The 72089-nt window shown below is 42.9% G+C and overlaps 3 protein-coding genes across 5 annotated transcripts in view; 2 read left to right on the forward strand and 1 right to left on the reverse strand.

The window, feature by feature from the left end:
- Window positions 1–6538: 6538 nt before the first annotated feature.
- Window positions 6539–17588, reverse strand: LOC121324802 (bone morphogenetic protein 4-like). 2 transcript variants are annotated; one of them, XM_041266987.1, is made up of 4 exons: window positions 17281–17588; window positions 11547–11669; window positions 10345–10510; window positions 6539–7462 (listed from the first exon to the last, which is right to left on the reverse strand). In XM_041266987.1, exons 2-4 carry the CDS (start codon window positions 11577–11579, stop codon window positions 6621–6623), a joined length of 1041 nt encoding a protein of 346 aa, XP_041122921.1. In that variant the 5' UTR covers window positions 11580–11669; window positions 17281–17588; the 3' UTR covers window positions 6539–6620. The 2 variants fall into 2 exon arrangements, with proteins under 2 accessions (XP_041122921.1, XP_041122920.1); XM_041266986.1 differs by having other exon boundaries at window positions 10345–10709.
- A 33361-nt stretch (window positions 17589–50949) lies between these two features.
- On the forward strand, window positions 50950–57990 carry LOC121324140 (cell growth regulator with RING finger domain protein 1-like). The gene is given in 7 exon segments (XM_041265657.1): window positions 50950–51288; window positions 52362–52498; window positions 52858–53035; window positions 53326–53473; window positions 53786–53893; window positions 54240–54266; window positions 54268–57990. Coding segments are annotated over 7 exon segments (1011 nt in total). The 5' UTR covers window positions 50950–51184; the 3' UTR covers window positions 54577–57990.
- The window catches only part of LOC121324139 (protein Smaug homolog 1-like), a 22235-nt gene continuing 8008 nt past the window's right edge, over window positions 57863–72089 (forward strand). The window contains exons 1-3 of one of the 2 annotated variants that reach the window (XM_041265655.1): window positions 57863–57990; window positions 59120–59653; window positions 70648–71148. In XM_041265655.1, coding sequence (XP_041121589.1) covers window positions 59461–59653; window positions 70648–71148 — 694 coding nt within the window. In that variant the 5' untranslated portion in view covers window positions 57863–57990; window positions 59120–59460. The remainder of the gene's footprint in view (window positions 57991–59119; window positions 59654–70647; window positions 71149–72089) is intronic. The other variant, XM_041265654.1, reaches the window with a different exon arrangement.

A 72089-nucleotide genomic window follows, 5' to 3' on the forward strand; every position in this document is an offset into this window, starting at 1 on the left:
TGTTTATTGAAGTTGTTTTAGAACTAATATTGGAGAAGATGGAAGTGTCACAGCATATAGTGAAGGGGCAATCAATTGATTGGACTTGCGTCTTTTCTTGACTGGTTTAATTTTAATTTTTTTCTGGAAACCCATTTAGCATGGAAAGTTAAAGGTGTAATCACCAACACATTTTTAAAATAGTGTGTTTTTTTTCATATTTATATCCTTGTAAGATATTTTGAGGTTTGGAGGCTGAACTGTAGAGGAATTTGTAGATCATATTAATAACCTCCTGTTGCTGAATGTAGTAGCAAGAGCTTGTCTGTCTCGTTCAGATAGTGAAAAGGTGATAAAGAGGCTCAGCGAGGGAGGAAGTTGCACGCCTACAGCTGACTCTACCAATAAGGATTGCAAACAGCTAAGCCATCAAGGCCTGGTGCATAGAACAGTTAACTACAGAAGAAAGAAAACAGAGAGATCCCCCTGTGCAGAGAATAAGCACAAATAGAGAAGTTTCTGTGAAAACTGAGGGAAACAGACACTGACAATTGACCCATATGAGCACTTAATTGCTTTAAATTGCAACAATAACCTCTTTGTTGGAGCTTTACGGTGGGAAACAAACACACACACAAGGAAAGTAGACTTTGCTGCTGTAATTTGTCTGCTGGTGAAATTCCTCCTGTCACTGATGAGAAGCGCCGGTGTGTCCGAGCGGCAGAGCAGTTAACAGCGCACACCTGCTCGGAGCGCTACAAAGAGCTCCGGCTCGCTGTAAATACAAGGCTGGTGGACAGGTGTGGCACCTGGATGACTGGAACGCTCTTCAATTAAGATTTTCAAATGAAAGCAAGGGACTGAGCTGCAGCACCCGTCCCCGTTTCATCTCCTGGCCAGCCCTGCTGCTGCCAGATTGACTCTCCGAGGCCGTCAGAAAGACCAGACCCAATCATGGTATTAAACTAGTTTTTCCCATGCAGGGTAGCAACAGTTTTTGGTTGTCACTTATTTCAGTTTGCAGCAGCCAATGCACTGGACTGAGTTTTAACCAAAGTTCAAATTAGAATGATTCATATCTGAGGTTGCTTTTAGCCGTAGGGTCGACTCATTGTTGACTGATATCTGTGTCTGCTAAGTTGCTGCTGAGTTATATTTTACGGTTAAATTTTTTTTTTTTTACTCCTCATTTCTTGTGTTTGATGTGGTTTGCTGTGGTTGTGTGATCCCCTTGCCAGGTCCTCATTGTAAATGAGAATTTGTTCTCAATTGACTCATCTGGATAAATAAAGGTTTTGATTGATTGACTGACTGGGTTAACCCCCTTACTGAAGGGCTCCCAAGATGTCAAAGTCAACTCTTTACACTTATTGTAACTGCTCCCTTTCCCTTGTGCTGTTAAAACCACATTTCATTTCAAAGTATTTTTACTGCACTAAAAAAGTCTCTAATTAGAGATCACGCCCAATTCATAAACAACACTGAAGCCAGCAGGCCTGCTAGTACCGCACAATATCTTTGCAGTGACGGCAGGAAGAAATAGGGGAGCTGGCATTGAGAAAGTACCTTCCTGCAAGTTTGTTGTGCCTGGGTAACATGTGACAATGAGACAGAGAGCAGTGAGCGTCTGTCTAGTCCTCACAGACAGCGTTGCCTTTCCCCAGACAGCCTCCTCCCCTGAAATACCTGAAGGTTGACAAACACACTGAGGATGTGGCTACAGCAGGGTCATCGCTCATACCAGGCCCTTCTCTGCAATTACTGGCTGTCCCATAATGACAGGGCAGAGAGAAGGATACAGAGAGGTGTGTGTGTGTGTGTGTCGAGAGGGTGGTGGTGTGCAGCTGAATCTGAAAGTCCAAGCTCCACACCATGACGTAATCCAACATCCTGCTTTTTATACTGTCTGCAACGTACCCAACCCCACCCAGCCAGCATGCCAAGGATGCCTCCAGCGTAGGAATGGCTTGTTGGAGAATGGGCATCTTGTGAGCAGTAGGCGGTGTCAGAGTTGGAGAGACAGTTATGAAAAGCACAGTGTACCCACTGCAAGCATGGCAATCTAGATGCGCATGATCTGACTGATGACAGGGGAGTGGAGATGGTACTTGCCAAATAACTTGGAGCAGACGGTCTTCAGCAGCACTCCACATTCACTCACAGTGCAGATAAGGAGAGCTCCCTTTCCCTCTGCTCAGAAGTGTCTTGGAGTGACGAGACCACCTCCCCTGGCAGGCCAGGCCCTTTCGCAGATAAGACTGTGAGGGCTCTGATCCGCGCTCTGGTCGGAGTGACAGGAGGGGAGCGGGTTATTGAAACGGGGACTCTGACCTTCTGCCGACACAGGCTGTCAACGAGCACCGCTGATAACGGGGTTCATGGTGAAAAGCGCTCTGCTGAAAGAGCGACCACACACGCTGTCGGCCAACAACAGGGGCTCTTTAATAAACAGGGTACTGCAGGAAAACGCTTCTTTTATCTCAAGCTACTGCTGACAAAACTCAATTCCAGATAAAGACAGGAAGTTTTAGCTGTAGAGAATTAAGCTGCTTATTTGTTGCTGAAGCTTTTCTGCTGTAGAGAGATGGGTACACCAGCAGAGTTCAGATATTTAGAGCCGAACTCTGTGGTCATAGTCCTGTTTGACCAGGCTTACAGCAGCAACCCCAGATGTGTTATACACAGACATTGAAATTGTTTGGCTGTTCAGTTGTTAGTGAGCCCCTATATTAAAAGCCACCTTATGAAAACTGTTACACTTTCTTTTAATTGTATGAAGCCAATTTTTTTTTTGTTTTGTTGTAATTTTAAAACTTGTTCATGGAGGGTGGGCGGTTACAGTTACAAACCTTGCTTGAAATTTTAAGCAGAGCCACAAAGAAGCACAATTGTGTTTAAAGGGTTAAATTCCCTGCAAAACTCCCCCAAGCACTACACACCCACCCCTAATTAGTAGGGCAGTGTCAACAAACCTGTCTCTTAATGAGTCTCCTGTAATTGCTGAGGGAACAATGGCTCTCTAAAGGAAACAATAGTCAATTGCATTTACAAAACTCCACTATCTAAATCCTGCATTTGCACTGCCTCGAATAAAATGGCCTTTAACCCATGATAAAGACCTACTCTTTAGAAAACAAAAGTAACTCAATTCAAACAGGACACTGGAGCATGTCATATTGACCTGCTGCTAAAATGGGGTCTATTTCAGAGTGCCCCCAACAATATAGGCTGCCCGAATAACAACACACAGAATCAGATGTGTCCATTTTCACAGTTTTAGCACAGTCAGAAATACAGTGGGAACCTAAAATCCATGTATTGCTAGTTTGTTTGTTTTTTTTTTTATCCCACCGTGGGCTTGTATACCGTGAACCAAACTCAAATCCTGATTATGCGCCGTACGTGGTATTGGGAATGTCTAATGTATCAGACGTGCAACATGCTGCATACAGGGCTTTCATTTAAGAGATTCCAATCAAATACGAAATGTAAATTAGTATTGATTGCTATATAAGTGTGGGGTTATTGTCTTCACAAAAACACCACTTACTATGACGTGTGTTGTAAGCTACATTTTGCTTTGAAGACTCAGTCCCGCATGCAGTTAATTATTTCAATGCTGAACACACAAACACAGACTCAGACATAAAATGAACTCGACGTGTTGTTGAAGAAACCCGTCTCCGCGGGCGTAAAAAGAACTTTATATTGTGCACGTGCACCTCACCTGCAACTTACAGGAAAATGTTGTGATGACTCAAGTCCGGGATCTCCCCAAGCGTTTTAATAAACGTGAACGTCCCGGGGGGGAGCCAATTACCATAGCTCATTGATGTTATCGAAACGCAGAGAGATCATTTGAGATGTGTAATTGCGCCGTCAAACAACTGAGAAGAACTCCCCTTCAGCCTATTGCCACTTCAAAATGAAATTCTTTCTTTTTTGACAAGGCTGTGCCTAATAGTCAGGCATCAAAGAGCTCCCTTGCGGCTATGATGCAAGCTTGCTTCAGTCAGAGGGTACACTGGAACAAGCCGAGATCAGAAAGCACAGCTGGAAATATTAACTCTGATGGCCAGTGCCAATCCAATAAATGTGGAAACGAATTAATCTAAAAAAACAAAACAAACAAACAAACAAAAAAAAAAAAAACTGCAAAAAATACAATAATATCGCGCAACATACTAATAATACTGGCATTTCATTTGGTACAATACAATGCATAAATGTAATAGTTAAGGCGCATTCTTACCCCAGAGCGCCCCTGCTGTCATAGTGTAGTTTTTTTTTTTTTTGAGTTTTTTCTTTTTTTTTTGGCAAAAACAAACCTTAAATCTGTACCAATAACAGAGTTAAGCAAGGTGTTACTGTGGAGATGAACCAGCTTGTAATTACCTTGAATCACCGCATTATCTCGCTAATTCATTTTATCAGCCAACCAATTAAGAGTAGCGTACTGTTAGTATTACATTGCTAACCCTGACTGAACCGTCAACAACCAGCATGTAATTGGCGGTTCGGATTTTCAATCCATTCCTTTAATTTAGACCCGTCGCCTCTGTTATGATGAGGATATCTCCCATGCGTGCACAGCTTAATTGTTTAATAAATACTTTTAAGACGATAAACCAACTGTATGACGTAACTTTCCAGATACGTGAAGGAAACGATGCTAATTATCTGCACACCCACACATGTAACCTAGCAACTGTTATACATTGGAATTGTACATTTTAACAACAAAGGGGATATGTTAGTATATTGTGTTAATGGGACAGCACAATGTGTGGTTATGCGAGTTACTCCGCTAATGGTCAAACACGCGCATATATTCTGAATGTAACCTTTTCGTTATTGGGCACCCGATGTCGTCAGTGGCTCATTAAGGAGGGTGCTTCTTAGAAGACAATGGGGCAGAGAGACAGTCAGGCAGGCGCACCTTTGAAGCTCCCGCGGGGCGAGTCGCCGCGACGCCCAGGTGTTTAACATGTCTTTAACACCAGCCCTGTCTCCGACTCCCAGTCCCGCCGCCACTCATCCCGCTGATCACAATGGGATCAAACCCGAATACAACCATTAATCTCAGAGTGGCAGCGACTGAGTCAACTTCTCACCCCTTTCAAATGGATCCGAGAGCGCTTAGCATGTAGTTAAAGCAAACAAACTAACACATGCGGGGGTTCTGAGTACCCTAGCAGGACCTGTCTGCAGCCTGCAATAAAAACGCACTACTCAGTTTAACTGCGTGATCTATCAGGCAACAAGCACAGGTGCAAAAAAATAAGTTGCATTTCAGTGTTAAAATATTACACAATGAAATGTTGAATACCACAACAGTGAATCTGTTTGGACTGGTTTATTAGTGTTTTCCATTTACTATACAGACTATAGCTTCTGGTAAACGTCAGCGCATTGATGTTATGCGTGGTGTTTATATGTTTTTGCAATGCGCGGTAGTTAGTATACATATGGGTGGCGAGATACATTGTTGTATTCCTCCATGAATTTTAATGAAGATGCATATATTTTATTCAATAATGCATTTCCATATGAATACCTAGAACTCGCTATAAAGTGATACCCGATCTTTCTTAAGAGCCCAAATCTGCACGCCTGAAACACCGATAGGTTGCATTAATCGATTCCTGCGTGTAGACGAAACGTGAGACTGAAAGAAACGAACATTTACTGTCAACAGGCATTGAAATTTACTGTCGAGCTCTCTGATTCTGTGGCACAGAACACCCTGTGATGTCACTGGAATGAAATCGATCTGGGGTTCTATTGATTATGATAAATGCATCAGGGTCTCCCGATTGAACAATGTATATATTTGCAGTACCTTTTTTAAAATAATGATGTTTTCCAAGATTAGTGCCAATATGGGTGTGCGAAGCACACATTGGCAAAGGATTTGTTAATAAGAACAGTCTCGAGCTGGTCTAACTGACACATCAACACAAAAAAAATAAATAAATAAAAACACCTGTGCCATTATTGGAGGAAATCTTCTAATTTTATCTCAGTTATGACTTTATCAAAAAAAGCAATTTTTGACAGTTTTCCTTATCAAGCTAGTCTATTTTTTCAGAATATTTACAGACATTTACTTAAAAAAACACACTGCTATGTTTCCTGAAATTCTACTGTTTTAACAGTGATTTGCAAGCTTGATGTAGTTTGTATTTCAGGTAATTAATTTACAAGTTTTCCCCCCTTTGTAACTTTGTAATTACCTGGAGCAAAATCTTAGTGACCTTGCCCATTTTTGTATTAAATCTTTGTGTTCAGACCTGCTCAAGTTTGGAAGGACTTTTTTTTATTTTACTTCCATAACATATATATAGGAAAACAATAAATATCACCAGTATATTAACATTACTTATTTTTTTTTAACTATATTCTTATTTTTTCTTAAAAAACGTATACAATTCTAATATACATTTAAAAAGACGATGTACAGTTTTTATTTATTTATTTATGTTTAAAATAAGAACTCATTTTTATTTTTAATATGTAGTTATAAATATATATATATATATTTTTTTTTTGTCAAAATATATGATCATATTGTCAAAAAAACAAACAAACATCAGCACATCATAAATAAGGGTCCAAGTGAAGGATCTAGGTGTTAAGTCTCAGCGGCAGCCACAGCCCTCCACCACCATCTCCTGATAGTTCTTGAGAACCACCTTGTCGTGCTCATCGAGGTACAGCATGGAGATTGCACTGAGCTCCGTGGGCACACAGCACGCCCTGGGGATTTCAGCATTCACTGAGTTCACCAGAGTCTGCACGATCGCGTGGTTGGTGGAGTTCAGGTGGTCCGCCAGGGGGAAGGGGCAATCCCCGTGGCAGAAATAAGCCTGGTAGCCAGGGGGCGCCACTATCCAGTCATTCCAGCCCACGTCGCTGAAATCCACGTACAGTTCGTGTCGCCGGCAGTTCCGGTTTTTCTTGCGGCCCCGCGGCCTGGGGCTGCGTTTGGTCCGCCGAGTCAGCGGGTGGCCCTTGCCATCGTGGCTGAACGTGACCAGCAGGGGGCGTAGCTGCGACCAACCCTCAGCGGCGCCTGGGTGCAGCGAGCGGCTGATGCGCACGTGCCGGCCCTGCTGCGTGGGGGTGCTGTTGAGGTGCAGCACCTCCAGGGCCAGGCCGTGGTTGGGCAGTCTGTCTCGTGTCCAGCGCAGGACCGCGGGGCTCACGTCAAAGCTCTCCCAACGTGTGGCATTGTGGTGGACCAGACGCGTGTCCAGGAGCCGCGTGATGAGCTGCCCTGTGCCCGTCTGGGGGGGCTTGAGGATCTCGTAGACGTTGATTCGATGGAAGCCCCCCTCTTCCCCGCCCAGCCCTGCCCCCTCGATCTGCTGGCGGTACAGCCGGAGTTCTGCTGATGATAGAATCTCGTCCTCTGGGATGCTGCTCAGGTTGAAGAGGAAGCGCAGTGGAGCTGTCGAGTCCAGCACACGCTCCAGGTGCTCTGTGTGAGGGAGCAAGGAGAGATCAGTCCGGGGTTCAACAGCAACAAACAGGCACATTCTCTTTACATTAATAGTGCAGTTACTACATTTGCAACACATGCGTGCTAAATAATACCTTTAAAATGAATAACAAAATAAAATAAACAATAAAACTAATAATATATTAAAAAGGAAGCAACCTTAGCCCCAGTCTAAGTGCATGCATTTGATGCAGCTAATATTCCAAACACAGCATTTTAACCCCATCAGAAACAGCTGCCTTTTTGGTGTGCCGTTGAAACTCGCTACATCAGCTATACAATGGAACAACTGTAGCCTCTTATGTATTTTTTAAGTATTTTTTTAAAGATTTTTTTTTAAACCATATATTTGAAGCCAACTCGTGTAATATAAATTACATGTTTGACGGCTACATTTACATTCCATGTGCAGCAGCTGCTAGCACTTAGAGAACACCACCCCAGCACTATAACCCTAATCCCATCCTTTAAGATAAAGAAACACATGGAGCCCAGTTTACCTCCCATATCCCTTCAGAAAAGCCTCAGACTGTAAAATAAATTACACAGCACAGTTTTCTAAAACAAAAACAAAACTTGACGGCACAACATTCAATAAATAACTCCAGCATGTCGTAGTTTATTTTCCCAGTTCTGTTACATTAAGTTAATCTTTTGTTTGCTTACTTTGCACTGGGGCAAAAGCTTAGCAGTTCATGTCTGCAATAAGTGAATGGTGTTTCACACTGCAGCATGACTACATATTGAATGTTGAACTATCTTTAAGGGAAAATTATTTATGATTCACATGCAGTTACAGATTTTAGTTTTCATAACCTTGGCACACAAATTATCTTAATTATCTTAGTAGTGGCAGTGCAGTTTGTTTCCTTATATACCCCATAACTGTGTGCATAGTCACGGACAGTCGTGTTTATTTTCTGATCGGTTAAAAGAGAAATTTAAACAGGAACCTGACCAACACTTGAACCAACACAGTGAGCACCACAGCAACCGGTCCATATCAGCAGCTGTGAACTCTGCTTTGTTACTGTCTGAACTGGATCCTATTGTTTCACTATAACTGGTGTGCTTCTTATATGCACTGACAGGCTCTTGTTGAGAACAAAGGGACATTAAATGTGTTTTACAGTCTGTGTTATATTTTCCCCCACAGGAGTGTGTATGATACAGGTTTAAATGTCATCAGCATGACATGTCATAACCCCGCTATTTTACACTAAATTACTTGAGAATTATGATTATTTTTTTTATTCCCTTATGTTGTTGCTAGTTGTAAATCTAAGAATGGCCTAATTTTCCAGTGCATTCCTTTTAGCCAAGAAGAGATTACTTGTATTAAATCAACAGCGACAGATTTTAGGTGTGATTTCCCAGTGAAATGATAATATTTGCTCTTAACCCAAAACATTTTGAATGTAAATCTGAGACACTTGGGAGATTTGGATCCTGCTCAGCAAATGAAGGGTGGTCTGCCTGCATTTCTAGACACTCTCCTATCTGTTAGACACACTCCATTAAAACTAATGCACAGCCCTTTCCTCCCAGGAGAATTCGCATGGTGCTCTCCCTCTCTCTCTTGCTCCGCTGGCCTTGTCCCCAAACTACACTTTGTGTTCTAATGCCTAGACACAACAGAATTAGCTTTTCCCCAGACAAATAAATGCATGCATTTATTAAACAGCACTGAAAACAACTTTGTTAGCTTACCATCTTACCTCGTTGGTGGTGTGCAGCTGTATGACATTAAAAATAATGACCAGAGTACCTAGATATTACACCAGCGCACGTTTGGAATCCATATGCACTGAATAGGGATTTGAGGGTAATTAAAATACCAATTTGCTATGGGAGTTGGGCTGGTGGTAACCCTAAACGTCACCATAACAACGAGAGTCGCTTTACCTGGGACAGGTAAACAGACGCACAGCGACCCCACTCAGCTTACAAAGCTGAGCCAGTTCCACGTTCCTCAGAATTTGTGTTTACAAGTAACCGCTGCTGTTGTACACAAAAGGGAACCCATCTATGGGGTGGTTTGAAAGCATCTCGCCATGGCTTCTCCGGATCAGGTAACGGTTACATTCTAAGTACTCCGCGTTATTAATAATAATGCCAGCATATCCATTCACCCAAACACACAATTCCATCGTTCAGTCTGGCATCTAAAACAAATACCACACAGGTACTTTTTTTCCTAATATATAAACACGCTAGACCCCGGCTAAATTATACAGTAACTGCACGACTCTGAACACGTTCTTGTCGACTTTCTCTATAGTTGTAAGTCTCGAAAACGGTCTAAAGATTTAATCGCACTAGAGTCAAACTTCCTGTCACCGGCACTATCGCTCACATTAACATACAATGACCACACACAGAAATGAGCTTGAAGAATATATACAATTGATGCAATAAAATGAATAAACCAACAGGCATTCAATTACCGATCAAGTTGATATAAAAGGTATGCTGCACTGTATGCATTTCTTTACCACATAAGAACTAAGTTATGGATTTTGCATTTTATTCAGGAGCGATCAAACCAAAGCGGCATGTCGCTCGGAAAGCTCAGCCAGTAGAATGCTGTCCTAAACAGCACGACGCGTGAAGCAAGCCTAACAGCCATGTAATAATACTCATATAAAGTGAACACAGACTTACGCGCTCCAGAGTGGAGGGGAAACACAACACAGTAATCTAAATGTAAGTATTTATTCACAAACACATGATTTACCAGCGACATAGCCACACACGTATTATTACATTTTTAACACCAAGACCGATTACGGATGCAGGCTATACTGTACACAGCACCTTTAAAGCCTTTTTTTTTCTAATCGTGCATTTTGAAATATTACCTTCGTGGTGGAATCCTCTCACTGTGTTTGCTCGGCTGGCAGACTTCTCTGGATACTCGAACGTCGTGCCGTGTTCTCCTGCCTCCTCCGTCTCTCCAGACTGAAGACGATAGAGATCCAGCATATACCGGGGCACGACGGCTGAGTGGCTGGGCCTGGGCCGTCTCTGCAGGCCAAACATGTGCAACAAAGTAGCCTCGAAGTCCTGTAACAGTTCATGGCTTTGCCCAGAGCGACTACCCTGCGGCTCTGACGCTTTTATTTTAGCTTCCTCTGGTATTAGACTAGCATGGCTGCTTTCCCCTAGAAGGACTCGGCATAATAGAATTACCATCAGCATTCGATTACCAGGAATCATGGTGTCTCTGGGTGAGGTCGAGAGAGGGAGAGAAAGATAACGAGTCCCGATTAAAACCATTTAATCTTCCTTAAAGTACAAACATATTTCCAGTAATGCAGCTGAGATACGATTCCCTCTAAAACGTCTTGGCTTTCAATAATTACTTGGTCCAACTGGTTTACAGTTAAATAGCCCATAATCAGATAGCTCCCATCCTGTTAGCCTTTTCTGTCTGCTTACTATCTTAGTAATTATCTCAGGCTGGTTTCTCAAAGACTAAACTGCTGGGTTTTTTTTTGTTTGTTTGTTTGTTTTAAAAAATCAGTTTAAAATGGAATTCAAAGGCCCTCATAAATCCTCCCTCCCATCCTGCCCCGGTGATCAAAACTGAAGTGGGAATAAAATGTTAAGGCTGACAGACAAAGGTTGAAAACGTGTCTGTGAACTGCATCAAACAGAAATCCTGCGCTCTCTGAGCTATCCCCTTGATCTACGTATCGGATCCGAAACGATTGAAATGCTTTCCAACACCATCCTGTATTTAATGTATTTGCATTATTTTTTTTTTATTATTATTTTTTTTTACTATTTGTATTTAAGTTACCATGCCCTGTATTTCACTGTATTTAATGTATTATGCATTGTTCGTCACTATCTTGTAAAACGCTTTGTGATGGTGGTCCTATGAAAGGCGCTATATAAAATACATATTGATTGTTTGATTGATTTACCAAGTAACTCAACAACTAATAATAATAATAATAATAATAATAATAATAATAATAATAATAATAATAATAACGTACCGCCTAACCTTGATTTAACAGGATTCTGTGAAAAAATAAAAATACAAATTACTCACAGACAGAAAATAGAGCATGTGAAAACAGTCCATGTTTCTCGGCAGCCGAAGTTGGACACGTTTCTCTAGGAAAGATTAGGTGCTGACGAAGGGTTGCTGGCGAGCGCTGGAGCGAACCTGTTCCTGCATGAAACCAAAATGTGAATAGAATGAGATCTCTCAGAGAGACAAGCGCACTGTCATCTTTCCAGACACAGTCTTCAAATGACAACTCATTCCCACCAGCAGCCTCTCCTGCTCCCGTCAGTGCGGTGCGGCACTGGAAACACATTGTGCGCTTCGGCATTGTGATCAGTACTATTGTTCCAAGAGTTCCACCGGCTCTTCCAGGTTAAGAGGCTGCATCGAGTACCTCCGCAGCCGCTTTTTAACGTTGAACTATTCGTGCCTAATGCATTACAGTGCAAACAAACTGTATATTTTCAGCTCACTAATTATTTACACCTGCTATTAAAAAAAATCCGTGTTATGTCGCTTTGCACCCGCCCTTCGTTTGCAAGGTAATTGCCCACCGCCCCTGCTTATACTATGTATTCATACAGGTAGCCATTTTTACAGTGCTTGTCTGGGATTTACCTTGTTTACCTGCTCTGCGCTATGCTTTTACTGCTTGTTGCAGATTTTCTGATTTCTACTATTGGCTTCACCACACTCCTTATGTCAAAGGTCAATTAAGTACATTTACCCGCAACTGCAGCCTTTTACTGAAATATGCGGAGAAGTTAGTACTCGGGGAGAGAGTGTAGCGAGCCTGCAGCCAGGCAGCGCACAACAACAAACTCAGGTGCATGGCTATGTATAATGTGTCTTTTTAATGACTTGAGATCAGGGAGAGAATTCTTCAAAGCCCGGCCTCCTGGCTTGAACTGCGCTGTAGTGAACACTTAAGGGAGGGAGGAAAAAAAAAAAAAAAAACACTTCCTGGATAAAGCTTTCTATGTAATATTAACCCAGTTTTGTTTCGGTCTTGGAACTTCATCTGTACCCACGTGCTTTACTGGACAGAATGATCTAGTGCAGTAGTTAATGACTGACTACTGTCTTGCAATTATGTGACAATCGCATGCTCTAAATATACTTTGAGCAGATTTGTGTTTTCTCAAGAAAAAGCATGTTTGTGCATCCTTCATTACTTCCCCAGCACGTCTAATCAATCATATAAAAAATGTATATTTTTAACATATCAGCTTTTTAGGCTATTCATAAAAGGTTAGACTACATAATACAACATAAACGGGTGCTAAACTAGCAAGACGCCCAGTTGTGACTGAACACATTCAGAGAATTCTGGGATTTACAGTAAAACCAGCATATTATTAATACAATTCTAAAAATAAAAAAATAAAAAAATAAAGATATTGGGTAGCTATTGCTTTAACTTACAAAAGGCTCTATGGCCATTTTAGAATGTGCTGTTTTACGGAAGCCTTGTTATACAGGCAATGCAGAATAATATGAACTGTGTGCCATCATCCCAAAGTAATGGGCTTTTTTTTAAATCTATCGTTCTTTTTTTATTGTTTAAAAAAATGTTACAAGAAGTCACGGTCAATGCAATATGCAAACAGATCGAGATATTTTCCCCGAAGTGAAAATTGCACTTTTTGCAATTTTGCATTTTTGTGAAAGCAAAACAAAACCGTTATGTAACAAAGCTATTAACAATCAGCCTGTTTTATTTATAGACTTAAATGTATGCCTGACTTAGATTTGTAACTTTAACACGATTAATGTCTGATGTTGTAAATTGCATTGTGTGCAAAGACCCGGTCCTTGGGCTTAGTGGATTTTGAGTAAATATACTCACTTTTATTAATTTAAATATTATTAATCTTATTTGCTTTTGTATTTCAACTTAAATGTAATATTCTGTTTTGCTTAGGGATGTTGTACTGAGCAAACTGATTCATGACGTCACACTAAAAAAGACTATGACATCACAAGGAGAGTTCTAGAGTGCAGACAGGCAGTCTTTTTTCTAAAAACATTACAACCCATTTTCATATTAGCAGTTTACAAAAAAAAAGGTAAATAAATCTGTCCTTTGTCTCAAACAATACCCTGTGCTGAATCTAGGTGGCGCAATTCATTAGCCTTTCAATTCTGGAGTTCAGTGGACTCAACTTGTCCACGTCCCGTAACCACCAAGCAATTCAACACAACAGTTTTTGTCTGGGACTCTACAACATGCCAGGATTATTGAGGTTCATAGTTAAAAGAATTTAACACATACTAAAATCTCCATGATTTTGAAGCCCATAAACATTTGATCCCTCACAAGCACTGACCAAGCAGGCATATTACAGTCTTGCTAGCCGGTGCTCACAACCTTCGGGTCCATTCCCTGGTGGCAGTAGTTCTTGAATTGCACCCCCTACGTGTCAATCACTTACTGGAGCACCGCCCACACTTTTAATCAGGTCCCGCCCATTCATTGTTGGCACTAGAGATGTTGAGCTCTAAATAACCATTCCGCACTGCGTCACACACACACACACACACACACACACACACACACACACACACACACACACACACACACACACACACACACACACACACACACGGGCAGGGAGTATGAACTGTGTTAGCCAGGCTGTGTTTAGAATCCATCCACAACAGCATAACCAGGATTGTAGGAGGTTTAAAGGGTCTTTATTACCCACTTGGGACACTCAATACTTATGTAGCAAATTCTACTCTAACTCGGGTAATCCCTTGGGCACCATTTCTAAAACTATTACAAGAAGGCGATTTGTTATTCGGACAAGGATAGAAGATTTGTGCTGAAACGTGGTATTCATTTTCACCTCTGAAACGCACACACTCAGACACACAGTATCGAATGTACCACATTTCTTTAGTTTGTGTGGTTTACACTGAGATGTAAAGTAAGCCCTGGAGAAAACAGGCTCTGTCAGTAATCTGGGTTACCTGATTAAATCATGAAATGTTTTCTCCAAAAAACATAAAATATCCTTTCACTTACTGTCTTGCTTGTTGCTGCAGAGCCAACTCTGCGTCTTGTTTGAATTACTGTTCATGTGGTCACCTCATTAATATCACAGAGAACAAACACCAATTACGTATTACAACGGAAGCCACTTTCCTTACAAATGCAAGAATATGTACTGCCAGTGCCAGTTCTCTTCTTAACTGCATGACCCCATGGGTCTGTATGAAATGTGCTTCTAATACAATACAAATCACATCGTTATTATGAATAGAATGTCACATGTTGCCTTGTGAACTGTGATTACACTGTGAATAGACAGAAAATACACAATTAATGAACATTAATTACAAGTGCCCCCAAACTTTCTTAATATTATTACTGTAGTTGCATAGTAACTACGAACCCACCTGTCTAATTAAGCTTGTTGTGTTATTCCTAATTTTGTTATCGATACTGTAAAAATGTAAATTAATAAAATAAATATCCCACTCGTAGAACAAATCCTATAGGTCAATATCTATAGATTTCTATAACTTACAGATCTGTAAAACTGGTGAGAAATAGAATTACTGTAATGTTCTTTAGATTTCAATAGTTTCTTTTTTAAGGGACGAGTGTGAAAATATCATCACACTTGCGGCTAAATAGCGGTTTCTACCACCATCCACACCCTATGCAAGCTTAGGAATAGGTGTTACACATCAATAAGAATTTTGGTTTGGCACCAGCATTGATTGGTTAGCTGGAAAATTTGAATTGCTCTCTAAGGATGAGCTTAGTGTGTTAACCACCTCGGAATACCATCTATCCCTGCCTTGGCCATCTGATCATAAATCGTAAATCAACTTTACAGGATACAGTTTAAATGCTTAATACGGATGCAGATATAATGCCAAACTTTAATACATTTTCTTTTATATGTGGATATTTTTAAAAGTTACACAGCTACGCAGGGTAACATTGCTTTAATTGCAAGCTATCATTTGATTTGAAGAGTATTAAGGAATGAACTGTGCATGTGATTTGATAGTTTGATCTCCAGGGTCTTGCGTATATCTCGTACAGAAATTGAAGGAATCCATTAACAATCCGACCACTGTTTTTTATTTTATTTTATTTTTAAATCAAGGGTAATATCAATACCTCTTTAAGAAAATTCCTTTTATTTGTAGACTTGAAAATGCAGCCTGTAAGTACAAATCTCCCACTCTCCTTATTTTTTGTTTCTGCATACAATTGATTTGTTTTTTTTTGTTACCTTTAGTTATACCGCATACAAAAGGAAAGTAAACAACATATTTCTGGTTTGGCACTGTCACGCACGGCCCGGGTGATTTACAAAGTATTGTTTCGGTGCTCTCAGTAACTGCTTCAGCTGCAAACTGAGGAACATATCTTTTCATCTTTTTTATTTTTTTTATTTTTAGATTCTTGAGGCACTGAATTGAAGCCAGAGCACAACCTTGTCTGTTTTATACTTAGCGGGGAGGCGAGTTTAGTAAATTAAGAACAGCACCCCTTTCTCCGCGGACAATCTTAGTGCCAGCATCGCCTTCCCCGGACCCGCTTGAATTATAGCTGTGTAAACCACCCTATGCCTTCTATGTATAACTCCCGTGTTTAACATGGTTGCAAATAGCTGAATTTGATATACTGTACACAAAAAAACACATATCCAGTACACTATCGTTGATGAATAGCATTATCCTATCTATCTATCTATCTATCTATCTATCTATCTAACATTCTGTCCAAGTAAAAACATAATTTAATGTTTTGAAACTACCGCACAGTTTCATAACATCGCATATACCAAACAACATCAATTTAATCGAGATTACCTGTAGACAATCTAATGCCGACGCACCTCAAAACTCAGAGCTGATAAACAACAGCGCGTTGAACACCTGTGTGCTGCCTGGGTCTCATCTTTAGACAGCATAAGGATACTGTTTGGCGTACGCCTTTGTTTTATAGCCTACCCTCTTCGAACTGGCATTAACATGTCTCGATTTAGGTCCAAATGAACAGCACACTCCATGATCTATCAGTCACTGGGCAGGTATCAGATAATCTTTCTTAACATTACGTGTTAGCAAGCTTAAGAAACGCCACCCTGCAGATGTTATTACTAGGATGCGACTTTGAGTAAAACCCGGAGGCCGCAGGTAAACGCGCGGCATTAAGGTCACACACCTGGGCTGGGGCACACCAGGCAGGTGCTTAAGAGCAGATAGCCCCCAGTGTAGCAACGCACAGTCAGACCAGAGACGCCATCGAGTCCTCCCAGACCCGGCACTGTATATAACCCGAGCAGGCTCTCCGAAAAATCCTGTGTACTTATGAATATGAGTATGAACAATAGGAAATTAATGTTCAGACAAATGTATGAAATGTAATAAGTATATGTTTCAACTTTAAATAAAATCGCGTTGGGGTCAGTTAGTATTATTATTTTGGTTAGGTTGTTTGTTAATTAAGTCAACTCTAACCCTCTCGCACCGAAGCACACAAATTAATCACGTTGAATTGTAAAGGTTGCTTATTCTGCATGCGTTTCATCGATTAGTATTATTGTTTTAAATAAAACGACAATTACGTGAAGCACCCAAATGAAACATTCACTTGAAACAGCATACAGATAATTAATTAAATATGAAATAACGGCATCATAGTATACAAAAAAGTGTTTTTGGAAACTAATTCAAATAAACGTACACATACAATCCCAATACACCGCGAATCCAATAATAATGTAAGTAGGAAACTCGCTCTTACCATTGGAGAGAAGTCCAGCTATTATCCGCAGCTAAACGTTTTAGAAAAATAAAAGCAATAATATTTACAGGAAAAAAACAACAAAGCCCACAATGACGTCTCAAGCCCGAAGGATGCAGCCCATAATAAGAATCGAACATGCCAGCAAATTGAACAAAACAACTCCTTTAATTCCTCAAAGAGAGCGGTTGATTAAGCCAGAGGAGCAAGCGGTCTGCCTTTCCAGTATAGCGGTAACAACTGTACCCTGCGCACGACAGACTCGCTGACTGCTCTCGCAGCGCTTGCTACTCTCGGGCTTTATGTGTCCGCCCAATTTAGACAATTTGGAGGAATGCTTTTCTTCTTGTTACGTCACTGCTATAGCACATTCATAAAAAAAAATCTAGCCCCCTCCCTCTCTCTCTCTCTCTCTCTCTCTCTCTCTCTCTCTCTCTCTCTCTCTCTCTCAGCAAGCGTATTTTTTGTTATCAAGGTGGTACTAGGGTTAAAATAAACTTTTTTTTAATCGTTTCCCTTTGTAATAGTTAACTAAAACATGTTTTGCTTTCGTTATGGGGTGTTGGGACTTGGACTTTAACTGTACATGTGTCGGAAAACGGATACGTGACAGTTTCAGTACTTGGTCATAAACAGGTAAAGTCGGCAAAAGTCACTGGTATAACCTAACCTAACTACATACCTGTTTGGAAACATTGCAAATGACGTAGGGACGGTCCTGGAGTCCACGTGGCTGATCGAGCACAGCACAAGAAGAACAGGCTCAAGGTACACTTCTGTTCGTGAAATGATATTTCAAGTGCCCAGGGCCGAAACGACAAGTGCCCCCATCACTGGCAAAACCAAGTGCTTTACGCATAGAACCCAGCATCTAGATTTCTGAGATGGCTTTTACCTGCACACTGGATATTGACTAGGATACAGTGTCTAATGCTCTCTCACTTTTTGATGACTCCCTCCAGGTCTGGGCACTCCCTCTAGAGACTGCTTCTCAGCAGCTGTGGGGGAGCCTGTAGCTGATCCTGGTGCACCTCCTTCTGGTCTACCAGCACAAGGGGGCGCTTATGACCACTCCTATACAGGTCAAAGGCAGCACTGACAACCTTACATACAGGGTGTACAAGTTTTCTTTTATGTAACTGCATTGTTAAAGGATCAAGCCTTTATCTTCTACTCTGACACTATTTGCTTAAGTGTTGTGTTTCCATGGAAACTATTATCCAAGAGCTGCCCAGGGTATCATCTTCAGCTCTGTTGCCTGAACTGAGAAAGAACACAAAAACAGGTCTGTATACCTAATCTGGATACCTGGCCGGTTGGAAATACCCATATGGCAAAAGTGCCAGATTTTCTTAGCTCTTGATCCAATGCAAAGTTTGTTCTACACATTTTATTTTCTATATAGGGTACTTTCTGGTCTAGGAAAAAAACAAAAAAAACAGTGTCGGTTTTAGAGTTCATATTAATATTTTTGGATTATTTTGGATTTGTTTGTTTTTCCTTTTTCATGGACCACATTCTTACCAAAACTGGTTACATAACTGGGCTTTTAGGGTTCTTCTCAGCAGGATTATTGAGTTAAATTGTATTAAAACTAGCCCATTGTGAAAATACCTTGATACAACCAGTATTTTGCGCAAAGTGGCCTCAAAGAGAACGAAAGGTCTGGATCTTGTCGGTTTTCAGCCCAAGGTCACATGATGGGCCCGTGAAAAGCTCCATGAAGCTCCATGTTTTAAACAGGAAAAGCTCACAGGATCCTTAACACAGCTTGGCTGGGCATTTCTACTGTTTATTTACTTTGGTTGTGTGTTTATTAAGGAATACACTGTAACCTCAATGTAACATCAACATACTGCTCAGGGGTTAACAGGAAACTCCTGCTGTCAGCACGCTGTAACCTAGACTAGACTGCAGCTGCAGCTCCGCCCACTGAGCTGCTCCAACCCACTACTCTCTGCTCCATTACTATCTGAGTGACCCAGCTTTTTAATTTGACTGCTTTTGAGCTGGATTAACACAACAATGAAATATCGTACAGATCAGTGTCTAATTGCGAGGGTGGGGGGTGAGACGGGTTAATCATTAGTGCTACTAATTGATCCCGTTGTACAGATAAGCAATTGGTCCTGTAAATGCAGGGAAAATGAACTGTAAATGCAGGGAAAATGAACTGTAAATGCTACCAAACTGATAGCAAGACATAAACTTTGTACAGTAAGTTAGCTTTCTAGTTAAATATGGTGTCATTTCAGGAGGTGCAATACTTAAGCATTTGAGCTTAGTAAAATCTGGCCAACCATATGTTAAAATACCCAGGTCCAAAGTTACCATGTCAGGTCCAAAGTTACTGTGCCAGGACTCTTCAGACATGTTGAGAGAAAGGCAGGAAACACACAAGCAACAATTAAAAAATGAGTTGACTGCGACAGGTCATTTTCACCACCAAGCTGCCTTTAAATCCAAATGGTTTTCTTGAACTCTTCACATGAGTCTATGCTAAAAAAGTTGCTTGTTCTGTTTCATGGGCTCCTGGGTTAAGGATGTGTGTGATATTGTATTAGAATTTAGTCAGGACACTGACTACACACACACACACGCGCACACACACACACACACGCGCGCACACACACACACACACACACACACACACGCACGCACATGCACACACACGCACGCACGCACGAACGCACACACACACACACGCACACACACGCACGCACACACACACACACACACACACACACACACACACACACACCCTGCCGCAGGTGATCCTGGGAATGAAACGCTGTCATGGAATTTTTAACTCTTTCTGAACAGTGTGTTTGCAGTAAGGTTTACTGGCTGTTTGTTTCCATTATTAAACCTTATGCAAAGTACAGTAAAGCAAATATAAAAAAAAACAACAATTATTTTAATCTATTGTCGGGGTGCCACAAAGGCTGAATGCTGAATGCACCTGAATGCACCTTTTAATCCTCTCAACAGTATTTACTGTGTGCGCCACCTGCTATCCAGAGCACACTGTTTTTTGTATTCCTGCACACAAAATAATACAAAGGGTACATTATGCAAAGCTGCAGTTTAAACTTGCTGCTACTGTACACTTGATTTATGAACTCCTCAGAGTATAAAAAGATGCCACACATCTTCTGATTAAGCTACTTCTGAAGCATACCTCTGTGTCTAGAGAAAGTTGTCTGTTATGTAGCAACTTGTGTCTAGGACAGCAATCCTTAAATCAGAAGTGTTAATAACCTCCATGTAGGAGACAGGACGGTGGTATAAGTCCTTCTCTGAAGGACCACACGGCCACCAGCTCATACCTTGCTGGAGGCAGAGATTGAGTGGAAGAGTGGGAAAGAGTACTCCCGCTGAGCACCTGGCTTCTTTTGGAGGAGGTCCCCCATTCAAGTGATGACCAGACTCAGCCATGCTTAGCTGCTGAGATCCTAAGAGATTACCCTTCATGGTGGTATGGCCGCAGGCTGCATTGCTGAGGACCTTCTTCACTGCTGATTAGCCAGGACAGAGGTATTCTGTGCTTGCTCTCAGGCTCTGGAACATGTCAGATTTTTTGTGTGTGTGTAGTGTAAGTCAGTTATAGTAGTATAGTAATATAACATGTCTAGAAATGACTGTGTAGAAAGTGTTTTGATGGGCTGAGAGAAATTAACTTTATAATTAAGAATTCAGGGCTGGTGAAGGTAGCAATCTCTCCACTTACAGTCAAAGTTCCTTATTAAAATATATTTTTGAAGAGGGGACAATTATCAAATCAGGGATAATTAGTAAACAAAGGGCTTATAGCCGGAGTACCAACACTTTTGTCAGGGGCAGTTTATGTGTCACATTTCATGTAATTATTAATTATTTTACTTACCTCCAATATTTTCCTGTTAGTGTAATTTATTCATATCCCTCCTTTCTGCCTACAACCTGGGCTCTCATCAAGTAATGTCTCCCATAGGAGAGGGTGGTGAAATTCCCACAGGCTGAATTCCAAGCTTGTACGGCTGGAGCCAAAATGCAGACCGTGCTGGTAAAGATCTTCTGCCAATGGAAATGAGAGCGCCGCTCCAGTGTTAACCTCAGGAACTGCAGCTTTGTCTTCTTTAGAAAGTTCTGGTATGTGATCACGATCAAGGTTTTTTTTTTTTTTTTTTTTTTTTCCCCACACTTAAAGCTTGTGTTGAACTTTCGCCCTTGTTCTTTTAAACACATTTTTAGGAAAAAATAAATAAAAACTGAAGAAAAAAGAAAAAAGAGGTGAAATTGACAAACAGCTTTAATCCCCATGTAAACTCTTGAAAATAAAAGTAAACAATCTGAAGCTCCGAGGGCGAAAAAAGACCCAAGAAAAATCCCTCTAAAGTGCCTCTGATTTAAAAAAATCATCTTTGTGTTGCAATCCAACGCCGACCTTTTGACCTCAGCAAGGGAACAAAGGCAGAGATCACAGGGTATTCCTGTTCTGTACTGGAACAGATAATAACGTTAAATAAATAGAAGTGGGCTCAGCAGAGCCTAGTGTGCATACTTTATGCTATCCAGACACTGCCTCCTAATCCCTAGACAGTAGGGGTGTAAATATGTGTTCAGCCAGGCAATATAGTTCAAGATGACTTCCTCCTTTGTTTTTATCCCATTGAATCACACCATGGAATTTTAAAACAGATAAAACAATTTGACATATTTAAATGATGTAAACAGTGGAAGACTTCAAACTAATTAAACAAATAGACTTCTGATGGGGTTTATTTTTGGCCAATGCAGCACTCCCTGTCCTACGAGCTGATGGGATGACTGTGCACTCCAGGAGGCTGTGTGTTTCTTTGAAGTTCCAATGTGTCCCCTGTGGCCTTTCATTGAAAATGAGCCGATTTAGTATCAGTTCAGTTTTTACAATGTGCATAACGAAATAAAAAATAAGCTTTTAGGGTTGCTGGTGGCGGCACTGAATTCCGTCTCTTAGACGCTGTCTCTCACCCAACACTGTCCAGGCCCTGTCTGGGCAGCTCCCTGCCCTGTAATAGATGTGAAGGAAACAGAGGAAGTTTATTTTTTTTGTTTGTAATAAAAAAGAGCATTTGTGAGATTAGCACTGGCAGTCAGCTGCCGTGGAGCGCTGATGTTATCAGGATCCACACCACCCCCCCACCCTCCCTCACGGGCTCCCTGTACGCTGTCCCATGTCCTGGAGCAAGGATTTCCGAGGCCAGATCTTAGCTGCTCTTGAATCCATTTTGTTATTACTGCTAACAGTGCCAGTTCTGAACGATGATATGTTCTGGATTAGTTAAAATTATGGTAAACCAAGACAAGTGTTAAAGGTTAACGTAACTGGGTAAAGCATTAGCTGACCAGATCACAACCTAAATCCTGACTGGATCTTTATCGATCTGGAAATACTCTTTAGGGACTTGAAATACTAATTTGAGTCTGTGCAAACAATAACCCAGAAGAGGGGAAGCGCTTTAAGCCACAGTAGTCCTTTTTTGATTTGTTTTGTTATTTTAGCCTTGAACCATCCTCACATCCAAGCCCATTGTGAAGCTCTTAAGTGGAGGAGCGAGCGTTAACTGTGCCCTTTCAATCCCCGACACGGAATACTAGATATGAATCACTTCGGGGCCTGTTATTCTTTCAAGAATGCAATTACATACTTTCAAATAAAACTTGAAAGGGTCCAACATGTTTTAAAACGCAGTGTGTACTCACATGGAGGCAGGCAGGAATTCCAGGCAGTTGGGATATGCTAACATCCACGTGCAGGTTTGCGTTGGGGATTAGCAGGATCCTTGAGCCAGCCTGGTTAGCTGGGGGAAGCCCAGTCACAACATGCTGCAGTTAGACAGAGAAACTCCAGAATTCCCATAGCCATGGTCAGTGCTCTTCACAATGTTGATACAAGCTGGTTTTGTTTAGGTTTCAACACCACGGGTCATTGGTCCAATCCCAATCCAGCAGTTCTGAATCCAGGCGCTGCTGGATGGAAGGCAAAAAGAAGCAGGACCGGTACTAGGCTTTTGTGGGACCCGGGCAATGAATCTCCAGAAAGGTTTTTATAATCAATAGTGTAATTGTAATAAACCTGTACAGTAGGACTATAGGGTAGTAAATTCAAATGAACACCTGTAGCGCACCTTCTTTTTACTTTAGCATACCAGTAACACAAAATAAACCACGCTGCTGCATTTTACACATTACTGAATAGTAAAAGATTATTTTTTAATTATAACTAAATGATTTTAGCGCATTGTCTTTTTTACTGTAGCTCACCTATGTAAATTTACATAGAAAATTTGACAGTGTACGTGTTTTTTTTAGATTTTCTTTTCTTGCAGTCTCTTCCTTCTGTTTTTGTGTTTCTTTTTATTTGCAGGTTCCAGGGTTTGGCAGGTTTCATTTTTGATGGTTTGAAATGGTATAATTACAACAGGCATTCAGGTGTTGTGATAATAATAGACGTTATGATAGCGAGGCTCGCCAAAACGCTTGTCTAATGAAAGTTTTGATTGTTGGAAAGCACGACGGAAACGTGTCAATTATAGAATGTCTTTAATTGGCACATTTGTATAATTGTATGTCAACATCAGCCAATAGCTTTCGGCTTCGTGAAGAACTGGGGAGGACAGAAGCCAATAGGGAGTGAGAAGAGGCAGACTAACGGAACAGGATGCAAGCAGGAAAAGAGTAAAGACGAAAGGGGAGATCGGAAAAGTTTCACAGCACTGCATCCATACAGTCAAGCTTAGTTTAGTGAAAACTAAACGTTTCGAGCCCTAAAGGCTGCTTGAGTAAGATAGCTCGCACAGAAATAGTACATTTGCTCAGATTTTCAATTTTACTTCTGAATGTGTGTGGTCCCCGGGCTCTCCGGCTGCTGACGCTGGTATAGACAGATCTGTCTAGAGCAGGGCTTCTCAAACTCGGTCCTGGGGACCCCCTGTGGCTGCTGGTTTTCATTCCAACCAAGCTCTCAATTACTGAACTAGACCCTTAATTGAACTAATAATTTGCTTAATTAGACCATTTAACTTGTTTTCAGCTCTTAAACAGTTGCAGTTTAAGTTACTTATAAAATGTTATAACTAACTTGAAATCTCCAACTGTTCAAGAGTTGAAAATAAGTAAAAAGGTCTAATTAAGCAACTTAATTAGTTAAGTAATTGAGAGCTTGGTTGGAATGAAAACCAGCAGCCACAGGGGGTCCCCAGGACTGAGTTTGAGAAGCCCTGTTCTAGATGTACTGTAAATTAATCTGGAAATAGAAACTGCAGTACCGTCAAATGAGGTCAAACCAAATCTTAATGCGATGTATTTATAATTGTTTATGGAAATTGTAAAATGGTGTTAGTGTTCTTGGTCAGTACTCTGTATTTAATGTTATGTGAAGTTTTGTTTGAAATAATTTCATGCTGAGAATGAAATAATTGATTGCTTGGTTATCTGAAATCATAGACACTTACTGCTTATTTCACAGAACCCGATTAACACTAATCTTGGACTACCTTACCTATAATAACATTAGGGAGTCCATGACTAGTGCTAATGGGGGTCTGCGAAACCAGCCAATGGTAGTATATTTAAAGTATAGATACAAATACATTGCTTTACAGAATGCATGCTAAAAATTCAGTAAAAACTGTATAAAGTGTAATCAGATATATTGCACATACAATTCCAAATTTAAAAATATATATTAAAAACATGGTTCATGCAATCAGTAACATAATGAATATGATTCTGTTTGGGTTCCTTTAAGAAATAACAAAGAGGATCCAATCCTGTGATTACCCTGATGTAACTCTCTTACGCTCGTCAAACACATTCCTCTAGGGATTGGGGGGAGGAGCAGGAGGAGGAGGAGGAGGAGGGAGGAAACGGGGCATGAGAGGAAGAGGCTTAGACACAACAAGGTCACAGAGAGATGGGAAAGGAGGTTTATCAGAGACACCAAATATTTATTTAGATAGTTAACTTTACATGTGCAGTTACACTGTGCAACACAAACTACTGTGCATTTCAGGACATCTGGAGGGATTTTATTTGGATTAGTTGGTTGTTAATGGGAATCCCTGACAAACAAAACTTTTTAAGATGTATATGTTTATGTTCAGAAAAAGAGGTAGAGTCAAGGACATCTTGATGCAGGGAGTCCCCCAGGCAGAATCTACAGGGTCTGGACGTTGAATTTCCCTCTTCGAATGAGGCAAACAGCTGCAGGCACATAGGGAGAAAAGGGGCGGGGGCATGGGAGGGGGGGGGGCGGGGGGATCTCAGGGAGGGGGGGCAGGGGGGGGGACCCCCGGGGAAGACACTTTTGAGGGGACACTCTTTGTGGATGAGATTTTTCCCAGGAGGAGGGGGGGGGCAGCAGGGGGGAGGACGACCTCCGTCTTAGAAGTTTATGTCTCCTGGAACGGAGACGACTCCCAGAACTGCAACTTTGCAGCGCGACTCTGGCTTTTTAACCAACTGGGGGGGGGGAGAGCATCTGATCCTTCTGGATGACTGACTGAAAAGTTAATTTTGGCTCTGTCAGTAATTGTAGGTCATTTAGTTCCTTCTCTTTGACAGTGTTTATGTTGACGGTTCAAATTGGAGGACTTGCTCTGTGATTGGGCGCCATTCTGGAGCACTCCTTTCCTGAGTGTGTGAGATCCGGCCTGAACTGACCGCTGAGGACCCTTTAGTATCAGTGGGACTGGGCAGGCAGTGGCAGGACGTGTCATTATAAAAGGGGCATTGGAGAGAGTCCAGCGAAGAGCAACCAGACCAATCCCAGGGTTAAAAAGCATGAGCAAGCTGAGGTCAAGGAATTCATCTGGCTAGAACAAAGAAGGGTTAATAGAGACAGTAGTACATTTTTTAAAATCCTACACAGTGACCAGGACCAGAGGACACAGCTAGAAATTAAGTGGAGACAGACTTAGGACAGGGGGTATGAGATGCAATTTTACAGAGAGTGGTGAGTATTTGGAATGGGCTACCAAGCCATGTCATAGCTTATTGGGCTATGTTAAGAGTAAGGTGTGGAATAAATCTGCCAATAGAAACAGGACAAGCACTGATGGGCCGAATGGCATCTCATTTGTAACATTTCCTGTGCTCTTATCGTCTTACTTAGACTTTCCACAACATACATACTATCAATCCAGCAGAGATAGCAATGCCTGTGTACAATACAAGAGGGAGGATGAATGCTGGCACCGGATCCTTTGCACCGAAAACAAATAAACTAAAAGAAAGGTAGAGTTAACACAATCCAGCAGATTTGAAATCCCATTCTAAGCTTCAGTCTAGCTGCGGTCATTCATTTACTACACCTCCCCTGCAGTGCTAAAGCCTGCATTTACAGTCAAGCAAATACACCAACAAGTCATAAAAAAAATAATAAAAAGCAATGAATAGCCGGGCTAACTCAACCCACATTTTGTGTTACTACAATTCCACAGCTTCAGGAAGTTGACATGACACGAATTTTCCGCTGTCAATAAAAAATAAAACGCTGATTCCAAAATTACTCACATGCATTAAACCTGGTATTTTTACAGTGAGCCCTAAACCGTGCAGCTGCTGTAAATCACACAGCGTTTTACTAATGTGAGGGTGGAGAGCTGTGGGGGGCATGGGCAGCATTCCTAATCCCAGAAACAAATTAAAGGGGCATTATTACAAGCTGGGGGTGAGGGCTGAAAAACATGCAGCGCAAAAGAAACTGAAGTTAGAAACCACTGAAGTGATTGTAGCTGTTTGGTACTTCCATGAGCTGTATAGTCCTCAACATAGCATACCTGCATTTTCATTTTGAAACACAATATCACATTTGGTTATGGGAGGTTTTCAGTTTCCTTGCCTTGCTCTCAGGAAATCTGTTGCCTGTGTATTTTCTAGGTCGTGTGACCTCAGAAGTGTCTTCTGGGTCAAAGCATATTATTGGTTGAAAGTATGTCGGTCAACAGGGGAAGCATGAATATGCATGAGTCTCTGAATGAATGTGAAAGTATCTGTGTGAGGGTGTGACTATGAGAGTGTGTGTGAAGGTGAGAGAGTCTGTGTGGATGTCTGTGTCAGGGTTAGAGTGACAGTGCGTGGATGGAGTGTATAAAATATGAAGCAGTGGTGAGTCCAGGGAACGGTGCCCTCAGATATATGGCTCTGGTGTTTATTCAGTTACACTCTGCTGGTTCTGAGAATTTTACAGACTTAACATGAAACGCCACCTTCGAGCGCTGAGCCAAGATTGATGGGATGGGAGGCTTCATAACTGAGCCTCTCTCTCATCTCTCCAGGTCATCTTTGCTTTCTTCTTTTTTTTAAGACTTGTTTTGTTTTCCTGCAGCACGCTATCCTCTTTAGATAGCATTCATTTTGCCTAGACCAGCTATGCCCAGAATTCAACATTGCATTCATTTATTTCCAATGATGTATTTAAAAATATAGTTAGTTTTTTTAAACAGCGGTACACATTTCTCAAGGCTTTTTATCAACGTTTAACGCAATGTACTTTCATAAAAGTTGAAGTAGTACGCTATGGCGTAAGATTAGCAAAGTGGACAGCAGTAAAGAACAATGAACGCATAGTAATGCATAGCGCAGGCTTTGGCCGTGCACTTTTAATAGCCATTTTACAAGCTTGTTGTGTTTAAACTTCAGCCCAATTTAATGAGTAAATGTAATATTTGGAAAGCCTGTGGAATCTCCTGCAGTGTGTGTCTGTGCTCATGAGAAAGAGCTGCAAGCAATGAGCAGCAGAGCTCAGTAAAGTGCCAGCGTGTTCCATTTACCGCTCCTCACACCCTCCGGCATCTTGCCGCTCCTGTGGGAGGCTGGGAGCTCAACTGGAAGGACGGTTCTTGTGGCCGCAAACCACACAATGTCTGTGGCTGGGACACCGCAGAGCAGTGCCGGCCCTGACAGTGTCTGGCCCAGCAGGGTCCCGCCTGTTAGCAGTCAGTAAAGCTGGTTTATTACTTTTGTATCTGTCAGTTTTATCACCTTGAGTGAAAAATCAAAACAGCATTTAGCTCATGTCTGAGAGCGTAAGCTTTACCAGGAACTGTAATACACTTCCCATCATTGCAAAAATAGATGGCAATGCACCCCCTCCCTCCCAGTGCTTTTACACAGACCTTCCATGAGATAACTGGGCTCCAGACTGGCCCTCGGAAGGGGTCAAACTTGGAGAGGGGGTGGGGGGTGGCGGGGGGTGCGGTTGTTTCAGTTAGACTTGACCTGATCTGAACCTCACATCTCCTCATTGAATGGATGATGAACTCAACCCCTCATCAATTCAGACAGACTCCATTAGTAATACTACAAAGCTTGTTTAAACTTGCCCGAAGTAATTTTAAAGTTGCCGCGGTTACATGCGTCTTCTGTGATGCTTTGTCGTTCACTTTCAAAAGCGTCTCATGTTCTTGCCACATCTCTGCCAAATAAATGAATACACTGGTCACTCTAATTTGGTTTTGTCTCTTTATCTTTTTTCCCCCCAAGAGCAGACAGTCTGTAACAGGATCAGCTTGAGCTGATTGCTTGAAAGAAGAACCCTACTCTGCTCTACTGGTTTCTCAACCGCTCGTAAATAGCTGCAGCAAAGTTCATATCTGTGCCAGCTGATTTCAGGCTGGTGTGGACCTGTTCTTATAATGTATGTTTATAAGTGCTCAGTAACTACCTCTAATCAAGTTGAGAGTATACAGTAATCCGTTGTGCATCCGCCCGTCACAAATCCAACCTAACCGTTTATCTGCCATGGTCAAGCTCTTCAGCACAGTGTGTGTGTGTGTGTGTGTGTGTGTGTGTGAGAGTGAGTGAGTGACAGAGAAGTAGGGTTGGATACTGAAGAGTGAGTAAGCAAGTCGAAACCGCAGACAGATGGGCAAGTAGCCGGAGATTGTAGTTCACCTGTGGGGTGTATCAACTTCAACCTCCACCTCGATCTCCTGCCTGTCACTCAGCAGCAAATGCACGCACCCACACGGCAGACGGCTACTCTGTCACAAGCATTAATACCCTGTATCTTTCTAAACAAGGGATTTAGGGGAGCTCCCTAATAAAAGCTGAATCTCAAAGCAATAATGGTGTGAATATAGTAATTGTTACAGGTGTTTATAATGGTATTTGAAACAGGATTCATTTATCCTCCTTTTTACATATCCACCTTGAGGTCCCACCGCAGTCGAATACGCGACGGACTCCTGTATTTCTCACACACACTTTGTTGTTCACACTCCCAACAAAATTATGAGTGTAGTTGCTTCTAATAGGTTCCAATCAGGACATGACTTATAATAAATAAACACATGAATAAGTAAGGCATCTTTTCTTTCTTTACAGCTTTGTGCAGCTTGAAAGAAGCATGCAGATCAAACAGTCCTAGTGGCTCGTTTTCTCAAAAGCCAGGTACACTCTGGGATTTAACCAGGCTAACACTTGTGTTCTCTCTCTCTCTCTCTCTCTCTCTCTCTCTCTCTCTCTCTCTCTCTCTCTCTCTCTCTCTCTCTCTCTTTCTCTCTCTCTCTCATTCCCTGAAACAGTGAATGAACAGTATTTTCCTCTCCCGGCTGTGTTGGAGTACCATCAGCACACAGCTGCTGTAGGGGACTACGCGGTCTCCCAGCATAACTTTCACTGATATCATCTCCATCAGAGGCCCATAAAGCTGATTTATTATAAATACAGCTCACATGTGTTTATAGCTTGCATTCTTGGGCCCACAGCAATTAACAGATCAGCCATCTTTCAAAGTGAGCGCTTGCAGGTGCGCGGGGTCTTCACTGGTCAGACACTTACAGGGCAGGGGACAAAATGAATAATATACCTAAGCACTGAGTGATAAGGATAATTTGGTAAGCGTTAGCTGCTGGGGAATACCAGCTTCACAGCTTCTAACTAAGCATTCTTTCTTGTGTACTTTCTTCTTTTTGGTATTATTTATTTATGTTTCTGGAACGCACTCAAACACAAACACATCATGGGTCGATTAGGTTGTACCCATTAGCATGGGGCTTCGTTACGAATAATTTATATATATATATATATATATATATATATATATATATATATATATATATATATATATATATATATATATATATATAAATTGAAAATTCTTAAGCAAGCTAGTAAAATATGTAGCAAGCAGTTGATGCAATACTTTGCCTGTCAAGACCAAAAATGCATGTGGTTGTTCATAGTTGTTTCTGTCAGTTTGTTTCAATGTTTAAATCCTGTGGTTGGAACATGTAATTAAATGATCTGTGTTCTTTGCATTATTATAGCTACAGCATGTATGCTGGCTTATGTGGTTGAAACATGAAAGTTTAAAAAGCTGCCAGGATGTTAACATTGGAATGACTGAAATGAAACTGAACTAAGCCAGAGCAACTTGTGAGTAAATATATTGCTGTATGTTTGTATCCCTGCCAACTTTTTAAAGTAGCAATTTATTACTTAATGTAAATATAGTAAGTGATTATATACCTCTGCGTGGAACTTATGTTGCTAAAAAAAGCTCAGTATAACCCTGACATGAACTTTAACAGATCAAGAGCTTGTGCATGTGCATTCACATCACTGACTTTAACATACCAAGAGCTTGTGCATGTGCATTCACATCACTGACTTTAACATACCAAGAGCTTGTGCATTCACATCACTGACTTTAACAAACCAAGAGCTTGTGCATGTGCATTCACATCACTGACTTTAACATACCAAGAGCTTGTGCATGTGCATTCGCATCGCTGACTTTAACATACCAAGAGCTTGTGCATGTGCATTCGCATCGCTGACTTTAACATACCAAGAGCTTGTGCATGTGCATTCGCATCGCTGACTTTAACATACCAAGAGCTTGTGCATGTGCATTCGCATCACTGACTTTAACATACCAAGAGCTTGTGTATGTGCATTCACATCACTGACTTTTTCTTTCCACCAGAACCAAGACTGCTGGCCTGAAAGCACTTTGAAAGGTATTTGAAATGCAAGGCTCCAGCTGTATTAAAAATGAGAGACATTCCAGAATGTGAGGGAGCTGTACCTCTGAGGAGGCTGCCAGGCCCGGGACCCCTCTCACTGAGTCTGGCAGCCCGGCAGAGCCTGCCCTCGGTAACTGGTACTTAGTTCTTTTTGAATTATTCCCAAACTAAACTGTGAGAATTCCTGCCAGGCTGGACTGTGCAGAAGCAGCCACTCCTGCCTTTCATTCTCTCTCTCCCCACCCAGTCAGAAATGAAAACCCTTCCTGCAGCTCCCCTTCCCCTTTCCACACACACCTCGCAGCTTGCATACACCTTGGATTGCGTGCCAGTCAAATATAACATTATCTTTATTGTGCAGAGCAAGTGCCCCACCTCTGTATGGTGTACCTGCGATGTAACTGTTTCAATTGCAGCATTGGTGTGGCAATGTTCTGATACTGTGAAACAGTCGCCTTCTTGTATTAACATAATGCACTTCCACAGCATTTGTACTACAGTATTTTCTTTGACATCCTTCTGCTGCGGGGGCAGTACACACTGTCTGAAAGATTGCTGGATGGTACTGATGTACACTCCTAATTCTGTCTCTTGATGCCTTAAATTATGCTGTCAGAGGCATCAGTGCTTAAAACAACTATTTTAGAAATGAGAGAGTCAGCAGTTTCGTAGGGCCGTGGTCCGCAAGAAGGCTCGTATAACAAATTTCATTTTGCATTGTCTCAGCACCGAAGAACTGAGACATGTGTTTTGTTTTTGTTCCTCTGGACTGCAGTGTTTTTCTCTCCCCGTGTAAACAGCCATTTGAAGGTCCCCCCGTCCCCCCCCCCCCCCCACCCCCCCCCCCCCCCCCCCCCCCCCCCCCCCCCCCCCCTCCCCCCCCCCCCCCCCCACACACAAAGTTGGTTGCTACAGCAGCAGGCAGGAACTTTTAATCAGCTGAACACCTGTTTCATCTGGAGCGCACTGGCAGGAACGAGCCCTCCGTGCGTCGGGCGATCAACCCCCTCCCTCAGGGAACGAGCTGCAAGCAAGCATGTGGCAAGCACACTGCCTTAATCCTTAATTACCAGCACAGCACAAAGTGTGCCTCGCCACAACCTAACTGGCAGTGTTTACATATTATAATAAAAAAGACTTTTTACAAGGCCGATTTGCTAACACATTTTGATCTAGTGCGCAATTCTGAAAAAAAAAAAAAAAAGTAACGAGTAAGAAACAATTTTTCGGCCTGCCAGTTCTGCCATACCTGTTAATTGTTTCCAAAATTGATTGATATTTCACTCAACATATGTGAATTAGCTTTGAAAAACAGGCCCTGTGTCTCCCAGTGGGGTTGGAGGGAGCGTGTGGAGTGACCGGCCTCTAATGAGATGTTGTTCGAGACAGGGTGGGAATCTCAAACACCTCCAGGAAGGTGACACTACCTCTCACCACGGACATCCTCACACAGCCTCAGAAAATCAATTAGAGGGGCTGAAGACAAATGCTTGTTTATTTACTGAAGAGACCTTATTACCTGGAAGGACCTGTATTGAAAACAGTTTGCATTGCAAAGTGTAGACAGCTCATACCAGGGGGCCTTACCACCTTCTTATTTTGTCTCAGGTCATAATGCACAGTAGGATCCATGGGATGTGATTGTGGTTTATCTGTCCAATCAAGTCAAGTCCTACTGAGCAGTGTCTATCACATGGTAGCTAATAGGAAATGACATCACTATAGCAGGGGTCTTATTTGCATGCTGTCCATCTGCTTACTTTTCTTAAAGATGGTCTTAAAGATGAATGGAGATCTCATTTCATCCACCCCCTTGCAGGCCTCCTCCTGGATCCACAGCCTCCTCAGCACTCGCTGCTCCAGCCATCCAGGTATGAACAGCCCAGCTGAAAGCTGTTAACATTCATTACCAGGCACGCTGTCTGGGGGTAACTTGGGATCCATATCCTTCCAGTCACTGGAAATTCTGCAGTGGTGCCCATTCTGGACACTAGATGGAGACCAGCAGAACACAATTGTAGCAGGGCGGCTGGGCAGGAACTGACTGCCATGCGGAGCACGAGAGAGCGGCTTAACCACTATGTAAAAGAGCCGGGCTTGTCTGCATTCATGGCTTTAGAACTTTTAACCTCGTCTTATATTACTGACAGGTCAGAAGCCATAACTGCTGTAGATCACACAACACAAGCCCCAACAGCTTCCTTTAGTGATTTCCAATTCAGGCTGGGTTTGAACCTCCTTCACATAATACTTCTATCCCCTGAGCCTCAGCGCTCCCTGGACACTGTCACTGTGACAGAGGAAGAGGAAAGCTGGCTGTTATCGGCACAGTAAGAGCCCTGTCAAGTCCCTTTGTCCTGTGAAGCGACCAGGATCGTGTGCCTGGTTTGGGTGAAATGCCTCAGCCTTACCTTCTATCTCCCCTCTCGGAAGTAACGCTGCAATTATTTCTGGAAAAACAAACTGTATCAGAAGCTTTAACAACAGGGGAAGAGATAAAAAAAAAGCATTCACAAAGCTCTTAGCGCCAGCACCACTGTGTAGCGTTGCTTATGATCAAAGCCTCTCAGTGACCATCTTTGTGAAACGTTTTGGGAATCTTAATGGGTACATGCTACAATATTGCTTATCTGTGACCTATAAATAATTGGGGAATGTCTCTTCATATTATTAGCTGTGTTTACAGCTAAACTGTGTACACCTATGTCTGACGCTTTGTCTTTTCCTAAATTTAAATCTAAACTTTTACATGTTTGGTTTCCCAGTGTCTCCCTGTTATGACATGCTTACCTAAAGAAATTCACTTGAAATGCTTGTCATGAGAGAGGCTGCAGAGATGTACAAATGTATTATATTTTACACACTTTACTCAAAATGAACTGAAACGATCTCCTTGGTTCTCTGAAAGGCTCCCTTGAGAAGCAACTCTGCTGGGAATGTGACAGGCAACCTGCCAGCCTCCAGCATAAACATGTAATCATCCAACAGCATGTATAATTAGAGCGGGTGCGAGGGAGAGACAGCGAGGGAGTACAAGTAGTTTCTTGAAATGTTGTTTTTCCGAAGCTCTAGTTTATAATTGAGATTGTTTGTGCTAAGAGGGGGCTACATTAACAAGCAGTCTCTCGCTGTCTCCCTGCCAGCTGGCTGGACGAGGCAGGCCTGTGTGAGCGCCACTCCGTAGAGACCTGGGAGCCAGGAGGGGCACTGCCCCGGGGCCGTTTCGAACACCATTACCCTGAACGGGACATGCTCCTTAAGAAGGGAGTGTCCACTATACACAGGCACGCACTCATGCACCCACACGCACACTGTTAAACGCACAGGCACATAGCGCTACACTGCATCCGTGAAAGTGAGCTTAACTATTGGGAAATTGCACCGCACACAAAACAAAAACAGTGCCCCATAGCTTTCCTTTACAAAATATCAGATCACATAGCTGGTCATATGAACAGCAAACAACACTTTGAGTAGCTGTATTATTTATTATTATTATTTGTTTATTTAGCAGACGCTGTTGCTTTAAACCCTGCTGCTCTCCTGCCCTGTGCTGTGAAGTGTCCCTGGCACAGTTCAGTACCGCGTTATTTATAGTCTCCAGCCTGTCCCAGGACTACAGGGTCAACCACAGCAAGACCACATGCTGCTGCAGGGCTGTAATTACAGGCCGTGAGGGCCAGCTGAACTGACAGCAAAAAACTAAACAAAAAAAAAGTAAACAAATTACCTCCGTCTAAATGCAAAAAAAAATGCATTCAATCAGTACAGCGTATAGTTACAGACTACGGCACTGTAACTGTAGTTACAATGCAGCTCTGCTGATGAGTTGCAGTGAAGCTGAGGTGACGGTGTGAATGTGTCTACACAGCAGCAAAGCCTTGTAGTTAGACTGCAGTTGGACTGCAGTGATAGCAGGCTGTGGTTATAATGTAAGTTTCCGGGGAGAACGTCTCACACTCTGCCAGCGCTAATGTGTTGCTTTAAGGTTTGGTTACAGGTTTGGTTTTTCCCAGAGTGGCCAGACCGTGACCTGTCCCCAGGTTGGGTTTCCAGGAGGGGGACATGTTTATATTTTTACTAAAAAAAGAAAATAATTCCTGCTCCAGCTTTCCCTTTCCACCCCTGTCGCTCTGAACAGCAAAACACAAAACGTTCGAGCAAAAATCAATCAATCAGAGGGAAAGAGACGAGAACTCCCTGCGGTTCTGTGATCGGTTCAGCAGGCAACTGAACTTCAGCAAGAGGCACAGTGACAAAGAAATGAGGTTAAGGTTCTTGTTAAATGCCATTGAACATGGATCAATTGTAATCAAGTGGACTGAAGAGAATAAGAATAATACCGGATTGAAATTCTTTCCCTGGGATATTTGGTCTCATTGCTGAAGATGGGCTGAAGTTCAGATTGACCGTCTGCAGGATGGGATGGTATATACATTCCAGCCCTCAACCCCTTGGGAAGAGACACTTGGCACTTGGTGGTGGGGAGGAGGAGGTTGCATGAAACAAAAATCAAAAGACAGGTAAGATCTGCAAACAAATAAGATGAATAGTATTGACAAGTCTGCCTCTCAGTCTCTTAAAACCACAGGCTTTAAAAAAAAAAAAAAAACATTTATTAAACATCTGAAATGGTATCTGTTTTGCCAGGCACCTTGTAATGTTTGGAGAGGGAACAGGAGAATTTGTCTCTTGCGATTTTCAAATAAAGGAAGAAATGAAAGGGAGAACGACTTGACCTTGGAAGGAAAGGGAAGACCTCAGGTTAGGGATCTCAGGCAGTGAGCTCTCATAAAAACACAAGCCACAGAGAGGAGGAAGCAGGCAATTAAGACACACAAATAGCCACTCGCTGAGCAGCAGCTGACTTTTATCATGTCAAAGAGCAACTAAACACAGGAGCAATTAAAAAAAGACAGAGAGAAAAAAACAAGATTGTTGTCACGACCACCGCTGAGCAAAGGGGCCCGCAGTCAAGATGGACGACTCCCTACTCCAGCCTGATTATCACTCCCGAGGGGAGAGTGACAGCTCTATAAAACCCTCCTCATTAAACAAACCTGCTTCATAGGTCCTTAACGAGCCCAGCCTTGAAGAGAGCCTGCTTTCTCAATCAAAAGGCTTATCCAGCTTCCAGTCTCCAGTCCCTCTACCCTGTCCCTCCCCTGGAATAACACTGAGCAGATCAGTGCAGGGCCCAGCTCCACTGCACAACTGTGTCAGACCATTCCCACAACATTGAGCCCCATATTACACAGCCATGTGACCTGAATCTGCAGTGCCATTAATGGATAAATACATTCAGCAGTTATATGTACGCCAATAATATGTTAACCCTCTAGCCTTTTCAATGAGCTTTGCTTTTTTTTTTTTGCAGTGATACTCTATCCGACTTACTGCATGCCTGTTCACAATGATCCTAATTAAAAATAATACCATGCAGGTGTGTTTTTTCATAATTAATTACACAATAGCTTTTGTCACGTGGCTTGGATTCTCACAGATGCAGCTGATCATCGGGGTGTGTAGGGGGAGTGTAACAGTGCAAGAGGCAGTGTTGCATGATGCATTGACTTTAACGGTTCGGGACCTTGCAAGTAAAGTTAAAAGCTATTTTGCAGAGAGCTTCTACTGTCATCAGCACACAACTCTCCACTCCACCATGAGATCTATGTGAGATGAGTACATTTGAATCAAACGGGACCTTCCCAAACAGCACATATTACTACTTACTGAGTGTGGGGGTTATACCTGTAATCATTTTTGCAGTGTGAGGAGTTTTATTGGATCTTACCTTGTAGTCTTGCAAATGCTTCTCTGCTTGTAAAAGTTTATAGGGAAAAACAAAGTGAAGTGACACTGGGAAAGCATGGCAAAGCAGGGTTTAAGCAAGCACTAACATGATAATGGCATGATAAATATCTACCATGTGACATAACATGCCAAAACATTCCTAGATCCCCAGTGAGAGGGCTGTGAGAGCTGACAGCTCACATCTCATCACTGTGCTTCACAAGCAGATGCTCTGGAGTTTGAATTGGAGAATATATTCATGTTTTTATTCTTAATTAACATGTCTACACAGAAATACAAAGTTACAAAAATTAAACAAAGGAAACAAAAAACACAGGCACATGGTTTATCCCTGTCATGCATGAAATATTGAAAATAGCTGAAAGTAAAGTAGTTTTGGACACGTGATAAATATTATTATTTTTGATATAAAAAATATTAAATTTTTCATTGATTTTGTTTCTCATGTGAGGTCATCATGCATTTGCATCATCGATATGTCCTTATATAAGGACCAGAAGTTTTTTTTTTATTTTTTTTTTATCTGTCCCCATATAAGGTCGCCGTGCGTGAAAAGGTTAAATTGAATACGTAATATGGGCATGACTGTACCACGCATGGTCCTGCTGACCCTCACCCCCCTCCCCCCGTCACAAAGGTAGGTGTATACTAAATGAAAAAACAAACCAGCAAGCTATTAGTGACGGGCACTGGTCCTTGTGACAAAGAATGAATCAATGTGCATCAATAATCTCCCTCTCGATCTGTAAGAGCACTGCACAGCAGAAATTACGTGCCCCGTACTGAATGGTTGGGCAGTTCATTCCAGGGGGAGTCGGATGCCGGCCATTCAGGAAAGGGACGGTGTCACGGTACCAGGAGTCATCGCCCTAGTACAGTGAGTGAAGTTTCATTCATGAATTGGAGAAGACGTGAATAAACTAGCTGTCGGGGGGGGGGGGGGGGTATGGGTACTTTAGGGGGCCATGACGTCGTGATCAGTTCCTTTGTTGTGGTTGATGAGAGGAAACAAGGACTGTGCTTTGAGAGACAGAGCTAAGTGGGTGTTTGTTTTGCAACCGTGTGTGTTTTCTGTCACCAGATTGATCGAGCACGGAGCTGGGAGCTGCAGCCTTGGGGCCTGCGATTCACTTGAACTTCACTGCACCTGCACTTAGCCGACTCACTGTTCCAGCACCGCACCTACACTAAGAGCACCCATTGTTGGGTAGTGCCAGCTTTATTATTTCTGAAGGGTGAAAGCGGTTGGATGAATTAAACCGTGAACCGTGAACTTTGTGTCTGTCCTTGTTTGGAGCACCTGCATCACCCTCTCACCACACATAGCAAACCACACGTTCACAGTCCTGCATGGGAAGAGTTCATCCGCGAGGTGGTGGGAGGGAGTCTTTGAAGAAACAGCCAGCAGGGAGGCAGTGCAGGGAATGCCTGGAATGTCCTGCCCCGTTTCCAGGCTCTGTCGATTCACACCTGCAGGTCAGGGGGCTGCCCCCCCCCCCCAACTCCGCACCCCCCCTCATTACGAGGGGTCAAGCTCCAGGCTGACCTAATTAAAAGCTCATTACATCAGAGACAATCTCCATTAGCATACCAAGCCCGACCATTAATCCATTAGCACCACTGCACTCTTCACAATCTCTGCATTCCAACAAGCTAGCCCTGGGGTTCAGTCACTGAGTCACACACAAACAAACACACATCCCAGGCAGGCCAGCTAGCTGGACGAACACTCACAAGCCGACCGCACATCACAACTTCCATTGCATTCTCTTTACAATTGCATTCTCTTTACAATTGTCAATCATACAGAATTGTATTGGTTTAGTGTCTTATGCAAGTGCATTATCTGCCAACTATGAACTGTTAAAGACTGCCCCCCCCCCCCCCCCCCCCCCCCCACACACACACACACACACACACACACACACACTCTTCAGGTGGGACGTTCTACTAAGGATCTGTCTGACTGAATTCCACTACAGGTCCTGGATGCATTGCCCTGCCTTTACTAATTTAATGGAACAAAACTCTTTTTCTAGTTCCTAAATGCTTCAAGGCAGAATGTACAGAGGGTCTGGTGTAGGAATGGTCGGTCCTGTTATTACATCATCAGACACTGTTTAGTTCTTTTGAAGGTATTGAAACACGTGAAACAACAGACGTTAACACTAATACAGTAAGATACCATGCATGGTTATTTCTTTAAGCAGTTTCACCTGAGAGAGAGAGAGAGAGAGAGAGAGAGAGAGAGAGAGAGAGAGAGAGAGAGAGAGAGAGAGAGAGAGAGAGGAACTCTGGACAGTGTCTCCTCTTTACTTTCTTGTTGACAGATGCTGAAACAACATGCTCATTTCCAGTTAGGAAGTCTTACTATAAGTTCAAGTTACCCTGTAGCCCCTAAACCATTAACCCCACTGTACTTTGCTTCCAAAACATTCAGGTGGAATTCGAATCACGGTCCAGTGGCAGCAGCATTGCCTTTAGCCCTGTGCTGTGAGCCTGTGCTGCCAGAGGGTCTTCAAAGCGCTCCCAGTTTACCGTCTGTAAGTGATACTATTGTTGGGGCAGGAGGGACAAAAAGAGAAAGTTTATCCTGGGAAGAAAGGCAAGGTAAAACAATAACAAAAGGCCCTCTTCTCAAATGATCTGAGACGAATGAAAGCGATCAGCCCACAATGAGCAACCTTTGTGAGGGGACAGCCCTGCTCCATTAACCCTCAGCCTGCTGGGATCTCCCACGAGACACCTCGCTCCCCAGCTCAAACACAGCGGCAGGAAAATCAGTGCAAAGGGTCGCACATTGAGTTTAAGGCAGCAGGTGTAATGTGATTACTTTGGTGGTCTAAGGATTGCAGTTATTCTGCTTGATTCAACTTCATGCCCTTTGAGATGCAGCAGCTGATACTTTCTTCTTTCTAAAATGTGTCATAATGCGTCTCACTTTCTTTCCTACGAAAGAGTACTGGATAATCTATCTGTGCAATGTGCCAGGACTCTCCTGCACCCCCACCTATTAAGTCAGTGCACTGATACCCTTATTGTGCCCTCTTTCTCCAGTCCTGGGGCGGGTAATGTTACAGCTCCCTCTCCCGCCCTCCCTATTCTGCTCATGGAGAGCCACTCTAGTCCTAGGAGTGGGGTAGGCTATTATGAGATGCTGATGATGGAGACGGGAAAGAGAGAAGCACACAAGCGATCCCAGGAAACACTAGAGCCCTGAGGAGGCAGCATGGAGGGGTTCACACAATCCTGACCACAGAGTCTCCCTGCTTTCCAGATGAGAACCCTGCAGCTTGGGAGCAGCAATACAGATATATATTATTATGATTATTATTTTGGGGTTTTTTGAAAATGTAAAAAAGACAGCAAATATAAAGGGCTTTACGGTATTATTCCATCGCTAATATTTAAAATCTTTCAAAACTGGGTAACATATTTACTAAAGTGCCTATATGGTTAGCGGGGAATTGAGGGAAATTCCATGACTACTGCTGATTGCTTTTGTTCTTCTGTACCAAGCTAAAAACATCAGATGTAATTAAAAGCACATTCTCACATGTTTGTTAGTACACAGGGCAGAACTACTGTTCTTGTTTCCGTGCTTCTTGCGCTTGCCTGTTCTTCTGCTTGTTTAAAGAAAAAAGACATAAAGTTAAAAGCATGAAGTGTTGTGAGCGCATGGTTTGAACTTGGCAACGCCCTGTGTTTCATTTATATTAACCTTATATCATTTCATACAACGTTCTATTATTTGCATTTGCACACAGGGCAGCTGCTGCATACATTAAGAAAACATGATAATCAAACAAAAAGGAACTTAAAAGAACTTATAAATCAATACAGTAAAGTATGCTTAAAGGGGTGTGTGTGTGTGTGTGTGGGGGGGGGGGGGGGGGGGGGTCTAAACTTCTTCCAATTTTTTAACCAGGGATGATTTCTGTTTTGTTAGAGGGAAAACAAATCTTTTGTGCACGCTGCAGTTTGGAAAACTTCTTTTAGTTTTTTTAATGGAACATTTTATTCAGGAGAGGTCCAGCACAATCAACTGAGGTACACACAGGAGCACAGGAGCAGGAGTGAAGGGACAACGTCTAGATGTATTCAGAAAAAAAGCAGCCCGAATTGTCTAGCTTTCATTAGTGTGCTGAGTGAAGGCCCCAGAGTGGCCAGGATTCCCAAGCCTCTCAGATAACGCGCCACTTCCCACACTGTTAATAAAACCAAAGAGCGAGGGAGCGAGGGAGCAAGAGAACGAGAGAGACGAGAGGGAGAGATGGCAACCCCCCCTGCCTCCCTCTCTCTGTGTGGAAGGTAATTGTTTATTTTCATGGTGCACAATGAATGACAGCAGACAAGGCTTTTCTGAAACCAAGTCCCCCACCCCCTCAAAGGTGACCAAGTTAACCTCTCTCTGCTACACTGCCTGTAATTGCCAGTGAAAGACACTAAACAGAAGGTAACAGAAAACCTTATCATAATACAAACAAATCAGCAAGGAAAATAAATGGCTTACTTTCCTGGGAACCCCATTGGTTTGAGCTGCTGGGAAGAGGGAGGCAGTGTGCCCAAGTGGTTTGCGTCAGAGACTAGGAGTCAGTGTGACGATTTGGAGGCAGTTTGGCCAAGAGCTTAAAGCTGAGGGTCTAGCAGGCAGTGTGGTCTAGTGGTTCTAGATCTTAGGGACTGGGAGGTAGTGTGGTCTAATTGTTCTAGATCTGAGGGACTGGGAGGCAGTGTGGTCTAATGGTTCTAGATCTGAGGGACTGGAAGGCAGTGTGGTCTAGTGGTTCTAGATCTGAGTTTATTATTATTTATTATTTGTCAGACGCCTTTATCCAAGGTGAGACTAGGGTGTGTGAACTGTGCATCAGCTGCAGAGTCACTTACAACAAGTCCCACCCGAAAGACGGCGCACAAGGAGGTAAAGTGACTTGCTCAGGGTCACACAGTGAGTCAGTGGCTTAGCCAGGATTTGAACCGGGGGCCTCCAGGTTACAAGCCCTTTTCTTTAATCACCAGACCACATAGCCGCCTCCAGATCTAAGGGAGAGGGGGCAGTGTGGCCTAGTGGCTGAGGACAATCTGGAGATCAACTACAGTATATAATGCAGAGCATCATAGGTGACTTTTATACCACAGCTGAGATTTGCTTTGAACATGAAGTGCTCAGCAACTGAGTAGGCTCTCCTCCATGGAGAGGCAGCACCCCAAGGCAAAGGCTTGATTTAATTCGGGAGATACAGGTGCAACCTTGATTAAGCCCCCCGCCCCACCCCCCCTCCCCCTTGCGCTGCCCTGACAACGCGACGGGGACTAAGTTTGGCACACCGAAAATAATATATAACGCAATATAAAAGGAGGCCTGGAGTGTGGTCTTTTATTATATTCGTTATATTTTTACTCCGGACCTCGCTTCCGACACAATAATGGAAGGAACATAACACAGAGCCAAGCCTTTGTTGTAACTGGAGCAATATAAATGTGTCACGGTTCGGAAACAAAATTGGAAAATAAAGGCATTTCAGTCAATGTGGTTTTTTCATTTACTTTCCGTAAGTCAGTTAGACCAACCAAATGAGAGTCCCCCACCCCCATGGGTGTGCCCCCTCCATATGTGTGTGTCACATAGCCTGCTGCAACACACTAACTTAAGAAAAGAAAGTGGGTTCGTTCACCGGCAGCAGGACAGTTCTGCAGTTAAGGGAACTGTGTTGCATGTAAGTGTTGTGCTTTCATACACACTGCTATGCTTTTACTATGGGAGCCTTTTATAAAGGAATAGTCCAGCTACTCCACACCACACTTCATCTGCAGTTAAGCTTTTCACTTTACAGATCACTAATACTAAAACAAGGAATATGCCACGGCTCAAATAAAAAAAACTGGATTTAATTTATGAGTTAGCCGTGACCTTCAAACTACATAAGTGGCTTAATGCATCTGTGGTCCACACTTATTCTATCATGACAGCCTCTGAATTTAAAAATAAACATCACAATCAAAATCTGATAATGGAGTCCGTCTGTGTGCGTGTGTGTGTGCGTGTGTGTGTGTGTGTGTGTGTGCGTGTGTGTGTGTGTGTGTGCGTGTGTGCTGCCCAGGATCCCAGTGCTCCATCAATCAAAGCTCTTCAGGCTGGCATGCAGCACTCGGTCCCTGTGTTCTTGATAGCTGTCCGGTCTGCTTTGATGTGCACCCCCCCCCCCCCCCGCTCTGCACTCCCCCTCTCAGGAAATTGCTCTCTGTTCAGATAAATGAGGCAGAGTGGGTCTGCTCCCTGTCACTGGGCAAGTTGAGCAATCTCATGAGACCTCACAGAGCCCCGAGCTGCTACCTCCACTAGCATTGCATTGCACACACAGTGCATACGTGAGTACATTGGGGTACACTTACACCAGCCCAGTTTCTGTTAAGTATTCTTGTGATTTGTGCTTTATTGCTGCAGTCTCTGCTCTCTGTGCTGCTGCTGCTGCAGTCTGAGGTGTGACATTCCCAATGGGTGTTTCACTCTCCTTAGAACAAATTGCTGCACAATACAGTGATAAAAGCTTAGATAAACCAAGTAGTACTACTGATTTAGTTTAATGAAAAAAATGTGAAAGACATGTTAACTATGTATTATAATTTCTCTCTATATGTAACCCTCAGAGCTTACTGAGTGCCTGGGTTTGTTCATGGTGATTGACATGCTGTGAAGATATAAGAAATGACTTGTTCAAGTGCCGCTCTAGTCTTCAAATCCCCCCCCCCCCTTTTCCTCCCTCTGAGAAAAAACACTTGATCCAAAGTGTTTCAGTTCAGGAAGTGCCCCGGAGAGAGCAGACTTCATTTCGGGTCAGGGTCCTGCTGGTATGGGCTGAGGGCTGGAAATGAGGGACGGGTGCTATCTAGTGAACTTGTTGATGGGGGGAGGGGGTAAGGTGGTCCAGAGAGGAAACATTAGCAAAGAGAGGAAGAAAAGCTGCCAGATTAACTTCTCACCCTTTCAATCACACCCCAGAGGGTTAGAGCCCCACACCTATTCCTCAGAATCAACCTCAGTTTACATCAAACATCAAGACCAGGCTGCCAGCCTCTATTAACCATGGAAGAATAATACAATAATACAAATGAAAAGCATGAGGCAATCCAGCTCTTCAAGGGTTTGGGGGAATACGAATAATAGAAACAGGCACACATACTCTACAAACACTGTAAAGTTACTTCACTCAGTTCTGGTGAAAGAAATAATACAAATCTATGGAAATATTATTCATTCAGACGACATTCAGAGTGAGTTTGTGTGAAGTCAGCAGTAGAAACAAGCTTGGCAGAAATAAGGAGTCATCGGCCAATCCCAGGTATGGATTGTGAAAGAGAACAAAGGTTCATCTGCAGTCAGGACTGGAAATGAGGTAGTGGGCCAAGGACATTCAACCCAACATTAGAATATTGAAAGGATCACATCCACTGAGCTCAGGTGAAAGGCCTGCAAGGAACACAAGCCATTCATGGCACAAAGCTGAATGCAGGGGACCATAAATGATTATTCGGAACTGTTTGCGGCTATAGGAATCAAAGAGGGTTCAGTGCAAACTGCTGCGGGGCAAAAGGTTGAAGTGAAATCTGAACGTTTTAAAGCCAAATTCAAGAAGCTAAATAAAATGCATGAATTGCATGTCTTAATTGTTTGGTTGTCATATATTTATTTAGTGTTTACGTGACCCTCCTCTGGTTCCTTGCGAGAAAATGGACCATTAGAGTCATTCCCCAAGACAAATGTAGCTTTTCTGGATGCTCAAAATCTGTTTAGGCACATTTAATAGTGTCAATTACAGCAGGGCCAGATGGGGGCTTCGAGTTTCTTTAGTCACGGCCCTTAATAACATTCAGCACAATGAGAAGCAGATGCTGACCCGCTTGGTCTCTTTGAAAAAAGACATTTGAGGAGCTCTGCTTCTAATTTACGTGTCTTTTCGACATCTGGAATTCTTTATAATTAAAATGTAAACCCCCAAGTCCTATTTCCACCTGTCAAAGGTTGAGAAGACAAACGCAGTAATAGGTTGCTGGAGCGCTGAGCTGCAAAGCGTCAGGCTGGACTGGGCTGGATGGACACCTCATCACATGGGAATGAGGGCCTTTGAGAAGGTTTCACCTCAAGGACATTTCCAGCGTTGTACCTCAGCCACTGACATTTTCAACATTCCCTTCAATTCAATTAGAAAAATGTATTTGGTTTTCTTCCACGGTACCCCGGCCCTCTGTAATTTACTTCAGAGTGGACGAAGCTTGGTAGCACAGCAGGATGTCACTTCTAGCCTCTCAGGCTTTGTACCTCTGGTTTTGGTGATCTCAAGTTTGCACCTTTTATATTCATATTTCAAGAGCACTAAATCAGCAATACTACGACTAGGACCACTGCTACTGCTACTAATAATAATAACGAAAATAAGAATAATTAACTTGTATATCCTAATCTATCTATCTATATATCACATTCACAGTTTGCAGCAGTTAAGGATGCTGAACAACTGCAACACAGACCTGTGAGTCACGTTGTTCCAATTGAAGGCTACCTCATGTGCTTAGACTGTGACCCAAACTCAACCATTGCTTGAGAGCTGCAGCTTCAGTCCAGCAGGCCGTGCTCAGCCCACTTGGTCAGCACTGTGATTTAGTGCCTTCAGCATCCACAGAGTCAGCTGCCTTGCTGCCACTGTGTGGGGAAGTATGTCTGTGAGCACTCTAATGGTTCCTGCTGCATTTTGCCCTCTCTTGAAATTAGCCTTCATTAAACCGTATTAAAATCCTGGACCCGCCACACTGATTTGGTCACTGCACAAAAGCAGCTGTGAGAAAGCTCTTAAACTGCTCAGGATTTCAATGCAACCCGTGCTGCTAATTCGCCTGCAAACACGCCATGTGGACAACATTCCTGCCATTGTTGGAGGTCTTACCAGTCTTCTAGTTCTGAAATGTTTAGTTTAGGTGCCAGATTTTGAAATTGGAACTTTAAATCTCAAATCTACACTTTATAGAAGTGAATGAAAATCCCACATAACGGTAGTTATTCGTTCTTGTACGTGTATGTGTGTGTGAGACTGAGAGAAAGAGAGAGAGAGAGAGAGAGAGAGAGAGAGAGAGAGAGAGAGAGAGAGAGAGAGAGAGAGAGAGAGAGAGAGAGAGAGAGAGTTAATCTGCTACAGCTTCCTGATCCAAATTAAATCCAGATTCCACACCCGTGCTCCTGCTCTGCACCTCCAGACCCTGTCTGTGCCAGCTGGGTGATGATTTGGAATGACGCAGCTGATCCTCGTGTGTTTAATATTTATCAATATCTTTCAGTACGTTGAGCAGGCAGCAGGGAGCATACACAACCATTCTTTTTTATTTTTATTACAAATCAAATTATGGCAACTGTTACAAACCACATGCAGATGCACAACTGTTTTCCCATGAATAAGCACAAGAAACTGGTTTATGTAACAGCTTCAGAGTCCAGGCAAAGCATATAACCCATTATACATGCTTTTAACTGTAAGGTATTTGTGCAAACTATTCTAAGATTAAAGTACTTTTAGCTCACAAGTAATTCAATAAATCTTAGCCATTTTGCCCTTCCATTAGCTGCAGGTCCGTCTGAAATGTGCATTTTTAAAAGGAGCACATGTTATAGCATGCATGTATTTTATTTTGAAAACATGATGTCTGGTACTACTTCAGGTTAAAGGGAGCTCTCAGTTTCTATGCCTTAGCCTTGTGTTATCTTGTACTTCCTGGGCCACTTCACCTGAGGATTGTCTTCTGGGCTGTTTGCACTCATCCCTGCAGCCTCGGCTCCTGGCTCAGTCCTCTCCTGAGTCCTATCCAGGTAGAGACGCCAGTCCAGTCCAGGCTTATCTTATCTGCACTCTTGTAACTCATTTGTTTTCTGCCTGGCTCTTTTTATTGCCTGATTTCAATCGTGTTTGTTTTACGGTTCTGAACTGCTATTTGATCTTCTTTAATGAGGTTTATAGTATCACAGGAGCATCTGCAAGGTGGGTGTGTGCATGGGACTGCTGTCTCCTGGCTGTAGGTATCAGTTTGTATATATACTATAGCTATAACATACAGGAAATCAGCAACACCAGGGATATGCAGCACATACTGTTGTGTAAATAAGCCGTCCCTAGCAGGAATGGTTCAGAATGGAAACCCTGGTATACATTCTGTAATTTAGTTTAGAAAGGTGGTTTCTGTATCTCACACTGTCTCAAACGATGGTAATGCAACATTCTGGAGAACAGACTGCAGCCCAGATTAGAAAAAACTATATTTTAAAAGTTACAGTGGTGGTACATTTTAAACTTTAACCTTTTCAGACAGCATGGTAGGAATTCAGCCTTCGTCATACACCATGCAGCAGACCAAACAGTTATCTGTTTGTGAAATTCATTATGAATCAAATCCCCCCATTTACTGCAGACAGCATGCTACAAGATTCCAAGAGGAAATAAAGGTAGCAGTTGAAGATCTATATAGCCAAGTTGGCACAGCTTTTAGGAGAAATTAAAGGTTTTTACCATTACAAAACAAGCAGGAAATTATGCTTCTTTATACATAATTTAATTAATAAGTATGAAACATTGTATTTCAGCCTACAATTAAATAACTGACTTTTCGACATGGTGGTCAAAGTGTATACTGCATGCTGACTGTGTGATCATGCTTATGAATACAATGGTCCCTGCAGCAGGCAGTATTTGGAGACGAGAGCAGGCTCCGGAGGCTGGGTGATATGTCAGATCAGATACGCCCAGGAATGTGGCAGGTGTGAACGGCCAGGCCGCATGACAATGGGCTGGCCAGGCTACAGGGGGGTCATTAAGGCAATGAACTGCAGACGGCAGCAAACGACTCCACTGGCACCTGCCTTCCAATGTAGCCCGAGCTGACGGCCTTATCAAGGGGAATGGAGCTTTGTGATGGAGATGGAGAGAGAACAGAGAGAGAGAGAAAGCAGCTGGTCGGCTTAACTGTCCCTTCACAATGGGGGTATGAGTGTTTCGAAGTGGGCCCCTCAGTGTGCAGCCTGGCTCTTTATAACGTTGGCTGAGGAGCCAGGAGGCACCAGGGTAGTCAGGATCCCTAGCACAAGGGGGCATCACAGGTGGGCTAGAGGGCTCTAAGAAGTGGGGTGTGAGGTCAGGTTTGCAAACTGACCACATACAGAATCAAGCAGAGGTGTGTGGAAGTATCAAATGCCTTCATTGCTTCTGTACCTGTATTGTCATGATATGGATTTATATATATATATATATATATATATATATATATATATATATATATATATATATATAATATATATAAATTGACAGTTTCTTATCAGTTGCAGTTTGTCTGGAATTTATTTTTAGGAAAAAATACAATAAAGTCAAACAATAAACAGAATGAATGTGGAACAGTTTTTAATTTTAGGTTCATCATTGACGACGTGTTAATCAAATCAAAATAAAAACGACTAGCACGTTGCCTGGTGTTTACTGGGTTTATTTTGTATTTTCCTTCCAAGGTAAAAGTCAATAGAATCTGGCTCTTAGTCTGGCTTGCATTGGGACAGTGCTTGTGCTGCTCTTGGAAAGCACTTGTGTGCCTGCTGGGTGCTGCTTGTGTTTTTGATGAATCCTGGACCCATGCACCCAGCTGCACAGCAGTGTCTCAGGGTTCCTCCCCTATTACCAGCCAGCCTGCTTCACTGCAGAGGGTGGGGTGTGTTTAGCATCTGATTCCCACTCTGCAGTAAATTAAAACGCAGCAGGATAATCTCTGTTTATACAAAATACAGCTGTGAGGGCCTCTTTCCTCAGCGCGGCCCTGCCTGCAGATCAGATCACCTGGTCCATCAGAGCCTCCCTTCATGTACGCACTGACTCCCACAGAGTGTGGGTTTACTCTAAACTGTACTCCAGAACAGTGTGGGCGGACTGCAGCAATAATTAAAGATGATGCTAAAATAAATACCCCTTAGTTGACAATTTTCTTTCGTAATGATTTTTTGTAATGTTCTAGATAAATATGCATGTCCTTCAAGGTAGGTTTTTTCAGGTTTTCCTAGTCTGTTTTTTGACCCTGTATGCACTATAAACAAGCACATACACACACAACCAACCCCCTAAACCACTGTCAAGAACTTCCCTTGTAAAGGTGTCCCATAGTGAAAGCATTGCAAAGTGTAAGAAAGCATAGTGTGAGCATGATAAAGCATAGGTAAGCATTGGAAAGAATAGCGAGGCATGATAAAGCACATTAATAAACCAGGGTAAACTACGGTAAATGCATATTATAACCATGGGAAAACTGCAAAAATACCCTTTTATAAGAACTTTCTCTGATGGAGTAAAGCTTTACAATTCTAAACTCATGATTCAATTGATCCCCACAACCATGAACATAAAGCATGTTTTGTTTTTTTTAGCTGCTGAATTAAATAAAAAGCAGGAAAAAAAAAAAAACATATTTAATTCCCTGTTTGTGTGTCTGTTATCCACCAAGAAGAGCCACACTTTGACAAACACTGACCCCTGCTGGTCACTTGTAACGGTGCAGTCCTCTTGTTAATTGCTGCTGGAGCAGCTCTCTGATGCTGGGACGAGTGGCACGCACTGTACAAAAACAAATAAATGTTGCTATTGTGTCCACCCCTGCTGGATTCAATAAGCTCTAATGCCCACAGAGTGTCTGCCCTACAGCCCTGCTAGGAGAGAACACTGTGCACTCCTTATCTGCAGTTGTTTTTGTTTTATTTTGATCCTGAGTCAACAGAAAAGTACTCCTCCTCTTCATCAAAGTGGAATGGACCTCTCCACTTCAATGAGCAGCTCTGCCCAGGCTTTAGTTAGTGTCAAGTCTCGAGCTGGGAGATTCTGTAATTATGGTGCGCAGGCTGATTACAGCTCAGTCCACTGTGCAGATGTCAACTGTTAGAGAACTAGGGCTGCAGTGTGAAAGACACAGGTTCAAGCATGAGCCTTCCCAGTCAAACCAGCAAGGAACTGGGCAGACCTCAAGAAAAATAAGCAGCCCTCTCACACCGCAAGCCACTGTCCCATTAAAGTGCAGAGAAATCGTATTTATTGTGTACATGGAGGAGGGACACAGGTCTCTAACAGATTAGAATATTAAAAGGGTTGCTGTCTCCATCTAGTGGAGATTCTGTTACAATGAAGCCATAACTTCTGCTGTCTACTCATCCATCTGTCTAGCACTGATAATGACAGTTTGCCTGGATTACTTTACCATGCTTTTATCATGCTTCCTGATCATTCTGCACTTTGCCTGTGCATGACTGGACTGTTTCATATTGAAACGCTTTTCCAAAGCTCTCCCAGGAAGATCATGCGATCCAGGAGGCAGCACTCTGCTGTTGTGCTTCTCCCAATAGAGTAAGATACACGTGTTTATACTTCTGGATGATTCAGTGAGGTGGGTGCAGACCTTACAGTGGATCCTCCATGTCACCAGGAGGCAGTGAAACAGCTCAGGGTGACGTGCATATGGCTGAAGAATCTTAATTGCTCAATCTAAGTGGCTGTTGTGTTGTTTTTGTATCTGTCCTGGTCCTGGTTTTTCGAGCAATCCTGCAATATTGTCACCTTTCAACTCCACCAGCTTTGTGATATTGTAGGGCTAGCAGAACGTTGAGCGGCAGAGGCACATTCTACAAATCTAAATATTAGAAGTGAAACGACGAACCATTCTGAATAGTTGCAAACCAAAAAGGATAAAGAATGTCCTTTAATGTGTGTGAGAAGAACAGGGCGCACACATTTCACGATTAATCACCAACGACTGAGTAAAAACTAGCTGCTTTCAAATTAACATTGAAGCGTATTTCATCGGTACCGTAAAGCTTACCCATGATTTTACAGCACATCAGCTAACCCCAATTACATCTCTAAATTCCTAAGAATGTCCCTGCCTTAGCCTCTGAACAGGTTCCTCCACTCACGACTCTTGCATTACCGTTGTTAGCTTGCGTGTTTTGACCTAGCTGTGCCGCCATAGTGGCTGTGCGCCACTGGGAAGGATGTTGTTGTTGGTATTGTGGTGAATGGGGGACCAGTGTTGACATGGTTGCTGTATTTTTAGTCATGTTGTACGAATACTCCCCGTTGTTTTACATCGCGGTTGTGTCTCTCTGCTTCTTCATCACCGCCACGATGGTCCTCGGCTGGTAAGTGTTATTACTGCTACTCAATAAACATTTTATATTTTTTATAAAGGGGGATGTGGCACAGTCCTGCTGCTGCTAGTGTTAGCAACTCGGGCAGCATTACATGACGAGAATAGACAGAGTCGTGGATTTCTGGCTTTCTATCGTCTGTGTCTTTTTTCTTTCTTTTTCAGAATTCATACGTGGTGTTCAGTAAATGATCCAAAGGGATGTTGATGAACTAGAACCGCCTTTTTTCTAGAATAAAGACACGAAATTAATTGTATTTACCTGACACAGTCTGGATACGTTACACAATAAAATAATAATGCAGGCCGGTAAAGTTTGTGCATATTCATCAGACATGCTGCCCGGTTTCATGAAGTGCATAAACAAGGTCCGAACGAGATTTCTCCGTTGAATAGTCTGTTTTAGAAGTAATTCAGAGCTCAAAGTACCCCGTGGTAACGATCTCTCTCCCTAGTTACCAAGACACATCCTAACTCAAAAACAGTTCCGATGGTGCGTAACGGTGCGTAAGGTCTTCCAGTTAAACAGAAGCCACAGTAGCATTAGCTGTGCAGTACCAGGCATTTTTGCTGTATTCATTCTAACAACTGATAACATTAATAAAATAATCTGAACAGTGCAAGTACTGTAACCTGGCCAAACAACAAAAATACATTCCAGCATTCCAATAATATATTTTTAACAAATATATAATTTGTTACCAATAAGGATGTGACTGCAATATCTTACACGAACGCAACGCGATACACTAATAAATATAATGTGAAGCTTTATATTGTACCAGTGCTATTGAAATAGTGTCTCATTCGGGATAACAAAGTATAAGAATCAGGTGTTTAATTCATGTAATGCATGTTATTTTTTTACGTTAATTTGTAACCACACATAGGTATTACACTCCCCAGTTTAGTCACAGAAGCATCTTGCACAGGACAGGAAAGCAATGCAGATTTAAAATTAGGACTTGGTCAGATCTGTTCGTACCTGAAGTCTTCATATTCAAGATAATGAACCGTAGTGGGTTACAGAACACAAAATGCCAAAGCAGCACTTTTTTTTTCCAGGTTTGGTTTTGACGTACCTGTAATTTTACGAAGTTCTGACGACGCTGAGTTGATTCTGAAAATTCCCGAGAAGAGAATGGTGCAGGTGAAAAACCCCTTTGCCTTGGAGATAGTGAGTGGAGCCTCGTCTGTTACAGGTAAGAGCACTGCCAGCCAGACCGGCTCTCTGTGTCGCACACCTCAGGGTTACAGGCTCAACACTGGGCTCGTAACAAGGATATTTCCCTACTTGTTTAGTCCCTCACCAGACAAACTAGAGGCACTCCTGAACAGAACATCAGAAATGTTCTGAAAAGGAAGGTGTTCCTTATTTCCATTATTCCCCTATTTGATAATAACTTGGTACATTGTATACCACCATATTTTCACTAATACTACATGTAATATTGTAAATAATAACGTAGCAGTTTACACAGTTAAGGCTTTTTTTTTACAGCTTTAATTTGGTAGTTTAGGTAGGTTTGCTTGTGTGATATCATCTTTTCTGTCTCATCAGGAGGGGTCCGACTGAGACCACGCTGTCTGGAGAGCTGTGTCCTCACTTGCTACTGGGGCTGTACCGTCCAGGGCCTGCAGGAGGCGCTGCAGAGTCACCAGCATGGTGTACGCATCAGCACGCCCCAGAAGTTCGAGGAGGCCCTGCACTCAGACTATCAGCACCACCAGACATTCCTGTATCCTGCAGCCTGAGCAAGGAGTAAGCAGGGGGATTAGACAGCAACAGCTGGAGGAAAACATGCATCACTAAAGTTGTGAGAAAATGCTGATTTTAAGTCCGCTTACTTTTATGAATTGGGTTAGTACATTCAAGCAGGGACCACAGTCCACACACACTTTTTTATTGTAAGTATTTTTGTAAGTCTACTTACAAATATCCTAAAGAAGCTACAAATTTGATACCAGTTGTTATGTAATGAAACTGCTGTGTGTTTGTGGAGCTCTTCTTCCTTAATTTTAAGACCAGCGTTGAACAGGGGGACCCCTCAGAGAGACTGAGCCACCTGCCTGCGGATTCTGGGATCAGAGATTTTGGTTTTCTGCCCCGGGCACGCTACCCCCTGGTGGTGTTGTTGACCTTAGCAGAGCCTGACGTGAGAGAGCTTTATGAAATAGTAAGTGATCTTGGAGCTCTGTTCATATTCTGCGCTGCCAGCAATTTTAATTGTATTACTGAGAAACCGTTGACAGTGGATTGTACAAACTAGGGATAGCGGAATAAGGAGGGAACACTGTACTGCATGTTTAAAACTGGCTTTGGAAGCCTCTAAAAAATATAGCAAGTTTAAACTGAACTGATTCCTAAATGGCCATTTCCAGAATGTAGACTGCGGTACTTACCTTGACCTCAGTCTCGGCTAAGACATATTGTTAGGCTATTTTTCTTTTTTTTAATCGTATTGATATCCCACTCTTTTGATTGCTAGGTTGCCAACGTGACTGTGATCCACATTACTGATGATAAATACAGGCTGACATCTAGGATATTATACCAGTACCTGTTGACGGCACAAGGGCATGTGTTAGACCTTAAGGTATTCTCTCTTGTCTCTCTTTGTCGATCTGTCCCCTTGTAAGATTCATTTCATGGCAATATGCACGTAACCAAAAAATGAATCCAGTAGATGCACGTACAGAGAGTAGTCATGCTTGTAAAATGTGTATAAAATTAACAGTAGATCGGATTGTACCATCATGCAATTCGAGAGGATTGAAGAAAAAGGAGACAATGCAAAGCAGCTCTCTTGTTCACCATATGTAGAGCATGACAGGCGTGATCAGTGTGTAAGGGTTCAAGTTTGGAATGAGGACCATCAAGTGCTGGATTATTATTTATTTACCCAACAGCAGACTCTAAATTGTTTGTTTGTTCCCTTCCAGCAACTCTTCATGTCTGCAGATGACCAGAGCTGGAGGGGGGGTTCTGAGCCCCCAGAGGAAGAGCAGCAGCAGCGAAAGGAGGAGGAGGAGGGAGAGGGAGGAGGAGCCCGACTTGCAGGAGTCAGGCAGTGGGGAGTCTGTCTGGGACTGTGTGGTGTGTCAGAACGCTCCGGTGAACCGTGTGCTGCTGCCCTGTCGACACACCTGCTTGTGTGACGGCTGTGTGGAAAGGTTCCGACAGTGCCCCATGTGCCGTGCCTTTGTCTTAGAGTCCTTCGCCCTCTCTCACCACATCACAACTGACAAGCAAGAGCTGGGGGGCCTGACGGGAGAATGAAGACAACCCCTCACTCCTCCAACTCCAGGAATTAAGAGTGGAACATGGGCGGCCTCTTTTTATCAACAAGAGTTAAATGTATATGGTAAGAAACACAATGAAGGTTTTTTTTTTAGAGATGAAAAAAAAAAACCTGTCTAGCTTCTCTTTAAAAATCGGAAATGAACTGGCTCTTCTCAACTTATGAAGGACTTTCGGTGTTGGGAAGGCAAGGGATGCCCTTTTGAAGGTAGATCTAATTCTTGAGATTTTTTACAGACCTCCAGCCCACAAAGAGGAAATTCTACACATTGCGTCCCCGCATCACTAGGCTAGATACACTATTACTAATACTTCTTAGTTACCTTTGTAGAGCGGTGTAAAACCAAGGCACTGGCTACCTGTTTGCAGCCTGCATGGTGATGCAGCATCTTGCCTGTTGATAAAAAGAGGCAGTTCCTTTTTTTTTTTTAATGTGCTTGAGTTGTGTTACTTGGTCACACCTGAGTTGAACAAGTGCTGTGTGAGCTGCCACAGGCTCAAAGTATAAGTAAAGGCTGGTTTGGGATCGTTTCAGACAGAAGCAGCTCTGCCTCCACGTTCATGTATCCTCGGAAGAGAAGTGTTGGATCATATTTAAATACATTATTACTGGTATAGTGTTTGATATAAAGCACTGTGTTGCAGTATTATCAGAAAAAAAACTGAACACACCATTTCTGTAATTCCTACAGTACTTTAGATTTAATGTATTTGTTTTTATGTTGTATTCACTTTTCTTGACCAGTATTTAAAAAAAAAATACTAAATTGTCCATTTAGTCTTGTCGACTTTTTATACATTAAAGATCCCCTGATCGGTTCAGCAATGTGGAGACAGTGATAGCTGCTACAGAGTTCATCTCACTTACCCCCTTGTTAATGTTCCACGTGCAGGGCAGCTCAGTGAGCTAGTCTGTTGCTTTTGTTTTTCTGGCCAGGCCATATTGTTTAAATGATGGCTCCTCAGGGTCACACGAGGGTCCTGCTGAAGTGTAAAGTTTGTCACTGTGGGAGCCTGTTCATTTACTTCCTGTGAGTTACTGTCTCTGCAGTGCTTGGTCCTTGCATTGTGACTTGAATGTCATATTGACAGGCAAGTTTGGAACCAAAGTTTTTTTTTTTTTGTTTCGGTCTTTATAAAATAATGTATTTAAACAATTTAATTTCCTAGTTTTAAAGCCTGTTTGAGTGATGTTTTATGTGCACAGGAAGGCAGTGAAGATTCTAATAATTCTAAAAACCCAGACTGATCGTTGACCCCTGCTTTTTTTTTTTTAATGTGTCTGTTTTATTATTATGATTGTTTTATTTGTATTTGTAATTGTTTGTAGATGATTATGCTTTATTTTTTGCACGTTTGTTTAAATCATAAGTGTTTTATTCTGTACAATATAGAAAACCAACTATCATGAAGTCAGAGTTTTATAAAATAAATGTGTACATGTGTATGCCAGTGGTTCTGGTTGAGAAGTATTAAGTGCAACATTAATCTGAAGCTCAAACAAGTGCAAAGCAGCACAGCACTGAGAATTGTGCACATTCAGGGCAGAGATTGTTCACACTGTGCTGTGTTTGCATGTGTGTTCCACTAGATGGCGAAGGTGAACAACACAGACTCAGCAGTGTTCTGACAAGCTGTTAAGCATGCTTCTCAAACTGCTGTTTTGTGGGTTGATCCGATGCACTGTTTGGCAAGCACTGTCATACAGTCTTTTTAAATATGTTTGCATTGTGCAGTTGCTGTATATTCTCTGTTCAGGGTACACGGGGATGAGCCACATGATAAGTGCAGCAGGAGATACTTGATAGTCACTGCTGTCTGTTTGCTGGCACATGCTGATCAGTGTACCCTGCTGGTCAATGACATTTGTAGTGTCACAAGCCATTTTACCTACATTCAGGTTTTGAGCTTTGCTTTCCGGTAACAAAACATGTAATTGCCAAGGTGTGTAACTGCTGACTCGGTATCAGATAAAGCATCTCCTTGTGTAGATATTACCTGATCGATTTCCTGTAAACATGTATCTGGCCAGTAGCATCTCACATGTACACATAGTGAGAGAAAGAAAAAAACATTTGATATAAAAGAAGTATAAATATGTGTTCTAGAAAAAATTCCTGTGGTATAAGGATGTTGACTATAGAGAAAGAGACTGATGTGAAAAAAAAACAAAGCCATGCAACTTTATACATGCAGCACCATTGCCCATTCAAGTACTGACCACCCTGCTTAGCCAATCCACACTCGCAGTAGCACCAGTCCACTCTTCCGTTCTCTCACTGCCTCCTGTGCTAGTCAGCACTGAGAGATGTAAGGGCTCATTGTGAGCCAGACAAGGCAGGCCCTGTGAGACAATAGCCAGCTAATTCATCCCAGCTCTGCTCCACACCAGAGGTCACAGAGAAAATCATCAAGATACAGACAAGAAGAAAGAAAAAGCGAAAATGACTTTTTTTTATGTTATTTGTCAATTGTAGAACAATAGCTATTGTTGTTTCATCTACTGTATATGGTCCAAAGTAAACCCATGGGTGACATGAGCACACGTGGCTTTGGGGTCGGAAGGGTACAGATCTGATGTGGCAAGCAATTTAAAGTGTTGCTGATTAGCTTGGGTTGTGTTTTTATTTTCCTGTATGGAAAGGCAAACGAGTAACAAGTACTGTAGTTGTGTCAAACGGGAACACGGATGCCCTTTACTGGTCGGAATGTGGTACTGTAACTCCAGGGACATGTGTTTACACAAAATAAAAATCGAAAAAAAAAAAAACTTTGGAAAAATGTTTCAGTGAAATGCTGGACATATTAAAACGAATAATAGAATCATCGTTCACCCATATGTGCTTAACTTATTGTGTTTAAATAAGAACTATTTAAAGTGAAACAATGATAATAATCAACCAACGATCTAATTATTTTTTTTAAATATACTCCTATCTCGAAAGCGGGATTCTGGGTTGGGTGCAGACACTACATCGCGGAGTGGGGGCTCCGTGCCGTTGCTGGTTAAGTTTAGCCGTCTCTCTCACACACACAAGCTGTTGTTTTGTACACTTTGCTATGGAAACTGTTTTTTTTTTTTCGCCAGCTAACTCGCTAATCCCGGTCAGTCCTCTTCACAGGACAGGCAATGTGATCTGTCCCTAACTCCGTTCTCTATTTTTGTGCTTCCTAGTGCTGCCAAGCCCCTGACGTAATGCTCCGTGTTAATTATTAGCATGTGTGAAGCAACGCTGAAGCTCTCTCTTCTGGTAAAACAAGAGTACTGAGGGGAGGAAAGTTAGTTAGTCAAGATGGCATGGCGCACAGACACGGAGTGAAGGGGCACCGCTCCCCAAATCTGTGCTCCCTGAATACTGATCAGCGCCGGCCACGATGAAGCTTTGCCGCCAGGTGAGTAACAACATTAAACAGAAACTGTTTTAGTATTGCTAGTACCGTACAGTCTGAAATAAACACTGTCAGTGTTGTGTGTTTACTTTTTTTTTGTTCTCTAGTTTCAGTGAGTTACAGATTTGACATTATAGGCAGTGTCATAGTGTAATAATAATAATAGTACTAATTTGTAAGCATCAGTGCATACCGTAAACCTCCACTAATCGTAGTGAATACAGACGCAGAGAAAGCGAGGTAGTGGAGAGCCAGACTCCTTAGCAGCCGTGGAGGCTTTTGCGGTCTTGACTGCGATCTACGTTGAAAGAGGGAGAAAAAGAGACTTGTTTATAAATGAAAAGGTCTCCAAAGCGAGCTTGCGATGAAGAGACGATGCTTTGAAAGCTTAACGTTAATATAACTGCCGAACGGGATAAGCCGAGTAGGTTACGGGTACGACTAGATGGGTTGTGCAGCGCAGGGCGGCCCCCCTAACATTCTGATTAAGGGAGGTCATACTGAAGAAAATCCCACAAAAAATATTGCGCGGGCTGCTCCCGAAGGCTGGATTTGTGGTGTGGGTGGGTGGAGTGTATTTATTTGCCTCGGTAGAGTATGCCACAGGCTCACATATGAAGTTTTTTTTTTTTTTTTTTGGGGGGGGGGGGGGGTCATTGTCGCCTCCATCCGTAGTACCCCGTCATGGCATGTCTGCTGCTCCTGCCCGGCGCTGGTCCGGTGTACAGTTAAGTGCCTATTTTTCGCAATGCACGCTTTCTTTTTATAACTCGTCTATTTTTTTTCCTCCCACGTTAATGAAAGTCTGCACCACTGAGTCATCTTTAGCTGGCTGAAACAACAGGGGCAATGCCGCATTCTCTTTGCACGTCTGTGATGTGAAGAATGAATGTGTTGAGAGGAGCGAGCTCAATCACAATCGGCGTTTGCACTGTGTGTGTAGCGTAGAGTATACCTACATTGACAACGTGTGCGTGTGAATGGATTAAGCTTCCAATTTCAATCAAAGATACAGGTTCTATCTAACTATCTATTTATCATATTGCTCGAGCTTTTCTTTTCATATTTCTTAGGAAGAGTTAAAATCAGCCAGGATATCCACATCACATGAGTTTTTTTTTTTCCTTTTTAGAAATAAGCTGTGCCCTGGGAATGTGGGGGGAAAAACGCAGGTCCGACACCTCATGAAAATGGAACTGTAAGAAAAAAAACTTCAAGTTGAGCTTCTGAACTGCCAAACAAAGGTGGAGAAAAGAAAGAAAAGCAAAACAAACACCACCCTCCCTCTTAAAACTTCTAATGAAGAACAAAATCAAGAAAAATAAAAGAAAACGCTATTCAACTTCAAAATAAAATACATACAATATTTACATAACTCCTTAAAAAAAGAAAAAAAATCTGCAAAGGAATTGTAAAGAAGCGGCGGGAAGATTTGAAACAATAACCGTTCATTCTTTTTTTTTCTGGTTCACGATGTTTCGCGACCAGGTGAGAGTGCTGGCCGGTTGGTTTAAGGGCTGGAATGAGTGCGAGCAGACGGTGGCGCTGCTGTCGCTGCTGAAGCAAGTGAGCAGGACGCAGGCGCGCTTCCTGCAGCTCTGTCTCGAGCACTCTCTTGCGGACTGCACCGAGCTGCAGGTGCTGGAGTTAGAAGCGAACAACCCCGGTGAGTATATCAATAATAATAATAATAATAATGAGAATAATAGTACTGTATTAAGGTGTCTTCATGCAATACCAGTACAAGTCTGGTGGTTACGTCACGCTGTTATGAACCACTGGGTCCCCGAGTGGCTCACCTGGTAGAAGCACAGCCGCGTGGTGCCCAGAGTGAGGCACACAGCGCAGGTCCTGGCTGTGTGAAGTAGGCCTGTCTTCGCTGGGGATTCCGAAGGGAGCGTTGCATTGGCTCTGGGGCTCCTGTTGGCTAGGGAGGTAAAACCAACAGGGACTGTTTCTCCTCATCGCGCTGCAGCGAACCCTGCTGGCCAGGAGCACAGTGAGCTGGGTGGAAAAGGAAGCTGGCTCGGTCGTAGGATCAGAGGACCACCATTAAACCTTCGGGTCTCCAGAGCCGTGTAGGGAATCGCAGCGTTGAGGGGGATAAGCATTCCAAATCGGGGGGTGGGGGGGGGTGGGAGCATATTTGGACACATTGAAATCACAGGACTGTTAATGAATACCAGACTGCGCAACAATGAAAGCTCACTGCACTGGCCAAAGTGCCCATCAGGACAGCCTCCCGGGTGCGCCTGGAACAGCAGCGATTGCACAAAACCACCACATATTCAGTGTTGGATTAGTTTGCGTTATGACGTTGCAATACTCTACAGCCTTTGTCTTTTTTTGGAGTCACCAGCCACAGCCTCACGTAGACCCATCAGTAGTTGCCTGTAGTTGGCCTTTGGTTTTCCAGTGCCAGAAACTGTGGAAGGATACGTAAAATGAATTAGTATTAGCTCTGTTAGCTACACAATGTCATTCCCTTATTATTTACACACTGCAAATGTTGGTTCATTCTTTTGCCCTAATCCCAGACCAAACCCCAACTTTAACTTTTAATTGTTAACCGTTATTTCTGTAAAAAACATTAAAACTCTTCCTCAAACCTCGACCTTAACTTAATAGTTATGCTATTACTGGGGGGAAAAAACAAGATAATTCAGACTAGTTCATAGTGGAGTATTTCATGAGAGAGGAATTGTTTCAGATTGCAACTTCAGTTAAGCTGTTGGAAGCACATTTGCTGTACCTCCCAATGCATTCCAGCCCTTTGCATCCATAGTTTGACACCCGGAGTCCCCTTTATCCAGTTGTGGTAGCTTACAATAGAATAGTTTAACCTTTCAGATTTCACAGCTGATGCGATTGCGACCCATAATGTATGTACTGTTAACACAGACTATCCTACAGATGTACATAAAGCACTTTATTTAATGTACATTGAAAAAAAAAAAAAAGCTTTAATATCTTGATACGCCTATTTGCATTTTACAATCTGACCTGCAAAGAAATCTTAAGAAAACGCAGAGTTAAAGGTTTATAATGTAGCATTATTGTTTTCAGGACATTGTGGCATGTTTGCGGTCCTTCTTGTAGTTCAGTAGAATGTACTGTCTGTACTGTGTATTGTAGATTCCCATTGAACCGTGTGTGTTGTGCAGTAGATCAGAACTTTTATCCTGTCGCAGTACAGCGGGTCTGTGTCTGTATGCACGGCTTCCTAACCAGATCAGTGGCTTTCAGTTGCAGAACCCCGAAGGAAACCTTGCTTCAGTTGATAATATGCATCTTGATTTTGGTTTCCATGCATTTATAATTCCAGCTGTTCATACAAGCCGCTGGCGATGTGAGGGGGTGCAGCTGGGAGTTCTGGAGAGGTAGTCTACTGTACTCATGAATGACTGACTTTATTCTGCAGGTTTTTCTATCTGATGATCAAGTCTGCTGTTGTTGTTGTTGTTGTTTGTTTTCTGGCAACATGGCTTTTCCAGGTAACAACAAGCAGCCGTTTAGACTAGGAAATCAGAGTTTCCACACCGCCTTTCCGGATCCTGTGTAGTGCATTTGTTTAAATTACAAAAGCGAGTCAGCTGTTTAACATTTCAATCAGGACCATTATCTCTTCATCTCCCTTCCAAAACCTCATGAGATACAGGCTCCTGTACTGTATGTCTCTTTCATAACAGTCCCGAGTGAAGGGGTCATAATATATATTTGCATACAAGACACAACCTCAAGTGTGGACAGACACAGGGAAATGTGAACAGACGCGCAGGGTTAAGGGTGTAGATCGGTCTCCTGTGGTTCTGGCCCATACCTGGTAACGTCTCTTGTGCTTTTGTCATGTCTGGAAATTGCAATGTGTGTTGGGGACAGTAATACTGTAATGAAAACCGTTCATGTCCCTTTAATTGGCATGGTCCCTAACTATACATGCATAGGAATCCTACATGCAGAGCAGAGTGTATTTGGACGTGCAGGAGAGCTCATAACTTTCAATAACGTTTCCATTTGTACTATTATTTTTATTATTCCCTTCGTAGTGGTTTTCAGAAGTATCAGGATCCATGGATTTCTGGGGGTTCTTTATGTCCGTACAGACTTACCATTTTTACGTAGATCAAGAAACCTGTTTCTTTAGTTCAGTGCATCCTATTAAGGTTGTACCTGAATAAAGACACGCTTTACTCCTCTCTCTCTCTCTCTCTCTCTCTCTCTCTCTCTCTCTCTCTCTCTCTCTCTCTCTCTCTCTCTCTCTCTCACACACATACACGTACAAGAACGAATAACTACCGTTATGTGGGATTTTCATTCACTTCTATAAAGTGTATATTTGAGATTTAAAGTTCCACATGGTAATAAATGGCTGCAATTTCAAAATCTGGCACCTAAACTAAACATTTCAGAACTAGAAGTTTTCTTGAACACCAGCTTTAAGGACCCTTTAGGTCTGACAGGTTAATTAAAAAAACAAAAAAACAAACAGCTTTAGTACTGTGCACACACATAGGTTTCTCACCATATACCACACTTACATATATCAGTTGATCCACACAGACACCAAAACAGCAATTCTATTTTCCTTCTCCCTTCACTCAGCTGTTTTTAAGACTTCAGATATTACTCGCCATTCTATAAAGAAAGAGAACTTGTCTCTTTCGTGTGTCAAAATATTTTATTTCATCCACACATGAGCAAACAGTTTATTTCTGACCCATGACTCTGTTGAAGAGGCAGACACAGAGCCTGAGGAATGGGAACAGAATTATGGCCAACAGTCTGTGAGTGTGTAAAAAAAGAGGTGCTGTGTATCGCCCTGTTCTCCTGTTTGCCTTCATGAACAAAAAACTGTTGAGTATGTACTCGATTTGCATTCTTAAAAAAAAAAAAAAAAAAAAAAAAAAAACATATTTTAGAAGTCCGGAACAGGGTGTCTTTATATCATTATAACCACTTACTGAAAAGTTAATCAGACACAGTTTGGCACTCTTTGAGTGCAGAATGGGTTTCTTACTGAGAAGCATGAGGCTGTTGAAACACTGCAGAGCTGTGGGCTCAGAGGAGGTCAGACTTGCGGAGCAGCTTGCTTGGAAAGGGGGCAGAGAGTTGTGGTTATGACAGCCCCTGGGCAGTATACTCTGGTTATAAGGGCTGGGAGAGGCTCAGTGTTTACCGAGGGAGAGAACAGAGTCCCCACTCCCCCCAACTGCCTTGTATTTCAGCATAGAGCTCACAGCCTGACAGCTGGCCTGCCTCATTCACACTTCTGCAAGCCTTCCTTCCAGCTCAGGACTGCACGCGCACTACAAAAAAATACCCTGATATCTTCTAAACTGCAGTATCTTTCCAAGCCCGCTGTGCATTCTGTTAGAAAGTAGTTGTTTGTATTTTTTTTGTAGTGGGAATCAGTCCTGCTAACAGAGGATATAGTCACAGTAGAAGAACTATGAACCAGTGCACACACAAGCTGTAATCTGTAGACTACATTAGAAGTTAGAAAATGCAACCTTGAAAGGTCAGTAGGAGGCTAGGAGTGTGTGATAAAAGCTTGAAGAATGGTGTTATCGAGCAGTGCATAAGGGTCCATGTTTTGAACGGGGTACCACAAATAAAGTTTGAACACACCACCTAGACCTACACCTGTATGAATGATAATGAGTTGAAATGTCTTTCAGTCCCACAATGTGTCCTGCGTTACAGAGTCTCTGTTGCACACAGAGGAGCCTGTGGGTGTGGCTCTCCTGGAATAGCTCAGCTGGGACGGGTGCAGCCCTTCCAGTACAACTCCATCATTATTCTCTTTTTTTTCTGAATGAACTGCGCTGGCTGTCATGTGGTTGAGTGTGGATTTTTCCACTCGCAGTCATGTCTCTGTGCAGGGTGTAGGGGAGGGTTTGACACGGATTCGCAGCTCCAACACTTTGTTGCAACTCTTTTTTTTTTTTTTTTGTTTTCGCTGGCTGCCGTCCAGGCTGTCATAGAATGGGAATGCCTTCCAGCAGATGTATTTTCCCCCTGGGAATTGACGACATCACTTTCCATTGCCTGATGTTCCCCACAGCAGCCATGGAGCTCCTTCGGGCTGGGGCTGCCTATCGCATGTACACTACTTGGTTGAGGGTGTAGTGTAGCTCACCTCAAAGTTACTCTCTCTTATTGATTTCCCATGAATGTGTTGCTATTGCATGGGATTTTAGCACTTTTTGTTTTTGTTTTTTTTTTCTTTATTATTGTTGTTATATTTCTTCTATTTCACTTATTTCACTTGTCACCTGAGCCAACAGATTCGTGCCCTGGACTCCAGAGGTGGGAAGGATTGAGAGTCAAGTGATTTAGCTGGGGTATTTTTTTGGGGTGGGGGGGGGGAGGGGGGGGGGGGGGGGGGGGGTTGGGGGGGGGGGGGGGGGTGGGGGGGGGGGGGCGGGGGGGGGGGGGGGGGGGGGGGGGGGGGGGGGGGGGGGGGGGGGGGGGGGGGTGGGGGGGTGGGGGTGGGGGGGGGGGGGTGGGGGGGGGGGGTGGGGGGGGAGGGGTGGGGGGGGGGGGGGGGGGGGGGGGGGGGGGGCGGGAGGGGGGGGGGGGGGAGTGGGGGGGGGTGGGGGGGGGGGGGGGGGGGGGTGGGGGGGGGGGGGTGGGGGGAAATCTTGGGGGGGGGGGGGGGGGGGTAGTTTTTTTTTTTAGCAGAGAGAGGGTTAAAGTGCTCTTCCAGATTGGGAAAAAAATAATTATTCTTTTTGCAAAAGGGAAGACAGTAAGTGAAACGGGCCCAGCCATTTCCTTAAATAGAGGTCTGGGGTTTCCAGGCAGGCTGACTGATACTTGCATTCCACACATACTAGCAGTAAGGGCTGTGATATTCTGAGCCATACTAATAGCTGTGGTCTCTTAAAGCCAACAGATAGACCTAAAAAAGCCTTTCAGCAATGTGTGCCGATGTTTACCTGTATTTGCTGCCTCCCGACGCTGGCTTGTGCGTGAGTGATGGAAAAATCAGAGACTGTTGAAGCAAGAAGACTTCATTGAAGTGAATCAGTTTCCAGGGCTTTATTCTCATGTTTACCAAAATTGTTTTTTTGAAACAAAGTATTTTGGAATCTGTTGTGATGTTAGTAGTGTGAGTGGGGCTATAAGCTCTCTCTCACCATGGTAAGAAGAGGCCGAGTGGCTCAGCTGCCAGCAGGTCCCTGTTCCCTATTGACTGAGAATAGTAGAGGGAGAGAGGCAGGATGGTTAAAAACAGAAACGAGAGAGAAAGAGTCTTTAACTTGCTGTGTTCGGTTTTGGTTACCAAAAATGATTACTTAAAATGGTGGTTTAAATCCTGAACTGTGTGTTTGTCTGTGTAGTGCGTTTCCCTCAGCCTGGAATCGGTACCCCCTTCTTCAGATCAGCGGCTCAGATCAGCAGTGGGGTAGCGGGGGCTGTGGAAGGAAGTGTTTGTTATCGTTGGGGCTGGGTGATCTCAAAGAGAAAGTATGTGTCTAACCAGTGCCGTTTGGGATGCTGTGCAGTAAGTCGGAAACTGTGCATTCTTCAGCCGGACTTGTGGTATGCCAGCACATTCCAAAGCTCTGAGCTGGAGCTGAGAGTCGGAGGGATGGCTGGGGGAGCTCCGTGCAGAATGGCTCCACAGTGCCCTGTTCTCCCCACTTTCCTCTGTGGTTTTACATCATAGATTCTCCCACTGTACAACAGTGCTGCTGTCCTGGGATATCTATGGTACAATATACGTCAATTCAAACGTAGATTTACAGTGTGTGTGTGTTGAATAGCATTTTTTTTAAATTCCATTAATTGTTTAGCTAGGGAAGCATAAATGTATGCAATACATGGAGTGAGAATGGATCAGTATTTATCAGGTCTATAACAAACATAATGTATGATTCAACTGAATTGAACGGAATCTCTTTGCATTTAGCCCTGCATATATACCTTGACCTTATTCCAACTATACACTCACCTGACAAGTCAAACCTGAGACTCCCAGGCTATTTCTAGTTTTTCTAGTTTCTTCATTTGCCCAATTAAATCGCAAGAAAAGCTCTGAATTGGGGGGAGGGGGGTTGACACCAAAGGCACAGACTGATCTAACAGCAGCAGGAGCTCATGAAGAGAGCAAGGGATACGAAGAGGCTGGTGAATTTCCAGGGAGCATTATGATTTGGAAGATGTGTTCTGTATGAAACATCGTGTAATTCACTCTTAGATTCGGGGGTTCATTACACCCCTGACCCTGCACACTCGGTCACTCCCATTCTGGTGCAGCCTGTGCACCTCTCCTCCTGCAGGGCTGTGCTTTCTGGTACTTCATTATAAACAAGCACTCATCTCCCCTGCTCTATTCCTGGGTCTGTGTGATGTGGAAAGGGTGTTTTTAGAACAGGAATCACGTGTCTGCTAAATGCAGAGTATCTACTCCCAGGCTTGTGTGTGGCAGTGTGTGGTGATTTCCAGTTTGCAGAATACCATTGAAACAAATCTCGTTAAACTTCATATTTTAAACAATCACTTTTTAATGCCAGCCAGGTGGCTCCGTGTCTGTAAGAGGGCACTTCAGTGCAGTTCAGTACAGTACAGTACCACTCTTTATACCCTTTTGGGTGCTGTCATAGTCACTAGTGATTCAGAACAGCCACCTAACCCAAATGTGTTTTGGTTAGCAGTGCATAGTGTCATCATGTGACTCTGCAGAGAGCACAGTAATCAATGCCAAGGTGAGCCATTATTAATATATCTGTACACTGAGCTCCTGCAGTTAATACTTGTTTATTTACAGTATACATTAATGTCATAATACAAGCCCTGTCCACACAGCTACTCCACCACCATTAATAAACTTGTGATCTATTAAACATTATGATCTAACCCTAACCCTACTGGTTCTACAAAAAACAAGTTAACTAGTTGTTGGTTTTTTTTGTTAGTTTTTTTTTTTTTTTTTTTTAAGAACCACCTCTAAATCAAAAGTCAAATTGTTTGATTTTTACATTGTTGTACAGATCCTGGGTAAGAGAAACAGCACCTGCTCCGAATGAAGGCGCACAGAGCGGAGCGCGTGCTTCATAAAGACTCCCTTAGCGATGCTGATTTGGGTCCGGGAAAGAGGCTGGTGAATGTGAAGTGCTGGTCACCTTTGCGAGTGTGGATTTCCACTCAGCCGCTCGGCCGTACAGCTGGATGTGTGTTTAGGAACAGGGTGACGCTTTGCAGGAATTGAAATGTAATCATGTGACATGCAATAGTCCCATGTTGCACTCCAGTGAAGTAATACTCAGCAGTTCAGAATTAAGTAGTTCCACACAGCCCTATTGCATCTGTTGGTAATATAAGCTGCTGCATGCCACTTATAAGAACATTTGAGAGAGATTATTGGTGCCATCACAGTAGTGCCCACATGTTGAGGTACATCGGCACATGCATGTTTAGCTCAGTCTTAATGCTCAACTATCCCTGGTTTTCATTGCCAAGGGGCTCCTTAGACAGGATTACCTGCAATAAGCATACTATAATAGGACTATGAAAAATAGAACCGTGTTAATTCAAGCTAAGGCTTCAATCTAGTGTAATGGTCTGTCTCGGCTCCAGCACCTCCAATTCTTCTACAGTTCATTGTGCATCAGTGAAGTGTGATCCTTTCTTTACATGATGCATTGTAAAGAGGTATGTATTGTTAGGATTGGGATGCAAGACCAAAAGCACAGCAGAGCTTGTTCAAACATACTCTCTGTAACTCGTTTCATTTTTGTCTTTTAAAATAGTCCACCGTTCAATGATCACTCTATCTTATTTTGCATCATAAGTAGCCGATCAGGACCAGCACATGTATCGCGGTGATACATATCACATTGTGACCTGCGTTTTGAAGTATGCATCGTTACATCCCTAATCATATATAATATAAGCCAGTTACATTGTTATTTTTTGTATTGGTTGCCGTCAGATTAAGCTGTCACAAGCATAAAAGGAATATGCAGGCTTGATTTTTTTATTTTTTTTGTCTGCGTTTGTTAAATAACTTAACAGTTAAAGATGCATGGAACACAGCTAGAGTATCCCAACTTCTTGTTGCACAATTGTGTTTTTTTCCACAGTGGCTAAGAGGGTCTGTAAATATCGCAGGGAGTTAGTGAACTGGCAGGTCCTGGGGAAAAAGAGAGCAATGTGGGTCTCTGTTACACTCGGCTAAGAGAGGTAAGGCAGGAAAAGAGAGAGTCTGCGGGACAGGAAGGGAGGGAGGGAGGGAGAGAGAGAGAGAAAGCAAGCACATTGTGTGTCCATGCAGAACTGTGCTGATCATTGGTGTACGGGAGAGAAGGAGAGAGAGAAAGCACATTGTGTCCCTGCCTCTCTGCTGCTTCCAGAAGCAGGAGGGGGAGGGAGGGTAGGCAGGCAGGATGGAGGCCAAGTCAAATTGATGGCTCTAATTTTAGGAGCAGGGTGTCATTGTAGGTCGTGAGGGCTTGATTACCGGCTAAATGCAGCAGAACCCGAGTCATGAGCAGAGGCTGATTAAGGAAATCACATGATTCGTTCCTAAAATGCTGAGGCTCTCTTAAGGTGACCACAGTATCCTTTTCTTTTACTCCTTTCAATTGTTTCTTTCTCAAACATGGATAACTCACAGTATGAAAATCCTGACGTCATCAGCGCTTGGTAAAATACCCCATTCCAGATTCCATTCATTAGATTCAAAACACTCTTGTTTAAAAACTAGCCTATCAGCGTGTCGAGCATTCCAAGCTAAGCAGTGCTTCATCCATAACTTTAAACACTCAACGATGAGATCTTTACCAATATCAGAAGAAAGTAACCCCCTGAAGACAGTGCTATTGAAACGGCTGCCTATTTTTGCAGTAGTATGAGCTTCAGCTTCCGTGACATTATCATTACATGAAATAGAAAACCTCTCAAGTGCAGATTGTGTTCTCTAAGTGTCACATAGTACCCGGCATGATCACTGTTCAAGCGGGTTGCGCCTCTTGTTCTTCCTGGCACTGTATGTCTTCTGGATTAATAATCCTGCGGGTTTTGTTCAGATTGTATTCAGGACAGTCACAGTGTTCCCTTTGCCTATTTGCCTGAATGTTCAGACTTGCCTCACAGTTCAATACTCTGCAGTTATTCCTCACTGAGCTGGAATATCTGCTGTTTATCCCAGACATGATGATGCGTGCGTAGCAGGAATATGACTGCTTCTAAAATGGCAAGAGGGGAGAGAGTAATCTCATTTCAACAAGAGTCCCAACCTGTTTAATGATGTCACTATACTAACAGCGCTTGAAACTCGGAGAACCATTCTGCCAGATTCACTTGACATCCAGTTCACTTTGGCAGGGGTGAGGTGTGCAATAACACTGTCCAGGGTAGGGGTACAATAACACACTCCGGGGCTTCAAATGGGGTCCAGCATCCATAGGCCTGGACCGTTTAACAGCACTTTACTTCACCTTGTGCCAAACAACACCCCAGGTGTGCAGATATTGAACCAGGTCTCAACACCCTCGTGTGTCTTCTTGCTTTCCCATTTCCCTGTTGATTTTGGGTGATGTAATTCAGGTGTGTTTTTTTTTTTTTTTTTTTTAAGCATAACAATCACAATACCAAAAAAAAAAAAGAAAAACTTGCAGCAGTTGAAATGTTTGTCCTGTTTTACTGTAAGTTGTACAGAAATTCACTCAGTAATCCCTGAAACTTGTTCAGACCCCCTAGCCCGTTACAGAGTCTCTATTTGTGTGAGTGCAGTGAAGACACAATGTGGTGCCATGACCTGCTGTTATCTATAACCCTTGCAGAGCCTTGTTGGAATGAGGGTTCCTGTCAAATAGGCGACTATAGTTATCTATAGACCTGCGCCCAGAGTCTGAACTTGCTGCTTTACTTAGCTTCTAACATTTTTAAAAAGAAATAAGATGATGACTCCTCCATTCCTTACCCTGTTCACCATGTGTGGAAGCATCTATATAAATAGTCTACACACTCTACTGTTTTTTAAAAGCACTACTAACGCAATGTCTTATTTGCAGCCAGTATTTTGAATTCTTTCTGAACCAGCTGCTGTTCAGCTTCTGTCTGCAGTTTGAAAGGATTGTGTGAGAGGTAGATATACAGAGTAAATCATGCAATATGTTCTTTTGTCACATACAAGCAGGTTCATTAGAACTGGTTCCTCCCTCCCCTCAATTATTACAGTTAGTCCCATCAAAACAGTGTCTTGTCAAGACATCCGTTTCTAAATAGTGATTGTGAGACCTCCGACACATGCTCTTTTTGAGTAGATGCAGGGTTATTATTGAGGACTGTCTGTAGCAGAGCGTGCCTTTGGAACAATGTATAATACAAACATAGCTTCCCCTCTGTGCTGTTAGCTATGGAGCATAACTTTCTGCTTTTTTATAGTTGACTTGCCGTACAAGTCATTTTCTACTATATGTCCCTGCTCTTTTTCCAAACCGTTAATTTGGTGTTTTAGTCTTGCACCTTTTAATGTTAACATTAAAAAAAAACAATGTTTAGAGTCAAAGAAAAAGCTCCACTTATGATAACCGCTATGCTGAATCCTGTGCAGATGTTTCTCACCTGTCCCCTGAATGGCATGTTTAACTGTGGCTCTCTCTCACTGCGTGCTGTCGCTGACCCTGTGCCTCTCCCTCCCTGTTGCAGTTCTGATCAGCCAGTGGCAGGGCAAACCCAAGGAGCGGGTCCTTTCTCTGTTGCTGACCCATCTTCCCCTGCTGCAGCCGGGCAACGTCGAAGCCAAGGGGGAGTACATGCAGCTGCTGCCCAAGATCCTGGCGCACTCCATCGAGCACGGGCGCCACCTGGAGGAGAGCCGGCAGCTGCTGTCATACGCACTGATACATCCGGCCACATCTCTGGAGGACCGGGCAGCACTGGCGCTGTGGCTGAACCACCTGGAGGAGCGTGCTGCCGCGCGGGCGGACTCTCTGGAGCGCGCCCAAACCCCTCACCATCTCTTCCCTCACCACCAGCGGCGCGGCTCAGACGACAGGCTGAACGGCTGGCAGAGCCCCCGGGACTCGGGCTTTGGCGGGAGCAGCTGGCATCAGCAGGGGTGCGAGAACGGGCACCTCTCCCTCTACCCCTCCACCTCCATGCCATCCACCATCAATGCCCTTGGCACTGCCAGCGGTACCAACACCAGTGAGTGAGGGTCTTCTGTTAAATGTGTGACACTCTACTGTTTACAAGGGTAATGGCATGCTAATCATGTAACATGTTGTACTGTTTACAGGGATGAAGCCATAAACAAAGCATTTATCACTTTTTATAGTTTGAGTTAGAGTTGAATTTATTGCAGTAGACTGATCTTACAAAAATCATATGCTGCAGTGGTAAAGTATAGTTTATAGTCCAGGAACCTGCTGTTACAAAGCCACAACACTACTGTAAAAGCTGATAAAAGTATTTGGTTTCCTTTCCCCTTTCCCTTCCTGTGATACAGGTAAGAGAACTTTACTTTGCCACTTGTTAGTTGTTTTAGGCAGCATGTCCTACAAGTTTAAATCCCAGATGATGTCCTATTACCTGTAACTCAGTGTTTGTAGCTTTAACTCAGGAGTTATTTAAAGTCTGAGTAAAAAGCTTTTGATAGAGGGCTGCCAAAAAGAACTGTTTTGTTCATAAATAAAGGCTGGTAAAACAGTGTTGTGGCTCTGTAAATAAACACTGGTTTCACCTGCACTTGGGAAAGGTAAGAACATGATTTTTTTAAGCCTTGGTTTTTACTCCTTTAAGAACGGCTGCACAATATGAACAGTATACAGTACAGAACAGAAGAGCCTGCCTCCTTCATTAGCCTTGATTTCCCCCTTCTTTTTCTTTATTTTGTATTTCCACCCTAACACCTAACATCTGGCTTTGCGTTTAGGACCTGGCACCAAACCAGCGCACTGGCACTTGCACTGGCACTGGCACTGCAATGAAACTGCACAGTTGGACTATATGTGGGAGCTTTCTGAGCTAAGGCTGTAAGAAAGTCGTTTTGGCTAATGCCTTCAACATCACATATGTTGCTAAGCACATAGTGGCTGCCACAGTTTCCTACCTGCTGACCTTTCTTCAAAACTGTACTTGTCACAATG

Source organism: Polyodon spathula, chromosome 12 (assembly GCF_017654505.1).
Source record: "Polyodon spathula isolate WHYD16114869_AA chromosome 12, ASM1765450v1, whole genome shotgun sequence".
NCBI classification, from domain to species: domain Eukaryota; kingdom Metazoa; phylum Chordata; class Actinopteri; order Acipenseriformes; family Polyodontidae; genus Polyodon; species Polyodon spathula.

Coding starts and splice junctions, on each gene's coding strand:
- LOC121324802 (XM_041266986.1), bottom strand. CDS start 10,702: ATGATTCCTGGTAATCGAATGCTGATGGTAATTCTATTATGCCGAGTC. Junction 7,463..10,344: donor GAGAGGATTCCACCACGAAG/GTAATATTTCAA, acceptor TCCCTCACACAG/AGCACCTGGAGCGTGTGCTG.